At 37.7% G+C, this 72,089-nt stretch overlaps 1 long non-coding RNA gene and 1 pseudogene across 1 annotated transcript; one reads left to right on the top strand and one right to left on the bottom strand.

Annotated features, from left to right (window-relative positions):
- Positions 1-34,330: 34,330 nt before the first annotated feature.
- On the bottom strand, positions 34,331-46,133 carry LOC140525138 (uncharacterized). Its single transcript, XR_011973939.1, has 3 exons — positions 45,975-46,133; positions 37,477-37,591; positions 34,331-34,434 (listed from the first exon to the last, which is right to left on the bottom strand). It is a non-coding gene; the product is annotated as an uncharacterized lncRNA (long non-coding RNA).
- A 16,680-nt stretch (positions 46,134-62,813) lies between these two features.
- Positions 62,814-63,933, top strand: LOC140525131 (protein maelstrom homolog pseudogene; annotated as a pseudogene).
- The last annotated feature ends 8,156 nt before the right edge of the window (positions 63,934-72,089 follow it).

The following is a 72,089-nucleotide window of genomic DNA, read 5'->3' as shown; positions in this document are numbered from 1 at the left end:
GTAAACAGATGGAGCTACGTGGCCAAATCATAATAAATCAAGAAAGCAGCTTAACTCCCAAATGTGTTTCTTCAAATATATGACATCTTAAACGTTCTGACACTGAAGAGATTTCTTTTGTGATAATGAGCATATCAGATATACTATTCCCTTTGTAAAGTGACCTTTTATATCAAAAATCACATTTTCACAAATCTTTGAGCTGTTTTCACCCCATCACTGTATTAAATTCAGTCATGATCTAGCTTAAGTTTTCTTTTAATGTTGATTTCAGCATCTCAAATCCCACAAATAGATGCCACAATGAAGCTGGAAGAAATCCAAACAAGTTTCCTCTACTACTTCTCCACCCCTCCTTTTGTAGTTCGTTAGAATTCAATGTGGAGAAGAAAATTTCTGGCACCAGGATCCTCCTCTGCTGCATTCAGTTCCCTTACCAGTAATTCAAGTCACCAAGCAATTATTAAGCACTTAGCTTGTGCGAGAGACTGTGCTAAGCACTGCAGATACAAAGAAAGGCAAAATGGCATCCTTCTCTAAAGTTGCTCACGATGTAAGAGGAGACAATGTGAAAACAGCTACGTACGAACAAGATATGTATGAGATAAAATAGAGATAATCAGCAATGGAAAGGCAGGCAAAAATATCAAGGTGTTGGGAGGTGGAGCAGTCATGAACCCTATAAAATAAGTGTACAGAAAGCTAGAAGAGGAAAATGTCCTCTCTCCATGAGTAACATATTTAAATATTTTGTATTTATTTTGCATTAATTCTGAATAGATTACACACATGCACACACACACGCACACACACACACACACACACACACACACACACACATATATATTCATATACTTGTATATTAGCATGTTGTCTCCCATGATAATTCTTGATGTCTAGGCTCTTTGTTTGATCCTGGCCCTCAGGTAGTCCCATCATTTTTAAATTGTCTCTCCTGGATCTATTTTCCAGGTCAGTTGTTTTTCCAATGAGATATTTCACATTATCTTCCATTTTTTCATTCTTTTGGCTTTGTTTTGTGATTTCTTGGTTTCTCATAAAGTCATTGGCCTCCATCTGTTCCATTCTAATTTTGAAAGAACTATTTTCTTCAGTGAGCTTTTGAACCTCCTTTTCCATTTGGCTAATTCTGCTTTTGAAAGCATTCTTCTCCTCATTGGCATTTTGAACCTCTTTTGCCAGTTGAGTTAGGCTAGTTTTCAAGGTGTTATTTTCTTCAGCCATTTTTTTGGGTCTCCTTTAGCAGGGTGCTGACCTGCTTTTCATGCTTTACTTGCATCTGTCTCATTTCTCTTCCCAGTTTTTCCTCCACCTCTTTAACTTGATTTTCCAAAATCCTTTTTGAGCTCTTCCATGGCCTGAGCCCATTGGGTGGGCTGGGATACAGAAGCCTTGACTTCTGTGTCTTTCCCTGATGGTAAGCATTGTTCTTCCTCATCAGAAAGGAAGGAAGGAAATACCTGTTCACCAAGAAAGTAACCTTCTATGGTCTTATTTTTTTTTCCCTTTTCTGGACATTTTCACAGCCGGTGACTTGACTTCTGAGTATTCTCTTCACACCCACTTTGCCTCCAGATCCTCCCAGCCAGCGCTTGGTGTCTGAGATTCAAATGCTGCTTTCCAGTCTCAGGGCTTTCAGCAGGGGCAGGGCTGCTATTCAGTGTGAGATTAAGTTCAGCTGCTCAGGTAGGGGCAGGGCCGCCTCATGGGCTCAGTTCCCTCAGGGGGTTTATGTAGAGACCTTCAACAATGGATCTGAGCTCCTGCCTGCTTAGGGAGCCCGGGTCTGCTCCCACCTCCGCTGCTGCCTCCCGAGGGGGCCTGAGTTATGGGGGCACCCCACTCCCCTCTCTGCAAGCCGAGAAGACCCTCTCACCAACCTTTGGGGCCCATGGGTGGGGGGACCCTCACAGCTGCTGGAGATTCCATCCCTGAAGCCTGCTCGGATCTGCTCCTCTTGGTGCCACATGGCCAAGGCAGGGCTGGGCTTGGCTCCAGGTCCAGGGCACGACGGACCTTTTGCGAGAGGTTTTCAGGTCCCTCTGGAACAGAAATCTCCTCTGCTCCATTGTTCTGTGGCTTCTGCTGCTCCAAAATTTGTTGGGAGTTCTTTTTTACAGATATTTTATGGGCTGTGGGTTTGGATCTATTGTATGTGTGTCTTTCTACTGGGCCATCTTGGCTCTGCCCCCTCCCATGATAATTCTTGAGAATGAAATTATGTCATTCTTTTGTGTTTGTATCTTTGGAGCCTAGAACAGCTCCTGTCACATAGTGGGTGTTTAGAGATTGTTTGCTCATTGACTGTGAATTCCCTGTGAGTAGGGACTTTTTCTTGTTCTTTCTTTGTATTACTCACACTTTGCATAATGTGTGGAATGTAGTAAAGCATTTAATACACACTTGCTGACAAACTAGCTAACATCCTAGAAGGTAGCAGATGTTTAATAAATGCTTGCTGACAATGAATTATTTTTTTTATATATTCATTTATGATTCATTTTCTGACACCCAGTGAGCAGATGTCTACTTGTGTTCATTTTTATTGTGTTTATTTTTTTGAGCTCTCATAGGATTGTAGAAGGGATGACAATCATAAGACTCTTACTGAAATAACCTCTGGTAACTAGGACCCACAAGAAATAAGCCTAGTAAAAAATGAATCAGAGGTTCTTTTCAGTGGGGGATTAATGATGGTTCATCATGTCAAAGGATACATCAATGATGATGAATCTGTACCATTAAGGTGCAGGGTATATGCTATGTTTGTCTCTCTGCCTGAAACAATCACCAATTATAGAAGTCATGAATTCAACTTATCTTCATGAAAGATGACAAAGCAAATGCCTTAGAGGAATGTAGCTTTCATCTCTGGCTTATTGGAGAAGATAAAAGGACTAAAGATATGACTGAAGAAAAAAATCAAAGAAGGTAGAGTTTTTTGAATGCATACCAAAGGCATTGAAAAGAAGCAAATCATATCTCAGGAAGGTAGTAAGTGAATTATGTGATGAAAGGAGAAAATCTGAACTACATAGTTATTGGACAGGTAAGAAGCTAATTCTATTTGTGGATGGTGAGATGAGATTTGATGAAGGAGCATCATCCCAATTCTTCATGTAAAGAAGATAAACAGGTATTTGCAACTAGAGGAATCCTATAAATCCTATAAATATCCCTCTTATGACCACATCTCAAGAATAAGTGCATGGGTTCTTAAACCTTGGATTCACAGACCTCTAAGGGGCTCATGGATAGATTTCTTGGGATCCAGGAACAAAGATGGGGAAAAATATATCCTTATTTTCACTAACTACTGAAATGTTTTATTTTCAAATATTTAAAGACACTATGTGGATCACTGCTTAATAGTTGTTGACAGTCTATGGTCTGTGTATTTCCAGACCTAGTATCATGAATCAGGAAGTATATCATCTTCCCCAAGAAGAGTTTGAAGTGACAGTCATATTTGGATCAAGACAGTAGAAGGATACAACATCCTAAAAAAAATCTAATTAAAGGAGAAGGTTGATGAAAGCATGGTAAGATAAGTGTACTTGAAATCTCTTGAGAACAAAAGTAGACTTGAGACAGAGAATAATTAGAATAAGAATAGGACAGAGAAACAGAAATGATGTCAAAATGATCCTCTTCTAAAAACTATTTTAAAAAAAGGATGAATGGCATGACATCTTTTTAATATGCTTATTTTAATGATGCAGCGTCAAGCTACTAGAGTGAAAATTACCTTTACCATCTTGACTTTTGTTGGAAAGTAAGTACCAGAGTATAACAGATCTAGAGTTAAAGACACCTAAAAGATTATCTGTTCCAACACTCCCATTTTACAGATGGGAACATTAAGGCTCAGAGAGCTTAAAGGATTCCCTAAAGATCAAACAGAGAGGATGCTACTTTTGTTCAAGGATGAACAACTGATAAACATTTTGTGTGAAATACAACAAGTAAAAGGATGGATTATGGACCAAACTGCTTAGAGAATTTCACTGATTATTGATTTATCTGATGAATAAACTATGTTATTATTGTGCTGATTAATGAATTAATGTTAACCTGGAGGGGAATTGTCAAATGCTTCCCAGAGGGCTCTGTCTTTATAGAATCACAAAGTATAAGAAAAGGAAAGGACTCCAGAGACCACCTTACCAAATCTGCTCATTTAAAAGCAGAGGAAATTGAAACCAAGAAATATTCAGTTACTTGGTATGCTCTGTACTACTCTGCTCTGTGTCTTTTGCTTCATCCTAGTTAAGATCAATGGTTCTGATGAATAATGGAGATATCCCACATACTAATGTGTGGCTATCACAAAAGGGAGGGAGAGCTTTCCTGATGGAGGACAAAAACAACATGCAAAATCACTATACCAGGCCAGAACTGTAACCTTGAACCACTAAGAAGAAGAGAGTACAGAAAAGTCTCCAAGTTTGACTTCAGGGTTAAAAACATCAGTAATGCCTGTAGAGAATTAGAAATGCCTGCTTTGGCATTGGCTCCTACAAAAGAGAACTGGGCCTTTTGTTGAACCACAGGGTCAACAGCAGCCAATGATATGAGGTACCTGTTCCAAAACCCTGAGTTTCATCAATAAAAGTCATGTGTCTGAATAAAGGAAAGACACAGCCCCATCGTCCTCTCCTGTTCAGCTTATATATTTCGAGCTTTGTCAATGTGTTCAGTTCTTGGCAATATATTGTTTGGGCAGCACTGGGGAGCAGTCAGGGGTAGGGGCTGAGGACAGGGGGTGGTTGGAGGTAGCAAGTACAATAGTGAGGGGTCTGGAAAAGATATCATAGGAAGAACTCTTGGAAAAAACCTGGCAAAATTTGAAACAGAGGAGAAAAATTCTGAGTTCATTTGTGCAAGTGATTCTCAATAAGGAAACCCTTCTGTCACTGCATATGTACTGCTTCTTTAAAACTTAGACTTGCTTTAGGCACCGAGAAGTGAAGGGACTAGTCCCAGGTCACACAGACAGCATGACAGAAATGGGATTGAAATCCAGGTCTTCTTGATTCCAAGTTCAGCACTCTACCCACTGCACCATACTGATGCTTATCTGAACAAGATTTTCCTCTACGATATACCAGACAAGTTTGTCAAGTCAACAAGTTTTTATTAAATACTTCCTATGTGCCAGGAATTGTGTTAAGGGCTGGGGGTACACAAACAGGTAGAAAGAAAGGCAGCACCTTCCCACAAGGACCTCACATTCATACATTCACCAGGGCTTAGCACAGTATCTGGCCACATAGTAAGGGACTTAAATGTTTGTTTACCGACTAATGGGGAAAGACATATATAAAAGAAGATGGAAGAGGGAAGAAATAAATAAAATAATGGGAGAGAAAGTCTGGAGAGCAGCGTGGGAAAGAATGAGATGTGACTGGTGTAGACACTCCCTTTAAATGGAGTTCTGGGAGTAGACATCCAATCAAAGGGAGAGGTAACAGGAGTGGCAAAGTAGTTCAATGTGAGGAGTGAGTGTAAAAGTGAGTTTCTAGGGTGAATAGGTACCTGATACAGGGTAGAGAAAGTCCCAAGAGCAGGCTGGAGAGATATGTACCCAACTTTTCCTTGAAGAGCTCCGGTGAAAGACAGTCAGCCACTATAACCCAAATTCACTTTAGCATAGGTCTGATGATTAGCAAATTTTCTGCTGACATTTGCTTAAATTTACCCTTTGTTACTTGCACCATTTCTTCTGGTTCTGCCCCTTGGGGCGAAACAGATCTCGTCTAATCTTTCTTTCACATGATAGCTTTTTAAATACTTGAAGACAGCCATCACGTCTCCTCTAAATCTCCTCTTCTCTAGTCTCCTATTCTAGTTACATTCAAACACCAAATACCCCTTACTCAGCACCTCTGCCCTTACTTCTTTCTTTTTTCCCCTGTTCTCATTCTGTTTGGCTGCTGTTAAATCCAGCATCTCATGCATCCTCTCTCAATTTTATTATTACTGTTGTCTAACTCTCTACATTTCCTCTGGCTGTTTTCCCTTCTCAGGAATTGATTTCTAGTGATTTAGCACCTTGTTCTTTCTTTTTTTTTTTTTAATTAAACTTTTAACATTTATTTTCACACAATTTTGGGTTACAAATTTTCTCCCCTTTTATCCCCTCCCCCCCCCCAGACCCAAGCTTTCTAATTGCCCCTGTGACCTATCTGCTCTCTCCTCTATCCTCCCTCCCTGCCCTTGTCTCCGTCTTCTCTTTTGTCCTGTAGGGCCGGATAGCTTTCTTGACCCCTTAACCTGTGTTTCTTGTTACCCAGTGGTAAGAACATTACATTTGGTCCTAACACTTTGAGTTCCAACTTCTTTAGCTCCCTCCCTCTCTACCCCTTCCCCTTGGAAGACAGGCAGTTCAATATAGGCCATATCTGTTTAGTTTTGCAAATGATTTCCATACTAGTTGTGTTGTATAAGACTAACTATATTTCCCTCCATCCTGTCCTGTCCCCCATTACTTCTATTTTCTTATGGTCCTTTCCCTCCCCATGAGTGTCGACCTCGTATTGCATTCTCCTCCCCATGCCCTCCCCTCTATCCTCCCCCCCTTCCTGCTTGTGCCCCTGTCCCCCACTCTCCTGTATTATGAGATAGGTTTTCCTATCAGAATGAGTGTGCATTATATTCTTTCCTTTAGTGGAATGTGATGAGAGTAGATCTCATGTTTTTCTCTTGCCTCCCCTCTTTATCCCACCACTAATAAGTCTTTTGCTTGCCTCTTTTATGAGAGATAATTTGCCCCATATAACTTCTCCCTTTCTCCTCCCAATATTTCTCTCTCACTGCTTGATTTCATTTTTTTTTTTAGTATATGATCCCATCCTCTTCAATTCACTCTGTGCACTCTGTCTCTATGTATGTGTGCGTGTGTGCATGTGTGTGTGTGTGTGTGTGTACTCCCACCCAGTGCTCACATACTGAAATGTTTCAAGAGTTATAAATATTGTCTTTCCATGTAGGAATGTAAACAGTTCAACTTTAGTAAGTCCCTTATGACTTCTCTTTGCTGTTCACCTTTTTATGGTTCTCTTCATTCTTGTGTTAGAAAGTCAAATTTTCGTTCCAGCTCTGGTCTTTTCATCAGGAAAATTTGAAAGTGTTCTATTTCATTGAAAGACCATTTTTTCTCCTGAAGTATTATACTCAGTTTTGCTGGGTAGGTGATTCTTGGCTTCAGTCCTAGTTCCTTTGACTTCTGGAATATCCTATTCCATTCCCTTCTATCCCTCAATGTAGAAGGTGCCAGATCTTGTACTATCCTGATTGTATTTCCACAATACTTGAATTGTTTCTTTCTAGCTGCTTGCAATATTTTCTCCTTCACCTGGGAATTCTGGAATTTGGCCACAATGCTCCTAGGAGTTTCTCTTTTTGGATCTCTTTCATGCGGTGTTCTGCGGATTCCTTGAATATTTATTTTGCCTTCTGGTTCTAGGATCTCAGGGCAGTTTTCCTTGATAATTTCGTGGAGGATGATGTCTAGGCTCTTCTTTTGATCATGGTTTTCAGGTAGTCCCAGAATTTTTACATTGTCTCTCCTGATTCTATTTTCCAGGTCAGTTGTTTTTCCAATAAGATATTTCACATTATCTTCCATTTTTCGAATCTGCGCGGTATGTTCTGAGATATCTGTCTTTCTCGAAAAGTCCAAAGCTTCCATCTGTACCATTCCAGATTTGAGAGAGCTATTTTCTTCAGTAAGCTTTTGAATCTCCTTTTCCATTTGGTTAATTCTGCTTTTGAAAGCATTCTTCTCCTCATTGGCCCCTTGCACCTCCCTTGCCAGCTGAGTTAGGCTAGTTCTCAAGGTGCCAATTTCTTCAAGATTTTTTTGGTTCTCCTTTAGCAGGGAGCTGATCTGTTTTTCATGCTTCTCCCTTATCCCTCTCATTTCCCTTCCCAGTCTTTCCTCCATCTCTCTAACTTGATTTTCAAAATTCCTCTTGAGCTCTTCCATGGCCCGAGCCCATTGGGTGGGCTGGGACACAGAATCCTCGATTTCTGTGTCTTTGCCTGATGGCAAGCATTGTTCCTCCCCATCAGAAAGGAAGGGAGGAAGTGTCTTTTCTCCGCTAAAATACCCTTCAATAGTTTTATTTCTTTTCCCTTTTCTTGGCATTTTTTCCAACCAGTGGCATGACCTCTGAATGTTCTCCTCACACCCACCACGCCTCCTGGTCCTCTCAGCCAGCGTTTGGGGACTGAGATTCAAATGCCGCTTCCCACCTTAGGATTTTTGGCAGGGGCAGGGCTGCTATTCAGTGTGAGAATTAAGTTCAGGTGCTGAGGTCAGGAGCAGGGCCGCCTCTCTGGCTCAATTCCCTCAGGAGGTTTATGCACAGACCTTCCACAATGGATCCAGGCTCCCATCTGTTTGGGGAGCCCCTGTCCGCAGCCGCCTCTCAGCCCCCACCTCCCCGGGGGGGCCCGAGCCATGGGGGCACCTCACTCCCCTCTCAACCTACCAAAGAGACTCTCTCACCTACCCCCGTCAGTCACCTGTTGTTGGGGTCCCGTGCAGCTGCTGAAGATCCCGCCTCCGGATCCCTCTCAGAACTTTGTCTCTCGGAGCCGCGGCCGCCGTCGCCCCCACAGGTCCGGGCTGGGCACCGTGTCTGCAGCGCGACAGACCTTTTGCGAGAGGTTTGCAGGTCCCTCTGTGGGTGGGGGGACCCGCGTGGCCACTGGAGACTCCGTTCCGCAGCCCTCTCGGATCTCTTTCCCACGGTGTCGCTGCCGTGGCAGGGCTGCTCTTCTCTTCCCTCCCCGGCGCCCAGTCGGTCCCCCCGCGAGAGGTTTGCAGGTCTCTCCGGAACAGAAATCTCCCTCGCTCCAATATTCCGTGGTCTCTGGGTGCAGAATTCGCCCTGGGTTAGTCCCCTCTGCCGTTCTGTGGTTTGTGGGTTCGGAGCTATGTGTATGTGCGTCTTTCTACTTCGCCATCTTGGCTCCGCCCCCCCACCTTGTTCTTTCTTTGAGAACTTTCTTTCCTTCCCCTTCTTCTCTCCTTTGAAAAATGTAATGAACAGGGAAAGGAGGAATGGATAGAAAGGAATTAATGGAATTTCTCTTTATACAAACATGGACAGAGATTTTTAAGATTGATTGGTCCATCCCCAAATGTCCTCACTAAGCACATACCCCAAAGAGGAGAGTTGGTCTAGCATCCCAGGAGAATGGGAAGAGTCAGTAGTTTGTAGAATCACAACGAATCAGAGGCAGTACTTCAGATGTTAACTGGTTCAACTGTTTCCTCCAAACTGGTGGAGTGACTTCTCTATCACTGCCCCCCCCCCAAATGACTTCATCATCCTGGAAGATCATGTCATCCCCAGTACTCACACCTCATCAATTCATTTGGCCCTTTTTATTGGAGGGGAGGCTCTCTGGTTGAAGGACTCCTCCAAAAATATTCATTTAAGTAGGGTCCCAGTCCAGTCATGTCTTTGTTTCCCACCTAGCTGTACTCCTTTGGACTTCTCCAACATGTCCCCCATATCAAGTACCTTCCTTCCCCCACAGTTTTCAGTTCTTTTTGAGTGTTACCTTCCCCATTAAATTTTAAGGGTCCTTGATGGCAAGGGCCATTTCTCATTTTAATTTTTGTAGTCACAGCATTTAAGAAAGTGAGTGGTACATAGCAAGAGCTTAATAAATATTAGCTAATCAAAAATGATAGTAATAACAATAATAATATATCTAGTATTTATATAGTCCTTATATATACCAGGAACTGTGCTAAATGCTTTACAAGTGTCATCTAATTAAATCTTTGCAACAGTTGTAGGAGCTAGTATTATTATCTTTATTTTACAGATGAGGAAACTGGTGCAAACAGGTTAAGTGACTTGTCCATGGTCACACAGCCAGAAAATATCTGAGATTGAATTTGAATTCAGGTATTCTTGACTCCAGGCCCAGTTTTCAATCCACTGTGCCACCTAGTTCCTTTAAAATGCAGAAAGTTCTCTATGGGACATTTGCACAAGTGATTATCTTGACTTCAACTGAGTATCTTAAGTGAGTTAATCATTTATTAAGGATCTGCTGAGTAAGACACTGCTTTCTGGGGATGCAAAGAAAGATGAAAACCTCCCTGCTGTCAAGGAGCCCATTGGATGTATTCCACTGTAAGACAGGGCAAATCCAATCAATCAGCAGATCAGCAGACTTTTATTGGAAGTGACTAAGATGGGTCAGGCAGCCTACCCAAGATCATTCTTTCCATGCATGGGCAGCTCTTATTATTAAGACGTTGGGAAGTATTTTTATATTTTTTCTTCCATACTTGCAAAAGTCACCTCTGCAACTTCCAGCCATCATCCCACATTCTGTCTTTCGGACCCAATAGAATAACTAGAATCTGTCTTCCAAAGGATAATCCTTTAAATATTTAAAGACATATGCGTGCCTTCCCACCCCCATCCCATCTCCCTGGCTCAAGGACTCCATTCTCTGGTCTAACAACTCTCAATTCCTTCAACCAGTTCTCACATAGAATGATCTTGAAACCCTTCATCTGACCAGCCCACCCTCAAATACCCTCCAGCTTCCTAAAATGTGGTTAAAGTAAGAGGACCTGTGTACAGATCACAGATCATAGTTCTGTAGCTTGTGGAAAATGTGAAAACACACATACACACACACACGCACACACACACACACGCACACACACATATATATACACACGTATTTATACACGCATATATACATATATATTATTATGTAACATTATATATGTATATTACATAATATATACAATATTATACATATACTTATTTATATAAATATAGATATGAAGAGATACCTATCTCTATATACATACAGATATAGATATATAGAGAAAAATACACATGTATGTGTGTATACATGTTGCTTACTTTCAGTATATCTGAAGCTCCCAGTGGGAAAGTCTTGCTTTACTTTTTTCTTTGTACTCCACACACAGTAGGTACTTAAAAGCTGCTCCTTGACTTAAATTTGTGGAATAATGATAACAGCTAGTATTTAGATATCACTTTGTGGATTTTAAAGTTCTCTACAAATATTTTATTATTGAATTCTCCCAGTAAAAACAATGTTTTTATTATCCTAATTTTACAAATGAGGAAAATGAGAGTGAAAGAAAACTAGTGATATGCCCAGGATCATACAGGTGGTAAGTATCTGAACCATGACCCAAATTTGGGTTTATTGCTAATCCCTTTCTTAGATCTTCTTTGCTGAATTTCTGGAACTCTATGAATTTCTGGAGTCCTTTTAATTTCTTTCTTTAAGTCAGCATTCCTCAAAGTAGAAGATATGGAAGATTCAAAGAAATTAATCCCCACGTTTCATAAGTACAAAATGAGTCATCATCAGCCTCAGACTATTTCTACCTAAACAGTGAACCAAGGAGGTACTCCTGGGGTTTATACCTGGTTAGATGTGGGCCTTAAATATTATAGTAAGTCCTCCAAAGGGCAGAATGATAGAATCATAGATTTACAACTTGAAGGGACCTTAGAGATCAGGTAATACAATCTCATTTTCTGGATGAGGAAATTGAGATCCAGAGTGATTAAATGATTTACTCAAGATCACACAGGTGTTAGGAGACATAGCCAGGGTTCAAATTCAATTCCTCTGACTTTGAATCCAATGTTATTTCTACTGTACCCAGTGGTTTCCTAAAGCGTCAATGATATATATAGCCTTTTAGGTGCAAAACTTTGCATGGAAGTAGTGAACTGAAAGCCTTTCAGATCCTATATTTATCTCTGTACCAGAGAAATTATATCGTCTCATTTACCAGTGACTCTCCGAAGATAGCAGTTCTCTAATCTGCGAAGTGAGGAATTGGTATGCTACAGACTATAAATCTGTATTTAGTCAGTTTTTATGAACATGCGACTTTTTTAATCTCTGAAAAAATGGTGCTTAAATAGATACAGAAATAAAACCATAATATATATGATTTGTTCTATGGAATTAACTACTAACCTGAGAATTATTCACTGAAATCTACAAATTGCAAAAAGGCCACAAGGATACGGTGTGAGAGATTTCAACCAATGACTCAGGGACTTTGCCTCTCCCTATGCTAAGGCGACAATGAGATAATTCATCAGAAATATAGTGAACATCCTTTGAAGTCTCACAAATTTAATAGTGACAGAACCTTGTCTTTCCTATTTTCTCAACTAATTTAGTTTATATGTAGTAAAATTTCTTTCTTTGTTTCAGTTCTCAAGACTTAACACTTGATTTAATGGCTTCTCAGAATTCTAGACTATATTTTGAAAAATGGATGAATTGATTCCATAAGGTTGTATGTGGGGGTTGAGGGTTAAGGAGGAAGTAGTCATTCTGGTCTCTAACGTATGAGCAGAGCAGAAGGCCCTATTTCTGTCTTAAGTCAAAGATTCCTTGAATTTCCTTTTCTGATTCTCACAGTATGACCAAACATCCTCATCCCAAGGCAAATCTATACTCAATGAACAACTTTGGAATATATATATATATGTAATGATGCCTGAAAGTCATCATTAGTAAAAAAACAAAAGTCTGTTATTACTTAATAAACCTTCCAATTCCTCAAGAAAATTCCCCTCAATCTGATGCAAATAGTAGCCTCACTATCAATCCCAATCTGTAGAATACTTGTTGGTAATTTTCCAAAAATATGTCATAGACAAACTATGCAAGGCACTGGAAGACTTTGCCTTATTTTAATTTCTTGGTTGTCATGCAAATGTTGTGGTGCAAAACCTAGAGTGAAGCAATTAGGTGATACAATGTACATAATGACAGATTTGAAATCAGGAAGATGTGAGTTCACACATATGGCCTCAGACACTGACTAGTTGTGTTACCCTGAGCATGTCACTTAACCTCTGTTTGCTTCAATTTCCCTAACTGTAAAATGGCAATCAACTGCTGTCAGGCATTGAGCCAAATTCTTGCAAGTGCTTACAATATCTCCTCTATCCCAGGGTTATTGTGAGAATCAAATAACATTATATTATAAAGGGCTTAGCATAGTGCTTAAAGTGTAGTAGGGACTTATAAATACTTGCTACATCTACTGAATTTCAGATCAATGGGCCTGGGTTCTACTTCATACCCTAACACTTACTACTATATTACAAAGTATTTCTTTGGCAACTATTAGGTGAGAGTAATTGTAGTCAGATCCATGGGCAAGTAAGCAGTAATTAAAATAATCCCTATTCTTAAACACTATGACATAAATGTAGCATTTGTGACTCCAGCAGAACAAGATTCCTTCCTAGGTAATGACCAGAATGCAAGCAAGGAGAATAGTTATCACGCTGCTTCTTAGATTATACTACCTTAAAATCCCCTAAAATTCACACACATCCCACACTAGCTATGAAAACAGCAGAATAAAAAACTTGAAGCTTGGGACAGTGCCCCTTCCACCTTGTTAAAAGCCCAACTTTAACATTAAGTTAGTAAGTTAATAAGATAGGTTGGAAAAATGAGCAAACAACAACAGCAAAATACTTGATCATAAAAAAATAAAATTGCTATAGGAACAGAAAAGAGCAAGATCTAAACTCGGAAGAAAACAATAGCCAAAAAACTATGAGCAAGTCTCAAAGAAAATGTGAAATGAACACAAACCCAACAAAGATTCCTTGAAGAGGTGGAGAGAAAAGACTTTAAAAGTCAAATAAGAGAAGTAGAATAATAATTAGGGACCTAAAAGGGAGTGATGTAAGAAAATTTTGAAAAGAGAGTCAATAGCTTTGTAAAAAGAGGCACCAAAATAGTAAAGAAAATATCACCATAAGATGCAGAATTGGCCATATGATAAAAAGAGGTATGAAAATATACTAAGGAAAAGAATACTTTGAAAAGCAGATATAGCCATATTGGAAAAAAAAAGGTATTAAAAATTTCACTAGATAAAATAAATCCTTAAAAATTAGAATTGGGCAAGTGGATGCTAATGACTCCAAGAGACACTGAGAAATGATTCACCAAAATCAAAAGAATGAAGGAATGGAAGAAAATATGAAATAATTCATTAAAAAAACAACTGACATGGAAAATAGGTCAGGAGAAATAATTAAATCAGAATTGGACTACTTAAAAGCAATGATTTTTAAAAAGCCTTCAAATCATATTTCAAGAAATTATACAGTAAAATTACCATGCTATCATAGAACCCAAGGGCAAAATAGAAATTGAAAGAATCCACAGATCACATCTTGAAAGAGATCTCAAAATGAAAACTCCCAGGAATATTATAATCAAATTCCTTAGCTCTCAGATCAAGAAGAAAATACTGCAATGAACTAGGGGAGAAAATTCAAATATTGTAGACCCACAGGATTACATAAGATTTAGCAGCTTCCACATTAAAGGATCAGAAGGATTGAATTATGACATTCTGAAGTGCAAAGGATGGAGGATTGCAACCAAGAAAAACCTGCCCAGCAATTCTGAGTATAATTCCTCCAGGGCAAAAATGCATATTTAATTAAATAGAGGACTTTCAAGCAATTCCTGAAGAAAGAATCAGAGCCGAATAGAAAATTAGACTTTCAAATACAAGACTCAAGAGAAGTATAAAAATATCAATATAAAAGTCATGAGAAAATCAATAAGGTTAAACTATTTACATTCTTATTTGAGAAGATGATACCTGTAATTCCTAAGAATTTTATTATTATTAGGGCATTTAGAAGGAGTATATATAGACAGAGCACACTTGTGTGAGTTGACTATGATGGGCTGATTTATAAAAATAAAGAAAATCAGAGATGCATTGAGAGATAGGGGAAGGGAGAGGTGGAATAGAGAAATGATTTCACATAAAAGAGTCTCAAAATGAAAGACTTTTACAGCTGAAGAGAAGATGGTAAGTGTTTGAACTTTATTCTTTTTAGACTTTGTTAAGAAAGGGAATAATATGCACACTCAGTTGAGTATCAAAATCTATCATACCCAGCAGGTAACTAGGAGTGGAAGAGGAAATGAAAAGAGGTGAGCTGATAGAAGGGATAGAAGGTGGGATTAAGGGTGCCAGTAGTCAGAAATAAAAACAGACTTTGAGGAAGAATAGGGATAAGTCAGAAAAAGAGGGAGGGAGGGAGGGAGGGAGAGAGGGAGGGAGAGAGAGAGAGAGAAAGAGAGAGAGAGAGAGACAGAGAGAGACAGAGAGAGAGAGAGGAGGAGGAGGAGGAGGAGGAGGAGGAGGAGGAGGAGGAGGAGGAGGAGGAGGAGGAGAAGAAGAAGAAGAAGAAGAAGAAGAAGAAGAAGAAGAAGAAGAAGAAGAAGAAGAAGAAGAAGAAGAAGAAGGAGAAGGAGAAGGAGAAGAAGAAACAGGAAAAATAGAATGGAGGGAAATATGCAGTTAACAATCATAACTATGAATGCAAATGGGATTAATTTTCAAAATAAAAATGGAAGATAACAGAATGAATTGAAAACCAGAATCCAAAAATATGTTGCTTACAAGAAAAAAACATTTTTAGAAGAGAGACACAAAGAGTAAAAATATGGCCCTGCAACACAATCTGTTATCCTTGAGCTGAAGTTAAAACCAAACCAAACAAACAAAAATCCCAAGGGTAGCAACCATGATCTCAGACAAAGCAAAAGTAAAAGTAGATCTAATTAAAAGAAATAAGGAGGGAAACTATGTATTGCTAAAAGGTACCTTAAACAATGAAGTAATATCAATACTAACATATTTGAACTAAATGACATAGTATCCAAATTCTTAAAGGAAAAGTTAAATGAGTCACAAGAGGAAATTGATAATAAAACTATAATAGTTGGGAACCTCAGCTTTCCCTCTCAGATGCAGATAAATCTAGGCACAAAATAAATAATAAAAAGTTAAGGAGATTAATAGAATTTTTTAAAGTTATGATAGACATCTGGAGAAAATTGAATAGGAATAGGAAGAAATATACATTTTTCTCAGTTGTACATGACACCTAAACAAATGCTGAACATGCATTAGGGCATAAAATCTTCACAATCAGATGAAAAGAAACAGAACTATTAAATGCATCCTTTTCATATCTTAATGCAGGAAAAATTATTTTAAATAAAGAGCTATGGGAATATAAATAAAAAAATTTGTTGAAATTAAATAATCTAATCCTAAAGAATGAGAGGATCAAAGAACAAATAATAGAAATAATCAGCAATTTCATCAAAAAGAATGATAAAAAAGATGCTAAAATTTATAGGATGCAGTCAAACTAGTAATTAGGGAGAAATTGATATTTCTAAACCCTTACTTCAATAAAATAGATCAAAAAATTGGGCATACAGCTAAAAAAAAAACTAGAAAAGTAAATTGAAAATGCATAATTAAACACCAAATTTGAAATCTGGAAACTCAAAGGAGTTACCATATACTGCCACTCATGAAGAGAATGTTAAAGTTATTATTAAGAGCTCTTTTGTCCAACTATATACCAATAAACCAGATAATCTAAATGAAATGAATTTATAATTATATAAATATGTTATCCAGATTAACAGGAGAGAAAATAAAATATTTGAATATCCTCTTCTAGAAAAATAAAATGAAATTAAATGAAAGCCATTGATTAGCTCTTTAATGAAAAATCACCAGGACCACATCAATTCACAAGTGAATTCTACTAAACATTTACATAAAATTAATTCCAATTATTACACTGTTTGGAAAAAACAGGCAAAGAAAGAGTCCTACAAATTCCTTTAAATACACAAACATAATACCTAGATCAGGAAAACCAAAATATAGAAAACTATAGACCAATTTCCCTAATGAATATAGGTGAAAAAAATTTAAATAAAATACTAGAAAGGAGATTACAGCAATATATCACAAAGTTTATATATTCTGACTAGGCGGTATTTATGCCAGGAATGCAGGGCTGGTTCAATATTAAGAATGTTATAGACATAGTTGGCCACATCAATAATAAAAACAACCAAATCATATGATTATCTCAATACATGTAGAAAAAGCTTTTGATGAAATACATCACTCATTCCTATAAAACACATACACATATACACACACTCAATCACTCACATACTAACAAACCAGAAAGCATATGAAAAAATAGAGTTTTCCTTAAAACGATGAGTAATATCCATTCAAAACCATTAGCAAGCATTATCTATGATGGGGATAAGCTAGAAGCTTTCCAAATATCATAATGAAGCAAGGATGCCCATTACCACTATTATTATTCTATATTATACCACAAATGTTACCAATAGCATAAGAAAAAGAAATTGAAAGAATTAGAATAAGTAATGAGAAAACAAAACTATCACTCATTTCAGATGATATGATATTTCTCCAAAATATAGATAGCTGAGTCAAATTTATAAGAGTATTAGTGACTTCCCTATTGAAAAATGGTCAAATTTTAGGAACAGGGAGTTTTCATAAGAAGAAATCACCAAAGGGCTATAAAACTCTGCATATACTTTTTTCCAGCAATAGTACTATCAGGTCCATGCACGAAAGAGGTTTTATTACATAGAAAAAGCTTATTTGTACAAAAAAAAATTATAGTAGCTCTTTTTGTTGTGTCTAAGAATTGAATATTGAGGTGATGTCCATCCAGTATGGAATGGCTGAACAAGTTAAGGGATATGTTTGTGATGAAATACTTTTGTGCTATAAAAAATGACTAGCAGGATGCTTTCAGAAAAACCTTGGAAGATATATATGAACTGATGCAAAGTGAAGTGAGCAGAACTAGAACACTAAAAAAAATAACAGCAATATTGTATAATAATCAACTGTGAAGGACTTTGTTATTTTAAGTAATGCAAGTCAAGACTATTCTGAAGGATTTGTGGTTAAAAAATAAATCTATTCAACTCAAGAGAAAGAACTGATGCAACCTAAATGCAGAACAAAGCATACCTTTTTCTTAACTTTATTTTTTTCTTGGGGTGGTTTTTGGAGGGGGAGGTCCCGTGGGTTTTTTTTTTTTATTTTTTGGTTTTTTTGCAATATAGCTTCTATGGAAATATGTTTTGCATGACTGCCTAGGTATAATCTGTATCACATTACTTGCTTTCCCATGGAGGGATGAGAAGAGTGGGAGAAGGAGAGAATTTGGAACTCAAAATTTTAAAAAAAGAATGTTAAATTTTTTACATGTAATTGAGAAAAAACTAAAAAAGAAGTTGCGAGAGATTATTTTGTATTTTAAAAGACTGTTGCCTATCATTTATTTTGATTTGACAAATTACATTTTGCAGAATGAAATATGTTTGAGATTCATTAGGCTTCCTATTGTTTTGATCACTTTGTGTCTTTTCAACTTTGCCAAGAAATTGTGATTATTGTAGCCAATGTCTTCATTTTGGTCCATTTTCCATTTTGCGAGGTGGACAATATACTAAAAACAGATTTTATATTTGTTTATCATGCCTTCTTATCTTTATGTCCCTTGTGATTTAGTGTTTTCTCTAACTTTTGCTAAAATTAATGAAATGACCACTATTTCTGTCATGTGTTACATTCCTTGTGTTACGGTTAATTTCATATCTATGATTTTATATTATGCTAATTCCTCTCTTCTAATAGAAAATATTTATCATGTACAGGATTGAATTTTTATAGCAGTATGCAAATCTTTGGCTTTATTTCCTGATTTGTAAGCAGGAATCTAAAATTCTATAAATATATGAAAGCAAAATAGAGGTGAGGATACAATGTATGTGAAAATCCAATGGTAAAGTCCTGAATAGATGTTAGCAGTTCAATCAACAATTCCAGCACTCTCCAGTGCATTGATTATAAATTCATTCTGTCACAGAAATACATATCCCACAGAATCTCAGGGCTGGAAAGGACCTCAGAGGCCATTTAGGCTGGTACATAATATTTGAAGGAATATCTTTCACAATAACCCTGAAATGTTTTCGTCTTTGGCTTGAAACCTTCTAATGTGCATGAGATTGTCCAATTAAATGATCAAAGTGATCTATTCTACTTTAAGAAGTCTAGATAAATCAATTCAGTCAATTAATCAATCACTTCCATTAGCAACATTATTTCTTGGAAGCCATGTGTATGGTTGGTCATCAGTGTCAGAACATGTCTCTACTGTCACAGCAAAGTGTTGGCTTTAAATATAAAAGAAGGACTTTCAATGCTGTTATTTAATTGTATAATAAAAAAATAGGAATACTTAGGAATTTCTTACCATTTCCTTTTAAATCAAAAACTTTCTTAAAACTATAGGCTAAATGGAATTAGGTGAGGAATTTGGAGAGGTATTTGGAATACCTCACCAAAGCCTAACTGTTCCCAACAAATGAAACAAGGAAAAAGTGAACAAAAAATGGGACTTGAGTTGTAGATTCTGGCCTATGGCAAATAAACTTTGCAGGAGAATTGTCAATAGTTTTTAAATGTCCATAGAAATTGTTAAGGAAGCCTCTATACCTCAGCAGAATTTCAATCATGCTCATAGATTTTTCCCCCTCCTAATCTTATATGTACTTATATGTCTTCTTTAGAAACAAAGGCTCATCATGAGCCACCACATTACTGTACAGACTCTAATGTTTCAATTTTATGAACCATAGTTCTGTTCCAGGCTCCAGAATCCCTTATCAACTTGCTACAGAAGCATATAACTTCAATTTAAAATTTCTTTGTTCCTTGGCCCTCTGAGTCTCAAACAAGAATTAGAGTAGATAACTAGTTCTCTAAGTGTCTTGCAGAAGTTGGAATTTATCATCTGAAGCTACAGAAGTGTTAAATAATTATCTCCAAAGTAGAAGGAAAGGAAACTTTCAGAAACTGATAAAGTTGAGGATTCCTTTGGTACATGGTGGCAACATACAGAATCAGAGGAATTACTGACCTACCAAAAACATGCATGACCATCAGCAAAAATAACTTTTTACTCTTTAATATCATCATCCTTTGGCTTGGATGAGTTTTTGACAATGAGTAAAATGTAATAAAAATGAAACAAGAGATTTGAGCTACTTTTCTAATTAATTAAACAGTAGCCATTTTTTCTCCTCAACTTTAAAGTAAGCTACATTTCTCTTTTTCCCCATTCCTCTCTTGTATTATCTGTGAGTATCCATGCCCTCAACTGAAAGTATTAAAGGGTCATAGATAGCTAGAAAGAATCTTTAGATGGCATATGGTCCAATCCACTCATGTACAGATAAAGAATCTTAGGGCGACAGAAGAGAAAAAACTTGTCCAATGTCACATAGGCCAATAGGTGGACAATTCAGGATTGAAACACTAGCTCCAAAACTAGTGATCTTTCAATAATAACAATAATGAGAATGTTAGTAATGATGATATTGATGGTGATAATTAATATTTATACATCCACATAATTTTGCAATATTCTTTAAATATCTTATTTCCCAAGTTCTATGAGAGCAAGAGTCATATTATTTTATAATTATATTATTGTCATTCCAGGACATTCCAGGTACATGTATAGCACTTAATAAATCTTTATTTTTGTTGTTTAGAATAAGTAGACAAGAATGAAACCTTTTCAAGTATCATAAGAAGTATGTCACATATTATTTGGATCCTATAATCTTTAACTTTGTGGAACATCCAATCTACCCTCTAGAGCATGGGTGGGAAACCTGCGGCCTCCAGGCCACATGACCCTAAATGCCATATGTGTCCTCAAGGCTGCGACTTCCCCACCCCTGTTCTAGACAATCCACTAAGGTAGAACCCTATTTTCTCACCACCATACTGTCTTGTCTGTCTGAAAGTAAATTCCAAATTGTGAATATTTTCAATGTTTAACTAGATAGATATAGCATGATATAAGCGACAGGCAGGGCTTGGAGTCATAAAGAAGCAGATGCAAGTCCTGTTTCTGATGTATACTAGTTGGTGGAGCTGTGGAGAAAGGACTTATTTGGAGTCAGAGAGGCCTCAGTTCAAATCCCACCCCAGGTTCCTACTAGCTATATGGCCCTGGAAAAAAAAATTTGACTTCTCTTGTCCTCAGTTTCCTCATCATTATGATAAGCATCATAATAATAGCACCTGTCTTCCATTGTTTTTGTGAAGATCAAATGAGATAAAATATAGAAAGGAAATAAGCACTTTTTAAGCATTTATTTAAGTGTTATTCTGAGTACTTTACAATTATTATATCATTTGAGCCTTAAAACAACCCCAGGAGGTAGGTACTATTTGGATTCCCATTTTATACTTGAGAAAATTGAGGCAGACAGAGGTTAAGTGACTTGTCCAGGATCACGAGGCTAGACAATGTCAAGGCAAGATGTGGACTCTTGTCTTCCAGGCTCCAGGACCAACACAAGATCCAGTTTAACACCTAGCTGCCTGTCCCAGGTGATGGAAAAGTTCTTTGAAAACCTTAAAGTGAATATGTAAATGCTAGTTTATTACTGTTATACACTGTTAAGTCATTTAACAATGTTCCAGGCACCTAAGACTCCAAATTACTGAGGAGTTACCAATCTGTAGTAGTAGAAGGAACTTGTAGGCATATCTCCACACTGATAAAATAACAGCTCTACAAGCCAAAAAATAATGTATCATAAGATGACAGATGGAGGTCTCAGGGGTCATCACATCTAATAACTTTACTTACTTTAGAAAGAAAGAAATTGTGGCCCAGAGAAATTAAGAAACTGACCTAGCTCATACAGAGAGTTAAGTGGCAAAGTTCAGATATAAATCTAGGTCATCTGACTCCAAATCCAATGTTTTTTATTACGATGTTAAACCGCGGATGGGGAATCTGCTGCCTCAAGGCCATATGTGGCCCTCTAGGTCCTCAAGTGTGGCTCTTTGACTAAATCAGGGCCATATGTGACCTCAAGCCTGCAGGTTCCCTTCCCCTGCACTAAACTATCTTCCCCAGGTATTCTTGGCTTTTGAAAACAGGGGCCTTATCAACCATTAGGGCATTTGTCTGTGACTGTTTGGGTCTAGGTGTGGAGTAGGGTATGTCAAGGAGATTTGTGTGTATGCTCTGTGTGCATATGTGTGCAGAGGAGATGCATTTGCATGTTTGTATGTGCATTTTGCTCTTTGTCAAATGATAAATAATAAGAGAAAAGTGAATTATTAGTAAAATGATTCATCCAGTCTGGATTTATTAATAAATGAAAGAACTGAAACTGATCTGGTTCCATTATTATTTTTTCATTTGAATAGATTAGAAAAGCTATTTATAATCATCCTGTGAGTTGTCAATCTGATTCTGAATACATCAGGCCTGCAGAGTTTTGTGATCACAAGCTCAATAGATTGACCTGAAATTTCTGGTCCCTCTCTGTCATTTACAGACCAGGTAAACACCCCCAGTTGCCCCTACTGCCAAGCTTCACCCATTGGGTTCTCTCTTTCAATATTTTCTCCCTATTCTTACAATTCACACCTCCACTAACTGGTCTTCCTCCTCCCAATTTCTCCCTTCTTCATCTGCCACACAGGTACCAACATAGTCTTCCTAAATCACACGTCAGACCATATCACTCCTTTACTCAAAAATCTTCAGTGGCTCCCTATTACTTCCACCTGAAAATAACAAGATCTTCAGTCTGAATTGTAATGTTATCTGAGTCTGGTTCCCACTTGTCTTTCTGGTCTTAGTTCCTGAATCCCCTCTGGATATAGTATATTCCAACTAAACAGATCCAGTAGTGACTCCCCAAATTGGGTATGCCACTTTTTATCTCAATGTCTTTGCCTGAGCTCTGCTAAATTCCTGGAAAACACTTCTTCCATATGACTGCCTTTAATATTACTTAGCTTCTTATAGCCCTTAGCTGGAGTGCCACCTATTCTGGGAAAACTTTCCCAAATTACCAATACTTCCTACCTCCTAAAAGCTGAACTTTTATGTTTGTATAAAATAAAGTCACAGCATTAGAGCTACAAGTAACTGCAAAAGCTATTAAATCTAATCCTCTCATTTTAAAGATGAGGAAACTGAGGCACAAAGAGGTTAAATAACTTATCTAGTATCGCATGCCTGGAATGCTCTCACTTCCTACACCTTTGCCTCTGGGTTTCCCTGGCTTCCTTCAAAAGTCAGATCAAATCTTACATTTTAAGGAATACCTTTCCTATTCCTCACTACCACCCCTCTTCCATTAAAATGCCTTCCTTCTGAGATTACCTTCCTGTAAAGTGTATATATTCTGTGACAGTCAATTATCTGTATATTATCTCCCCCTTTAGAATGTGAGCCACTTGAAGACAGGGACCATGTTTTTGTCTTTCTATCCTCAGCACAGTTAGTTCGTGAAACACAGTAAACACTTAAATGCTTATTGACTACTAACCGATAAAAATATTATATGCACAATATATTTATGTGTGTATACATAAACACACAAGCATACATATATACATACATATTATATACGTGTGTGTATGTGTAAACTTAATCAGTTGTCTAGTTTTAATGGTGATGTATATAGGAAAAATGAAATGAGGTTGAAAAAATCTTAAAATTCTTCTTATTCTATTTCAAGATTGGATTATTTGGTTTAGCATTATGTGAGAAAATTTGTTTTAATGCACTTGGGATTGTCAGACATTTCAAAACTATTTGGTTAATTTGATTCTTTCAACCAGCCTTCCAATCTATCTGCTTATCAAATATAATTGGAAGAGAAATTATCACTTTTGTTCTTCCCCCATTGAAATGTCAAAGTTAAATGTCACAAGACTGTTACAATTTAGTTACCAAAATAGTTGGATAGGCATGACAAATATTTTTGACTTAAAGTGGCAATATTTGAATTTTATTCTGCTTGCTACATACAAATCTATGGTTAATTGTATGAATGATTAGTTTGTGTATTCAATAACATGTATTAAGTGTTTGGGGTATGCAAAGCACTTTAAAAACAAAATTGTGTAAGAGAAGGGGTATAAAGAATATTAATTTAGAAAGAATAATGGATTCTGAATGAAGAAAGAATACCATTTTGCCCTTTTTTGTTTTATTTTTCTTTACCTTGTTTTTTTTTTCTTTTGTTCTGATTCTTTCATGACATGAATAATGTAGAAATATGTTTAGTGATTGTATATGTATAATCTTATCAGATTGCATGCTGTCTTAGGAAGGGAGGAAGGGAAGGGGGGAATTAGAACTCAAAATCTTATAAAAGTGAATGTTGAGAACTAAAAATAAATAAACAAAATTTTTTACAAAAGAATATCATTTTGGAGATATATGACTGGAGCAGGAGATGTGTGTAGCATGTGACAAAAGAGGACTCATGATAGCTAGTCCAAAGGATTCATTTGGATTCATTTTATGTCAAGAGAATAAAGACAAAAACATTGAGTTTATGCCTTGTGGAGGACTTACCAGAAAATACAAACAAGTGTTACATAGATTGAAAGGGCATGGATGAATTTCATTAGGTAGTATTGACCAGAGAATCTGTGCCACTGAGATAAAGAATCTATTCATTGATTACTTGAAGTTAACAGAGCATTCAAAGGAAAGGCCAAAGATAAATAATAGGGCTGAGTAAGTTTCAGCATATTACCAATGAGTAACTTGTGAGCAAGAAGTGAAATCATCAAAAAAATATGCCATCACAAAAAAAAAAATTGCCAAATAGAGAAAGCAAGGGGTAATAAACCAATGGTCCAAGGGTTATTCCCTGTGAGAAAAACTTTGAGGGATTTGGGTAGACACTCTGGGGATTAGTTATAAAAGACTTATAAAATAAGTACTGCAGAAGATAGAAAGATATTAATGAGCTAGGACTGGACCTCTGAGGAGATTCTAAAACCTGGAGTTATTGTGTAAGATACTGAGTTAGACACTAGGAGAGACACAAAAATAAATACGCTTTCCCATCAGTTCCTCTTCTCCCACTCACTTTCCAATCTGTTTCAATCTGCCTTATGACTTTATCACTCAATTGACATTGCTCATTCCATATTTTTCGGTGATCTACCTATTGCACTTGATAGCTCATTTTAGTTCTCATTTTTTTTTGGCGCTATTGGAAGCCACAGAAGTGAATACCCCAACTTCTCCTGGGTATTTTCTTCTCCCTGGTTTTCATGTATGACCTTTCCTTGTTCTCCTCTTGTCATTCTGACCATTCTTTTTCAGGCTCTTTTAATGGATCATGATGTTTTAACCTTCTATACACATGTATGTCGCAGGGTTCTGTCTTAGCCTATTTTCTCTTTTCTATACTCTGTCTCATAGCTCCCATGGGTTCAGATATCGGCTCTCTCCAAGTGATTCCCAGATCTAATTTCCAATCCTTATCTTTCATGATTTTCAGTCCAATATCATTTAACTATTGGACATATCCACCCAAATGTCCTATGAGGATCTCAAATTCAACATGCCCAAGTCAGAGCTCATTATCTTTCCCCTTAACCCCACCCTCCCTTCTTTGGAATTCCTCTGTTTCTGTTGAGGACACCAGCATGAATGAATGAATGAATGAATGAATGAATGAATGAATGAATGAATAGAGAGGCAAATAAATCTTAAAATCATTTTTAAGGACTTACTATCTGCCCCCTTTCTTCACTCTACCTTGTACTATTTCCTCATACTTAAAAAGTTAGCAAGTCCTGACTACTTTACCTTCTCAGCTTTTTCCCCATATTATTCCTTTATTATATTTTAATTGAGTTTGGGCACACAAGGGATTTTTGAGGCCAAGTAAAGCCTACAAGCTGAGCATCTGGCACCTCTCATCTAGGATACTGAGACATAATTTTCCTAGGCTCACACAGTCAGTTTGTCAAAAGCAGGTCTTGAACTCATGACTCCTGGATTCTAGGCTTACTCTCTATCCATTGCACTGTTTTCTCTCGATCTGGATACTAAAAACTGTATGATTCATACTATGTTCTTCCCATTTTATCAATACTCAACCCCCACTACTACAGGGACAAGTTGGAGCTGATGTTTATTTTTATTTGTTCAGCTAGCCCCTCTGTTACATATTTTTGTTCATTAAAGGACAAGAGACCTCAAATTAGACCTTAGCCCATGGGGTGGAACCCTTTGGGCAAGTTTGCCAGAGGTCCTCGATGGACATTTCCCAGTCTGGCATCTGTATCTCTGAAGTAAATACCCACATCAGTGTGATCATGGAGCCATCATGGTAAATATGTGCATGCACTGTGCCATACATTTGATTGAGTGAGTTTTAGGGAGAACATTTAGAAGACAAGAGTTTAAAATGGAGAAATGTGAGTGAAAGTGACTCTTTGGGTCTGGAGGAAGTAGGAAGGAAAGAGAAGAATGTTTCACCAGAGAAGGCTCGGGAACTAATGACCACAAACACTCATTTGGCCCAGCAGTCATTAGGGAGATCACAAGCAGGGATATACTTCTCAAATATAGTTTTCATTTATAAGAGCTAGACTCCTGTCAGGATACAGCACTCAATTATTGTTCCAGTTCTGTTAATCTGTAATCTGTAATATGTAATCTTACATAAAGACTATCAGATTGTTTGGGAAGGGAGGAAAAAGAGAGCAGGAGAAAAATTTGGAACTCAAAATCTTACAAAAACGAATGTTGAAAACTATCTTTACATGTAATTGGAAAAAATAGTATTAAGGGGAAAAAAGACTGTCACTTATCATCCTTTAGCTTTCACAGCTTTGCCTGTCTTTTCTCAAGGTCACCCAGGACCAAGGACTTTCATTTGCTATATTGAGTTCTCCTAAAGCAGCACTTGGGAAGGAAAATAATTTCTGAGGTTTCACATTTAGCCTGAAAAGTTAGTTCTGCCCCCCTCCTCTAACGGGGCAGTTTTAAGGAAGAGTGTCCATTTCCTATTGACTATAACTGTGCAAAGTCAGAGTTAGAAGGTCTAGGGATGATTACTTTTTCAAAAGATTTCCACATTCAACATCTAAATTGTAATTCACAAGGCAATTCTTATGGAGTTTTGCTAGTTACAAGTGGCTGATTTCTGAGTTCCACACTGTCCAGTTCCTCATTATAGTCTGTCATTCTATAACAATGTGAACAGCTCAGCATCAAGGCAATTTGGATACGGACCATTGGGACTGAATTGCAGGGCTGTCCATAAGAAACCATGTCCCTCTCAGAGTGAGTACTTGTAAACACCTTTGGGATGTTTTTCTAATCACGAGCTAACCCTCTAGCTCCTACCTCTTCCTTTCTGGTAATGAGCCAAGACACTCGAATAGAGTCTGTGGGGCAGGTGATATCATCATTTTGGTTTGTTTTGTCCTTAGAATTAGTTTGTGAGTAGCTATATTGTGAAGTTGGTTTCAGTGCTCCAATCCAGTTCCAGTGAAGTTAGGGTGCTGTGTCTAAGACTTCTACCTTCATCTTCAGGAAACCTAGCTGGTAGTATTATAGGCAAAACTAAGATTTAAGCTAGATGCCTTTAAAAATATTATCTTCCAGATTTGAACTGAACCCAAATGCAGTGAGTTACAAATATATGGATAAAAGGGAAGGGAAAAGGAAAGAAAAGAATCAAAGAGATACAACAGGCATTCTTCCAAGCAGTATATCATTTTTTAACAAAATATTTGGGACTTTTCTTCCTAATGAGTGTCATAATACCAGACATGGAATACAAGGAAAAGTGAGCTACTTGACTAAGCTACTTAATACCACTGTGACCTTGAACATGCCAGTTGACTTCTGCAGTGTTTAACTTCATTTTAAATAAGGATGATATAAGGTCTCTGAGGATCCTTATAACTTGAAACCTACGTTCCTCAAAGCTGCTGTTCCTGTACTCCTTATCAGTTTAGAAGACATTCCTCCAGGTGATAAAATATTCTTTCTTTAAACTGAGAATGACCAGCATCATAGACCTTCCAGCAAACTCAGATTTCCTTTCAACACTTGTCTTTTTGTGGAACTCAAAATACTTAATTATTCATTTCTTTCTTCATCTTTCTATTATATTGATAAATTTTATCTGAACACTGATGAAAAGGGCAAAGAAGAAACACAAATCATGAAGAAAACTACCTGAAAACAAACACCCAAGAGAGTCTACAGTGGATAGAAAAGGTACCAAGTAACGCAATAAATATTTTTAGGCACCCATTACGTGCGAGGTATTGTGCTAAGTGCTGGGAAGGCAATTCTCTACTTTGGTAGTTCATCATTTAAAAAAAAACAGATCATTTTCTAATTTACTTTTATTATTGTGGTTTCACATCCTCCATTGAGCTTAATCTTATTTTTTGTTGCCACAGAATATGATCTTCATTTATATAGTCAATCAGAATGTATATCTTTTTTTTGGCTCTGCTATCTTCACTCTTTCTGGCATAGGTCTTTCTGGCAAATTCTGTCTCTATTTAGGAAGGCAATAAGAATTTCAGAGTTAATTCAATAATTCAGATAAGTCAGTTAACCCTGAAATTGCAAATGTGTATACTGAGTACATGTAATGTTAATGGAAGATTAATGGGGGAGGGTAGAATAGTTAAAGATTTTCCCCAGCCATTAACAGGCCTATCAGAGAGATGGTCAAAACCTAGCTCAATATTACTTAATACTGATTGACTGAAATTATTAATGATAATGCCATGTAATGGAAGCATGTTTACTCCAGTTGTATCCAAAGGCTGAACAAAGAATCATAGCTGACCCTATCTAAAATCCATTTCCCCCACTCTCCAGTCTCTAGTTCCCACCCCTGTGGACTGGATTTGATTGGTGACCATTTGCCTTAACTTGCTCAGGCCCAGGTTTCCCATGTTACCAACTGATCTTTTCCAATCCAGTGGGCACTATTAAGTTTTCCAAATTTACTGGCTCATTGAGTGCAAGACTTTAACAGAGTCATCTATTTAAGGTTTTAAACAGCTCAGTTGAATTCTATCATTTCCATTATGTGTTTTTGTTGTTGGTGGTGGTGATGCTTCTTTAGTCCTACTTGACTTTGTCCTCCAGGATGTCAGGCTCAAGAACAGTAACAACACCATCATGGTTACCTGTTAGGTTAGGATTTTTCTTGGATAGGTCTTTTGTGTATTTTTGCCGCATCTTAATTTCTTCTGCTTCTATTAAATCCCTAGCATTTTTGTCTTTTTCAGGCCCACTTTTGTGTGAAACATTCCCTGGATATCTCTAATTTTCTTGAAAAGATCTTTTGCCTTTTCCACTATACTGTTTTCTTCTAAAAACTCTTCTCTCATTTTGCTATTCTCTGGAATTCTGCAATCAATTGGGTACATCTTTTCCTTTCTCCTTTCCTTTTTGTTTTCCTTCCTCACCTTCCTCAGTAAAACCTTGTCAGACAAGCCATTTTGTTTTTCTGTTCTTCTTTTTCTTTGGGATGTTTTGTTGTAGCTACTGTTTCTGCCTCCTGTTCAACATTTTGAACCTCTTTCCATGGTGTTCCAGGTACTCTTCCAAATCTAATCCCTTATATTCAATCTTTTTTTTCATTTCATATTCACAAGAGATGTTATTTAAAAGGTTATATTTATAGGGTCTGATGATTTCCCCAAATTTCTTCAACTTAAATCTGAATTCTGCAATAAGAAACTCATGATCGAAGTCACAGTCAGATCCAAGTTTTGTTTTAACTGACTGTATAAAGCTTCTCCATCTTTGACCATAAAGTATATAATCAATCTGATTTTGATATTGACCATCTGGTGATGTCTATGTGTTCACATTTGGGTTATTGAAAAAGAATGTTTGCTCTGACAGTGAGTTATTTTAACAAAACTTTATTAGTATCCTCCCTGATTCATTTTGTACTTCAAGGCCAAACTTGCCTATTATTCCAATTATCTACTCATCTACTATGTGATGCTAATTTTAGAAAGCTTGAGGATCAGAAGGGTTGTCAAACAATTTCTCTGACTCAGAAGACTGAACATGATTTAGGTTCCCTCCCTTTGCTAGTGAACTAGCTATTGTAACACATTAATTTCTTGCCATAATTCTAGCCCATTCTTAAAGGAGAAATAGATGCCCATTAGTACAAGGTGTATGCAGGAGCAATTTAAATGCTAATTGTGTAAAACGAGGCAAATCCTGATGGATGGGAGGCCCTCTGGGAAAACCTCCTCCCTTATATTTTACTAGTTTTCTTTATCATCTTAAATGTCAATCCACCACTTTTATACTTCTTATGGAGTCCAATAACTAACTTCTATATCCAACATGGAATTTTCCACACACATTTGTTTCCTCTGTAAATAGGCAAATGCTATTAGTGTTCAAGACTGAAGCCAGGTGATGTGAAGAGATTTCTGTGGAAGTTATAGCTTCTTTTGATAGTAATAAATTTTTATAGCTACTTAGTGATGGAGGCAATATAAGTATTATCCCATTTTATAGATGAGGTCACTAAGGCACAGAGAAGATGGAGTATGCTCACAGTCATGCAATAGTAGGTGTCAAATGTGGGCCTTGATCCAAGATCAATTTTTTTTTCTTTCTTTCTTTCATTTCTTCCTTCCTGCTTCCTTGCTCTATCTGTGTGTCATGGATCCCTTTTCAGAGTAATGATTTTATAAAATAGGATTAAAGAAAATGCCAATTATATTGAAATAGTTATTAAAATATTTTAATTAAACATTAAGTTAAGAACTTCTGCCCTACATGATAATATTAAAGAGACAGAGAAACAGAGACAGAGACAGAGAGAGACAGAAACTCTCCTGTTATTCAAAGGTACCATCATCCTCCCCATCACTCAGGCTTACAACCTACTTACCATCCTTGACTAATTCTTATATTACCACATTTAATATACTGCTAAGTTCTGTTGCTCCTGTCATTGTAACATTGCTCAAATGTGCCCCTTTTCTCATCTAAAATGTTGTTACCCTGTTGCAGGTCTTAATCAACTCATACTTAGATGATTATAATAACCTGCTAATGGATGTGCCTTCCTCAAGTATCTCCTCTCCTCCAGTTCATCCTGCATTCAGCTGTCAAATTCATCTTCCTAGAGTGCAGGTATAACCAAGTCACTGCCCCCCATCCCATGATCTCCAGTGCCTCCCTACTACTTCCAGGGTTAAATTGCCAAATCTTTTTTGACTTTTAAAGTCCTTCATAATCTTGCCTCTTCCTACTTTTCCAGTCTTCTAACATTTTACTCAATTCCAAGTAATCTGTAATAGGTGACTATGGCCTCTTTACTCTTCCTCACATAAGACATTCAGTCTCCTCTGTCCAGATATTGTCACTGACTCTCCTCCAGGCCTGTTACTCTCTCCCTCTTCATCTCCACATCGTGGCTCCACTGGATTTCTTTTAGCTAAAATCCTATCTTATATCAAAAGCCTTCCCTAATTCACTTCAGTGCTGGAGCCTTCCTTCAATTCATAATTTCCAACTTTTCTTGTAGAGATCATTGTTTGTATATAAGTGTTTGCATAGTAGTTCTACATATAGACTGCAAGTTCTTTGAGACTGTTTTGGCTCTGTGTTCATTTTTATTTTGTTTTACTTTTATCTTTATTTGAATCATCAGTGTTCTACACAGTGCTAGAATATAGTAAGCACATATTGTTGACTTGATTTAACATGTAGATAGACAGACAGACAAATAGACAGATAGATTGATCCTACATTTATCAAAATAGCTAGTAAATGTTAGTAGAAACTGAGGTACAATGCTAATCTCCTTTATTAGAAGCACTTAATTTGGGAATCATGTTCTTGGGAATTGACATCAGATAATTCCTTCATTTATTTTAGACCATAAGAAGAAAAAATGCAAACATTACTTTATAATTTTTCAGGATGAAAAGTATTTTACACAGTTGTCCTATGGGAACAATTTCTCAGTAAAACATTTTACGTGCAGGATAGCCCATGTTCTATATGTTTGAGATGAAAAACACATAACAATGAAATGCACTCATCTCACTGAGGGGACACTTACTGTAATTTTTTTTTAAAAAACATTAAATCAGACTTGAGGTCACAATGGCTCCCAGGACAGAGGCAGGCATCCTAGCTCTTCAATTAAAAAAAAGTTTCAGATCAAGTCATGATTAATAAATAAAAAGGAAAACTAAAGTAAATTTTCTACCCTATAACTTGACCTTGAACAAAATAGTGAACCAAAAACCCATGGCCAGTAGAAAATAAGACACAAGAAAAGTCAGTGCAAAAGTAGGCAAACATGTCAGCATCATGCTGTACATTCAAAACCAGGTCAGAGACATGTGTAGACCAAGTGCAACAACTTTCACACCAGAAACCTTCAAGCTTAAGGACCCTGTGATTTGTAGTACTCTGTTTTGAGATACCATAAGGTACCCTGACATCAAATGTTCTGAACTTAAAAGTTTGGAATAGCAAGGTAAACTTGAAACTGAGGATGAGCACAGAACCAGGAGACTGATGTAAAGATCGTGCCTCCCTTCACTCAAAAGTTCAGCAGGAAGTTGAACCTTGCCTTTGCACAAAGGCAATTAATTAATTAGGTAATTAATTAAGGTTATAGGGTAAGCAGAAGAATATGTGGATCACTCTAAAGAATTAAGATAAATCCACAGATATTCCCAAACCTCACCAAAAAGGAGAGAATGAGGCTAGAATAATTGCAAGGAGAGATGCAAAATGGAAGAAAAAATTAGTTTTTCATAGAACTAAACGAATACCTAGAGGAAATGAAATGAAATAAGAAATGAAGTAAAAGTTCTGGAGGACAGAAATTGGAAATCGATTTTTAAAATATATACACAGAAGCAGAGATCATCTCACTTTCCTATTTGTATTCCCATGGCTTAATGTTTTTTGACATAGTAGGCACTTAATAAATACTTTTATCATTCACAAATATTTTAGATAGAAAGCAGTAAACCTTGCCTTACTGTTGGTGTTGTTCATCTTTCATTTTTTAAAAGTACCAGTGGTATTACAGGCTGATGCCTTGACTTGAACGTGAATTGGAGTTAAATGAGACAGTGTTGCACAAACATGTTGGTCTCACTCTCTCTTCCAGTCATTGAAGTCTAGTGACAAGGCAAAAGTCTGGACAACCTGGAACGCTGTGGATGTCATTAGAATCTTTGATGTCTGACCAAACTCTAAGCTTTCCACAGAACCTGATTCAGCTACCTTCATGTTTGTTGGAACAAATTGTACTCTTCTTCCCATTCCACTAAGGGAAGTCTTCAAATGCTTGGGGTAGATACTCCCCTAACCAGCCAATGTGTTTACCTTCTAAGTTAGCCCATCTGCCAAGACAATTTAACTGGGATGTGGCTGCTGTGCAATAAACAGCTTCTTGAAGTCACAGGTAAGAGTTGGGTGACAAGTAAATAACCAAAGATGGTTGAGCAGCCCTGAAAAGAGACCAGCAACTCCTCACAGCAAAGATGCTAGTCCTCACTGAACACCTTATATACCCCAAACCTTACCTTACCCAATAATTGGACTCCATGAAAATTATTTTAGACTAAACATAGACTAATGATTCTATAAGGTAGCAAGAAATATTAGAACAAAATAGAATATTGAAAAAAAGAGATGTGAATGTATGTTATTGAAAGAAAGCAAGCAAGAAAGCAAGAAAGAAATACAGAAGGAAAGAAAGAAGGAAAGAGGATAAACTTACCTAGACAGTGTGGCAATTAGACTATTTGTATAACTATTCATTTGTCCCAACTCATTTGGATCCTGGTTGTGGACATGACTGGATCACTTCCCAAAGTGTCTTTCTTGTCTTCCTATAATTTCATAAGGATATCAATTACAAGATCATTTAAAACCTAATTGGTATTTAGATGATCTAAAAATCCAAAATGCTATAGTGGTTTTAGACAATTATCCAGATAATTTAAGCTAAAGTAAAATACCTTTAAATCAATTCCAAGAATTTTTATTATTAAAAAGATACATTCTGCCATAAACCTTTAGTGCAGTTGTCATTCTACATCTTGCCAACTACAAAATAATATTCTGTGGCAACAAGATCCTAGGCGTGTGTGTGTGTGTGTGTGTGTGTGTGTGTGTGTGTGCTTTTAAAGAACTTGACATCACTGTAAAGGCCTGTGCATATATTTTGCTAATCTAAAGAAATTCTGGCAATATATATTATTATGGGGAAAGATGCTGACATAGAAATCAGTGTTCATGTTTAGATGCTATATCGACTTTACTTATTCTTTTATTAATTTATTTTTTCAGATAACAAAAATATTTTTGAGCCTTCCTTCTCTATCCTAATTGGAGACAAAGAAAAACAAAATAATAAAAAAAATTTTTATAAAGCAAATTTCTATACACATAATGAGTAGTTAATAAATGTTTATTGACTGACTTACTGAGCAGTGGAGGACTTGCATGAAGGCATGAAGAATTACACTGAATGAAAGGGCATATATGGGGTCAGGTCTACATCTTGAAGGATATGCTCACATTGATGGGATCACATCTAAGAATGGAAACACATCCAATATCTAAGTCCATCATCAAGTATTGTTAATTATAATGATGGCAATTGTTGCATTTACTACATTCTTTCATACTGTTCATTGTCCTAATATTTTAAATCCAAAAATCAATATTTTTAACATTTTATTTCTAATATCCTTCTTAATAACTACTAGCAAATAAACTCATCCTTTGGAAGTAATATGTGAACTAGTGTTACAGACCAAACATTCAATGAGGCTTCCCAACCCTGAAATCATCAGCATGTGCTTACCAGTCCCTCCTGGTAGATTCATCATGCTAAACTGGACAAAAAATGGATTCATTTTAGGCAGCTAAATGACCCATTTATAAATTATAAATAGCAAACAAAATGTCTTCACATTTAACATTTGGTGCCCCTCCATAGTGTACAAGCCCATGACAGTTTTTCATTACAGATGAAAGAGTAGGCTAATAGATTTAAAGCTTGATATCATCTTAGATGTCATTATTCAGTCTAATCCTCTCCCTTTACAGATAACACAACTGAAACCTAGAGACATAAAATGCTTTGCCCAAGTACACATAGATAGCAAGTGTCAAAGACAGGATTTGAACTCCTATCCTCTTACTACAAAGTTGCCACTTTTTCCGTTGAACTCTAAAGAGCTTGCCAACATGCACCACTAATTTGTGTTGCTTGGCTATTTATGAAAAGATGAAATTGTTCATCCCTCACAGAGGTTACCATGACTGTTGTTGAACATTGGATCAAATAGTACAATACCAAGATTGTTCATTTAGTATTCTATGGTCTACAAATGGAACATCTTCACGTAGTATGACTCACCACTACCTAATTAGATCCCTACAGGTCACTCATCTTTGTAATTTTTCAGTAATAGGTTGAAACTTTTTTTTCCTCCATCTCTTGTTTTGTCATGATTTTTTTTAAATTTTCTGGGGGATATAATTTGGTTTTTTCTTAAAGATAATTGGAATGCTTTTATCTCGTTCCTCTGTCCAAGAAGATGAAATATCAAAAGACATTAAAACACAAAAATCAAAGCAACTAATACTTTTTCTCTATTAATGCTGTGGGATATAATCTGAATTAACAACTTTCTATATCTTACTCATTCATCCCCACTACAAGAGACAGCCAAGGTGAAGAAAAATTATGTAAGTTTTGTCTGTTGTAGTAGCTTCTGCATAGCAATCATCCCAAGGAAAGCAAGATAGGAATGAAACTGCAAATTTTTTAAAGTGTGAGTGGCACATTCAATATGTTCTGAAACTTCATCAAGTTTTCCCTGGAGAAATATTTCAGAATGAACAAAATGTACAAGCTTTAACAAAAGACCCATCAAATAGAGATTAGGGTCAAAATTTAACACTCACGTTTCAACCCCTGCATAGAAACACACATTAAACTTTAATAATTAATTGAAAGAGATTTTTTTAATTATTCCCCTAGAATAATTGCAGTGAATTGCAGTGAAACCTACTGCTTCATTTTAGTGCCTGGTGAGATGTGAAAACAACACTATAACGCAAAATTTATTACATGTGCATGTATATGTACATGCATGGTGATTATCCATACATGTATATATGCATAGTATATTTTCCATGATATATATGATCGTTTTTTGTGTGCATGTACACATATGTATGTATATATCTGTGCACCAGTATTCATGTGCATTTGTGCATTGTAATACATGCATATAGCCAACAAGCTTTTTAAAGCACTTAATTTAGTAGGCACTATGTTAACTATTAGTGATTTAAATATAATTAAAAAGTAAGACCATTGCTGCCCTCAAGAAGTCTCCATTCTTAGGAGAAAAGGCAACAAATAAAAAAACAACAAAAATAGGAAGGTAGCAAGGTGGAAGAATATATCCGCAAAAGATTATGGTAGAGAAGTCTAGAGAATGAATTGGTTTGTATAGGCTTTTCCTCAAAGTGGAGATTCCAGGGAAGAATTCACCATTGGGAGAATGATACCTCAGTAGAGGAGGGCGAAGGAAGTCTTAGTCATGGTAGAGAAGTGTGGAGGATAGAGAATAGGGCCCTTACTGGTGATGAAGTGCAGATAATATATGTTTGTATCTATGTATATGTGCATATATGCATGTATATATATGTGCATGTATGTATATATATGTATATATGTATGTGTATGTGTGTGTATGTATATATATACGTATATATATATACATATATATATATACGTATATATATGTACACGAGAAAAACAGATATCCTTACTGGTCAACCAATTGACAATCATTGACTAAGAGCTTGCTTTATTCTAAACCCTTTGATAGACTTGAGTATACATAAGTGAAACAGGTCCTGACCTCAAGGGGCTTCTATTCAGATGTAGTGTTGTTGATGCAGTTGCTCAAAAAAATCATAACCATTGTTTGAAAACATTTACAAAATGCTTCATATACATCACCTTACCCAGTGCTCACAACAATCTATGCAGTGGATGAGGAAACAGAATAAGCAAGGTTAAGAGGATTGCCTGAACTGGGTACCATCAAAGGTGGGATTTGAACCTAGATTTCCTAATGCCAAGTCCAGTGTTCTCCAAGGTACTATTGCTACAAATATGGTCACTGAGTCCATCCCTGGATAAAGAATAAAAATATAGAATGTTCACAGGTTTCACCCTAACCCAGTCACTTCACAATTCCTGGATGGTACTCTGGTAATGACTGACCTAGGTCTTGAACACACATCTTTTTATCACAAATTCAGTATTCATTTGATACTATCACATTGGGTAATTATGAAGTGCTAGGTGATTTTCTTAATGCACTAATTTTAATCACATGTTCACTCATGCAATGAAAGATTCATGTATGATTTAAGGACCTGAAAAATTCTAAAAATCTTAAATCTTCAAAACATAGAAGTATTTTATTATTTAATTGATGAGGAATACAAAAAGGGACTCACTTCTGAGTCCATAGGCAATCAAAAGTCAAACTCTAGAGTAGACAATCGTTCTCCAGGGAATTATGCTGTCCTCAAGTGTACTTACAGAAAGACATGAACAACAATAGGATCCATGGGCAAAGATGACTTGCAGTCTTCATGATTACTGGGAACATCTACATTTAAGTACTGAACTTGAGGTCCATGAGTGTCCAAGAGGGCTGTGGAGAGATTTCAGAGATCCATGAATATGTATGGGAAAGATACTTAAGTGGTGCAGTGGATAGAGTACTAGGCTGGAGTCAGGAAGACTCATTAGCTATGTCATCTTGGGTAAGTCACTTAGCCATGTTTGCCTCATTTTCCTTATTTATAAAATGAGTTGGAGAATTAAATGGCAAAACACTCCAGTATCTTTGCCAAGAAAACCCCAAATGGGGTCACAAAGAGTCACACATAACTGAAAAATAACTGAACCACCACAATGAGGATGGGTGATATTTTATTTTTTACTAAACTCTTACTGAAATTTAGTGTTTCCTTCATTTTTTATAAATATGATTCCAAGAAGGGGTCCATGACACACAACAAAGGTTAAGAACTTTTGTTATATACTGAATGGATAACAGACCCAGAGAAATATATGGTTTGCATTTTCACTTAAGTCCCACAGACTAATTTCCATGTATCCATCCATTCATCCATCCATCCTTCCATCCATTCATCCACATATACATATATAATATGTGCATATATACATAAGAATCTCTTCAAGTGTCTTTGGCAACATTTTGGTTTTATGTTCACTCAAACAGGTCTCCATTTTCAGGTTAATTCAATAAGCATTTATTAAGTATCCTTTATTGTATCCTGGAGACTTTAAAAAAAAAAAAAGGAAGAAAATATCACCAGCCTACATTCTATGGAAGTTGGTGATTTTAGAGCTCCTAAATGTTTTCCTACTCTGTCTTGTAGTCCCTGGGGGCTGTCTCCCAGGGATACTTTGACATTTGAAGATACTTTCTCTCTTTTCATCTTCTATTTCCTTCTGGTGCAATTAGTCCCAATTATTCCATTGGCCCTAGGCCACTAAGGAGATCCAAAGAGGATGTGGGAAACAAACTCTCTGGCTGCCACTCCTGGGATAAGTACTTGTACCTCCCAGGGAGAGAAGGGACCCCTCACTCCAGAATCGATAGAAATCGCATTAATTCCTACTGTAGATGCTCTGGGAAACTTTATCTGTATAACTCAAAGTTGTCAGCTAAAAAGTTTGCCCTCTAGCAACACCAGCCTGAATAGATTTTTCAGTACCTCTAACTTTCACCTTCTTGCAAAAGCATTTGTGTTCTTTGTACTAAGAGAAATTATTTCCATTAAATCATGCTAACGCTCAATGAAAATTAGCCGTTGATGCTTCAATTAATGCTGTAATCATCAGTCATCTGTAAAGAATAATGTCATCAGCACAAAGGAAGACCAATAACAGCCTGACCATGCAGGGGAATTCATAAACAAATACAGATATTTCCAAAGTGTTTGGAAGAGGGAAATGGATTATTTGGAGTCCATCATTTTGCTACTTTGCATTTGGTCTGGCTCCAACAAAACATCTCTGCCCTCTTTCCCTCCCAAAAGGAAGGATAGCATGAGAAGAGAGAAGAAGAGAAAGTAGCTTTGAGGTTAAAATTCTGCCTATGGTGCCTTATTTTTGGACTTCTATCCTAATATACAATTAATGCCAATGGATACCTCCCTTATGGAGACATCACAGAGATATATAAGCAATTTTTGTAAAATTATTTTTTCTGTCTTCCCAAGAGGTGGGAGTTTGGCTTTGGCCCCTCAAGACCAGGGGAAAGAAGGTCCTCAGGCCATGATGATCTTTCTTGCTAATGAAAAACTGGAGGAAGGTTTCATCTTATTCTCCTTTGAAAAATGAAAGCATACAGACTTCAAAAATGTTATGCTTAAAAGGACTTATTCATTAAATATAATCCCTTTAGCCTTTCCACGCAGAAAATGACAAGGGAATGTGATTATCCATTATGGAGAAGGGGGAGGCAGTCCATCAGTCTCCACTGGCGGATTCTTCTCATCAGTCAGGTTCATTGGTCACCTCAACTTCATCTTCCACTGCTCATGCTCTGTTACTCTCCCGAACTGAAGCTTTCTTCAGGTCTTGTCAATCTTATTTCCATGACATCTCTCATACCTATTTCCTTCTCTCTGCTTGCATCACAACCATCTTAATCTAATTACTTAACACTTCTCATATATACCATAGCAATAAGCCTACTAATTTGTCCTCTTACATCTAGCTTCCTGCTCCCATCTTTCTCACAACCAACCAATTTGGTATTCTGAAATCAGCAACATGATCATCTCATCCCATCTACTCAAGAAGTTTCTATGACTCACTAGTGATTCCAGAATAAAATATGAACTTCTTTCTTCTGCAATTATATACTTTCATCATAAGAGCTCACCTTAACTTTTGAAGGTGATCACACATTATTCTGCATTTAAAAAGTTTACCATTCAGCCAAAGCCAAAGAATATATGTTTCTCTACACAATAAATCCCATCTTTGTTCTCTGTGCCTTTTTGCATCTTGTCACTTACAGCTAGAATCTCTGCCTCTTAGAATCACTAGGTCCTTTTGAGATCACCCCAAGGTTCAACCTTTACGAGAAGAATTTACTGATTCTCCAGTGACCCAGCAAAAATTTCTTTACATTTATTTTGTGCTACGTGTTCATTTTGTGTGAATATTATTTCATCCTGGTACAATACATATTCCTTGAGGCCAAGAACTGCTTTTTTTTTGTCTTTGTATGCCACACCTCTAACCCAGTACTTGTCACATAGTAGTGGCTTATTAAATGTTAATTGAAATGAATTGATGAACAGAACTGAATGCTAAAGCTAAAAGGGAATTTCTAGGTGATACAGTGGATAGAGTACTAGACCTAGAATAAGGAAGATCAAATTTCAAATCCGGCTTGATTCATAGATGTGTGATCATGAACAAGTCATTCAACCTCTGTTTACCTCAGTTTCCTCTTCTGTCAAATGAGGTTGATAATAATAGCATCCATCTCCCAAGACTGTCATGAGGACAGAATGCAATATTTGTAAAGTACTTTGTAAACCTGAAAGCCCTGTAAGAATGATAGTTCCTCTTATTATAGGTCACAAATCTAGAACTAAAAGGGAACTCAGAGTCCATCCAACTGCTTCATTTTACAGATGAGTCTCATAGGACCCAGAGATGGGAAAGGATTTTTCCAAGGTTGCAAAGGTAATAAATATCTGAGGCAGAATTTGAACTAGACCCATTGATTCCAAAACAAGTATTATTTTTCACAAGCAAGGACAGATAAATATAACTGAGAGAGGCAAAATTCAAACCTAGGTCCCCTGAAACCAAATTCAGTACTCTCTACATTGTACAATATGCACTGTGCCATATTGTTTTATTTAATATTAAAAACTGCTGATTTATAGCAAGATTTGCAATGATCCTCATAATTACCTTGCAAAGTCTATGCTTTAAGTATATGAGGTGTTCAGGGAGACCTAGTACCTCTGGTGTAAAGGCTCTACAGACTTGCCTATCTACCTTTGATATCTACCTGCCCCTCAACTCTCATCTGTGGTTCCAAAGAGCTGTAGCACGCACAGCAGCCATAACCTGGTAAACCACCTCAACCAGACAGGCTAAATCAGGTTGAGGGTAATAGATGGGCTTCAATTCCATCAGTGAGTTAGAGGGATGCCTACCTCAAGCTTGTGAAGATTTTCCTAAATGGACTGGGCAGATGAGAACAACTTCCTTCATGAAGGAAGCTGAAGCAGGTACTATGGAATGCTTAGAGCTGGGTCAGACATTGGAGATGCCAAGGTCATCCACTGCATCCTAGACCATCACCAGTAACCTTGACTTTTGTCCTTCCACTGGATTTCAATAACTCGGGAAGAGAGAGGACAATGACTTTTTGTAACTCTGTCTCATTTAAATCCAATATACATGCATGTCAAGACATCATCCCATAATGTCACTGGACTTCTTCAACAATAAAAGATGAACAACAAAGTTTAAACTAGAAGGAGTACTATTTTCTTTTTGCAGATGAAAAATTCAGATTCAGAGAGGATAAATTACTTGGCCTTAACCTTCAAAGCATCTGTGTTCCCAGTCCAATGTATTTACCAAGGTATTATGCATCTGATCTATACGGTAGATTCCTAAAAATTAGGAACACTCATATTGTCATATTAACGCTATGATGAATATCATAGCTGAGACAGACTAGCTTTTCAACTTCAAAATATATCTGATATCTTTCATTTATAAAATGACTAATAGATTACAAGAAAGCAGAGGGAGCTTCCTTCACCACTGTCCTGAGAGGAAAATGGTATAAGTAATACTGTATCCATTTCACAGATATGTAAATTGAGATTCATATATGTGACACAGCATGCACAGTCAAACTGCCAATAATTGACAATGCTGGTGGTCAAGCCTGGGGTTCCTATCTCCAAGTCTTGAACTCTTCTCACTAGACCATATTCCTCTAAGTTAGCAAATGGCAGGTTGCAAAAGACAGTTAAGGCCATTTAAGCACTTAAACCTGTTATCTGGGATCTTATAACATGGTCTAGTGACAAGTGTTAGGTGGAACTGAACTTAAGGATGTCATTTGTTACATAGTCTGGATATTCCCTGATGTGATGTGATTCCTGATTCTACCGTCTAGCCAAACTGACATTCTTGTTCCTCCTAACAGCACTGGATCTCCCAACTCCACACCCTTGCACTGGTTGTCCCCTATGCCTGGAAGGCCTTCCCTCATCATTTCCACCTCTTAGCAATCCTTGTTTCTTTTCAAACTCCATTCAAGCTCTACCTTCTATGAGAACACTTTCCCAACCCCAAATGCCAATGTTCTCTCTTTGAAAACTGACTGATTTTCATTCTTTATTTATCTTGTATATACATCTATGTGAACATGCCATCTCCTCAAATCATACTTCACTTCAAAAGCATTTGGAAAGTTCTGACTATGTGCTGAGCACAGAAATCAAGGCTAGATGTATGATTTCTTTGGTGTGGGAAGCTCTCTAATAAGACCTTCCTCTCCCCAATGCAGTTCAACAATTCTGAAACTTAGAGTGGTAGAAAGCTGACCCAGGAGATATACATACACACACACATAGAGACACACACACACCCACTCACACTCACAAACTGTCCTGTACTTCTAATGAGGGAAGCATCATGTACATAAATACCTTCACATAGAATGCACTGTAATATAGAACAGATGGAAGGCAGCTTTACAGAGAAACTCAATAGCACCTAGGAGAACTGAGGAAAGGCTTGTGTAGAAGCTGACTTCTGATCTGGATCTTGGAGGAAATCAGGGATTCTAAGAGGCAAAGATGAGGAAAAAGAGTTCCAGATATGGAGATAGCCAATACAAAGGAATGGAGATAGGAGATGGAGCATAGTGTGGGAGAAACAATAGTTAGGCCTGTATAAATGGATTGTAGAGTCTACATCCCTCAGGGTAGGAAGAGGAAGATGGAACTCAAGCCACTGAAGAGGATGATCTATTTCATTCTTTATATTTGCGTTTCCAGTCTAAAACTTCTCAGCAAAAAGAAGACACTTAATAAATGTTTATAATGAACTTGGAAAAGAAGGCTGGAGTTAGATGGTGAAGAGATTAAAATGCCTGAGAAATTTGCATTTTATCATAAAAGCAACATGAACTTTAGACCATTTAGAGCAAGGAAATGACATAGTTCATAGATCATGTTGGCTCGTACTTCTAACTATAAAGGACCTCAAAAGCCATCTAGTCAAACTCCATCATATTACTTATGATGAGTATAAGTTCGTGAAATATTTTCAAGATTATGTCTATATTGAGTCCCCGAATTGTGAATATATCCCAAGATTTTGTCCTGAGTCCTCTTCTGTTTGCTCTCTGTAATCTCTACATTGGTGGTCTCATCAGCTCTCATGGATTCAATTAGCTTCTCTCTTCTGTATATCCAACCTCAGTTTCTATCTCTTGAGCTCAAGTCTCACATTACCAGCTGTTCAGGGTTTTTTTAATTTTCTTTTGTTATAACTTATTTATTTATTTTTAGTTTTTAATAATCTTTTCCACAAGATTTTGAGTTCCAGATTTTCTCCCCACTCAGCCCTCTCACACCCCAAAACAGCGTTCATTCTGATTACCCCTTTCCTGGATCTTCCCTCCCTTCTATCACTCCTCTCCCTTCCCTTATCCCCATCTTCTCTCTTTTCTTGTAGGGCAAGATAGATTTCTATACTCCATTACCTGTATTTCTTATTTCCCAGTTGCATGCAAAAACAATTCTCAACATTCATTCCCTAAACTTTGAGTTCTAACTTTTTTCCTTTCCTCACTCCCCACTCATCTCCACTGTGATGGGAAGCAATTCAATATAGGCTATATATGTGTTGTTTAGCCAAAGTCTTCAAAATAGTCATGTTGTGGAAGACTAACTATATTTCCCTTCATCCTATTCCATCCCCCAATTTATTCTGTTCTCTCTTTAGACCTTGTCTCTCCTCCTAAAGTGTTTACTTCTAAATACTCTCTCCTCCCATTTGCCCCCCTTCTTTCATACCTCCACCCAACTTATCCCTTTCTCCCTTACTTTCCTGTAGTACAAGATAGATTTTCATACCAAATTGAGCATGCCTGTTATTCCCTCCTTAAGCCAAATGTGACAAGAGTAAGGTTCACTTTTTCCCTCTCACCTCCTCCTTTTTCCCCTCCATTGAAAAAGTTATCTCTTGCCTCTTTTCTGAGAGATAATTTGCCCCATTCCATTTCTCCTTTTTTCCTCCCAATATATTCTTCTCACTCCTTAATTTTAATTTTTAGATATCATCCCTTCCTATTCAACTCACTCTGTGCCATCTGACTAGACAGACAGACAGATAGATAGATAGATAGATAGATATAGATATAGATAGATAAATAGATATATACATATGTGTGTGTGTGTGTAAAATCCCACCAACTACCCAAATATTGAGAAAAGTTGAAAGAGTTACAAATATTATCTTTCCATTTAGGAATGTAAACAGTTCAACTTTTGTAAGTCCCTTACGATTTCTCTTTCTTGTTTATCCTTTCGTGTTCCTCTTGATTCTTGTTATTGAAAGTCAAATTTTCTTTTCAGCTCTGGTCTTTTCATCAAGAATGCTTGAAAGTCCTCTTCTTCATTGAATGACCATTTTTCCCCTGAAGTATTATACTCAGTTTTGCTGGGTAGGTGACTCTTGGTTTTAATCCTAGTTCCTTTGACTTCTGGAATATCATATTCCAAGCCCTTTGATCCCTTAATGTAGAAGTTGCTAGATCTTGTGTTATCCTCATTGTATTTCCACAATAATCGGAATTGTTTCTTTCTGGCTGCTTGTAATAGTTTCTCCTTGATCTGGGTACTCTGGTATTTGGCTATAATATTCCTACAAGTTGTTCTTTTCAGATTTCTTTCAGGTGATTGGTGTATTCTTTCTATGTTTATTTTACACTATATTTCTAGAATATCAGGGAAATTTTCCTTGATAATTTCATGGAATATGATGTCTGGGGTCTGTTTTTGATCACGGCTTTCAGGAAGTCCCATAATTTTTAAATTGTCTCTCCTGGATCTATTTTCCAGGTCAGTTGTTTTTTTGAAGTCATTAGCTTCCATCTGCTCCATTCTAATTTTTAAAGAACTAATTTCTTCAGTTAGCTTCTGAATCTCCTTTTCCATTCGGCTGTTTCTACTTTTTAAAGCATTCTTCTCCTCATTGTCTTTTTGGGTCTCTTTTGTCATTTGAGTTAGTCTGTTTTTAAAGGAGTTATCTTCTTCAGTATTTTTGTAGGTCTTCCTTAGCAAACTATTGACTCAATTTTCATGATTTTCTTGCTTTTCTCTCATTTCTCTTCCCAATTTTTTCTCCACCTCTCTTATTTGATTTTCAAAATCCTTTTTGAGTTCTTCCATGACCTAAGGCCATTTCATATTTATTTTGGAGGTTTTGTATGCAGAAGCCTTGACTTTTAGATCTTCCTCTAATGATATGCATTGTTCTTCTTCATCCAAAAGGATGGAAGAAAATACCTGTTCACCAAGAAAGTAACCTTCTATAGTCTTATGGTTTTTCCTTTTTGGGGGGCATTTTCTAGTCAGTTACTTGAATTTTGAGTCCTTTGTCAAGAGGAGGGTATACTCCAGGGGACCTATAAGTTCTCAGTTCCTCCAAAGTGGCACAATCAAGGGAGGGGAATTTACTCTTCTCCTGGCCTGAGCTCTAGTCTTGGAACTACCACAACTTTTTTGCCCCATATCCTTTCCAAAGCCTCCACCAACTCCACTACTCCAGTGCTCCTCTTCACCCCAGGGCCACCACTCAGGACTGAGACCCAGATTGCCTGCTCTATTCCCCCATAGGCCAGGGACTCCAAAAATGGTTGCTGCCACCACCTGAGGTTACCTGAGGCCAGGGTTAAGGCACCTGTTCCCTTCTCATCCAGGTGCAAGCACGTTCTCACTGACCTTTGAAGTTGTCTTTAGTGTTTTGGGGTTGAGAAGTTTGGGAACTGCTGTTGCTGGTGGTACCCTGAAACCTGTTCAAGTCCTGCCCTTGCCCTGCCACGTGGTCGAGGCTGGACTGTACTTGGTTCCATGCCTAGTGCGATAGATCTTTCCTGTGGACCTTCCAGGTTGCCTAGGTCTGGAAATCTCTTTCACTCTATTGTTTTGTGGCTTCTGGAGTTCTAGAATTTGTTTAGAGTCATTTTTTTACAGGTATTTTACTGGCTGTGGGGTGAGTGCTCTCACAGTTGTCCTTCTACTCTGCCATCTTGGCTCTATCCCCCCTTCCATATTGTCTAGAGGATTTTTTAAAATACATCATGTCCAAAACAGAATTTGCTGTATTTTCCCTCAAACCCATCTGTATTTCAGCCTTTACTATTTCTGGAGAGGGGACTACCATCCTTCCAGTCCCCTAAACTCATACTCATAGTGTTATCCTTGATACCTCATTCTTATCCCACTTTTCCAATTGGTTTCCAAATCTCATCCTTTCTAACCACTGTAATACTTTTCACATCTATCAACTTGTCTAAACTCATATAGACATCCATCATCCTGGACCAAGCTTTTATCCCTCTCATCTGTACTGCTGCAATAGCATTAACTGATTTTCCTACTTTAAGCTCCTCCCCTACTCTGATTCATCCTCCCTGCAACCACCAATGTGATTTTCCTATATAATTTCCTCTGGGGAGACTACTCACAAATTTTCACTTGAATTAAATACTACTATTACCACTCTGTAGGGGAAAGTGTGAGGAGCTAGACTTTCTAGTACTATATCTCCTGAGCCACTAGCAGTGTGTTCTTCATTAATAGCTTGCTGTAAAGAAATTTGTTGAGAATTAGTTCAATAACATTTGGTTATTGAACTCCCTCTCCCAACCTGATAGTTCACTCTCCCTTTTCATACATGAGGTTCCTTGAAAAACTAGGTTCAAATATGAAGTATGATAGTAATGAAGCTTCTGTGTAATTACCACATGTGACAAAGAGGTTAACTCCCAACTGCTGGCTCTGGAGGTACTTTTATTCTTTCATGGCATCCTGATGAAGTTTACTCTGGAATATGATATCAGTAATAGATGAGCTGCTCTACTGCTCAATCAGGATAATTTCTAGCAAGGCATAGCATCTCTGCAGTATAGTTGGTTTATTTAGACCTCTTTATAGGCTCTTGTTTCTCAATTGGATGGTCAATCCATTGTCAGATTGGGGTGAGCAAGTCCCTCAGAATTGACTCATAGCTGGTCACAACTGCTGTTGCATTAGGACACAGCTCTGATCATGCAATATCTCTAGTCCTTACTAGGACTAGATCATAATATGCGAGTTCATTTCAAAGTTGGTGCTTGGTTCTTTCCTCACTCATGGAGCTACTGATTCTACCACCAATAAAATCTGATGCCACCTCTATGAAGTGTTGGGGTCTCTGATAGGACTCCTGAATCTACTGAATTCACCAGGTTACTTGAGCACTTCATATCAGAATCATTATTCACTTAATATCAAAAATGAAAGCATATAAAGGCAAACAACCACTATGTTCATAAGGACGCATGATAAACAGTGGGGAAATTTGACCTTTGCCTTCTCCGCTCAACAATTCAAAGTTGTTTCCACAGGAAAAATTCTGAAGCAAAAGAGACTGAGTTCACTTCTTTCATATTCACACTTATTTCCAGCTCAAAAGCTCTGAAGTCATCAGTTCTAACATTGTAAATAATTGGAAATATTTTCATTATAACAGAGTATCAACCCCTGAGTCACTTCCTCATAGCCAGAAACTGGGTCCCCTAAGATTCTATGTTCTTGAAGAGGAAGCCAACAGAGAATATCTATATAGTCTTCAATGGCTGCTCCTCATAGTCCAACCTTCTTAGGCAATATTCCAAAAGCTTCTGTGTCACTTTCACTTTTTACCTATTTCCTGCAATATCTGGGCATTTGAACTTCTCCCCAACATGCTTCCTTGCCCCTTGTCCAGTATCATCAGGCACTATTCTCGTCTTCACACTCAACCCATTCTCACAGTCCAGCCACACTGACCTACTTCCTGATCTGGAATTGTGCATATCATTTCCTATTTCCTTGATGTTACAATGCTTGTCTCCCTTGCCGGGGCTGCACCCCCACTTCAATTCTATCTCTTAGGATTTTTAGTGTCTCCTGAAACTTAGCTCAGATACAATGCTCTACAGGAAACCTTTCCTCATTCCTCCCACCTCAACTACCAGTGCTCTCCCTCTCAATATCATATTCATCTACTTTGGATATAATTATATTGGTACACAGTATCTCCCCCAATAGACTATAAATTCCTTGAGAGAAGATTTTTACTTTTGGCTTTGTATCTGTAGAGTCAAGCACAAAGCTTAGTACACAGTAGGAGGTCAATAGACATTGATTAATTCATTAAGTGATTTGCGTAGGTGAGTATGCAAGCATCAGAGATGAGGTATGAACCCTGGTCCTCTGACTTTAGAGGCAATTTTCTCCCATTATACAGTGCTGCTCCCATAGAATCAGACAGTATATATTGAAGAAGGGAGAAATCAGAGTTCAAATGGACCTAAAAGATCATTTAATCCCATGTCTTCACTTCGTAAGCCCTCCAGCATGGTTGTGACTTGTATAAGCTCAGCTGTATGGTGAATTTAGGTTCTAAAACTCTAATCTCAAAGTTTGTTTTTCCCACTACACCACCAGAGGAGAATTGATTTTATTGATACAGATCTCTTCTCCCTCTTTTGCCAAGAAATTTGCCTTCTGCCAGTTTTTTTTTTAATTTTGTTAAAATATTTCAGTGGAAAAATTTTCATGATCATGGTTCACTAAAATAATAATAAAAATAAGCCAAAGTCATGTGAAAGCAAATCAAAATTAAATAGTAGTGTATAAGAAAACAGATCAGAAGCATTCAGAGAGTGAACTCAACATTATTCTTTAGATTTTAAATTTTCATATAGCTATTCATCAAAGGAGTCTATGATTTTTCTTAATGGTTTTATTGTCCATTTTCTGTGTTAATTTATTGATTTGTTTTTATGAGGTTGTTATTGAGTTCGTATTTTTGAAATATCACAGTTCTATCACTTTTACAGTGTGATTAACCTTGAGACCAAGGTGATGGTCAATAGATCTTCTTAATGACTTGCTGTGGCCAAAAAAAAAAAAGGTTATCTTTTTAATTATGATGAGGATAATCATCTCTGAATTTCACTATGTGGGTCTTAAGAAAACTGAAATAAAAATCTGTCACCAATCTCTCATTTATAGGCATTTCAGCTTGGTGGAGCTTGCCTGAAGACACAGGTGTCAACTTCCAGACAAATGACATTAGAGGAAGAATTTAGTAGACATGAAGTTTCTTTCAAGCTAATAAGACTGTTTTTAAATGAATGAATGAACAAATGAAAAAGGTATTACTAAATTAAATGTGTCAAACTTTATCTGAGTATAAAAGGAAACACAATCCTTGCCCCCAGTGAGCTTACATTCTAATAGGAGAGATAACACATAGTGGAGGTGTGAACAGGGAGGGGAATATTTTTTTTTTTTTTGCAAATTATGAGAATGGTGAGTGTAGTCAAAGAGAACTGGAGGTAAAGTGACTATGTTATTAATTTAATTGGTTTACTGGAGATCTGGATTTAAAAAATGATTTATTTTGGAAATTAAAAAGAAACTGGCTAGCCCTGCTTACTTTTTGAAGTCTTATGCAAAAGACTTTCGTTACTACTTTGTTTTCCTTTGTCAACTACATGTTTACCAATGCCAGCTTTTATGCTCTACCAATAGGCGTAAAGTTACTGCATTGGAATTCAAACCCAGTGAAATGCCTTAGCATAATAGATTCTCAGAGCAGAAAAGAACCTGAGATCATCAAGTTTAGCATTTCTAACAATGTAAACCTTGAGGTCTACCTAATATGCTTGTGGGTTACAAGGAAAATTGTCAATGCTGGCAGCACTGTGTCCTCTGAAATAATAAATACACAATTATACATATTTATAACATGTAGTGGTTGAGGAAGGCAGGGAAAAGGTTTGAAAAATAGACATCATTCACTCAATGCTACTTTGCTGTTTTCCTAAATTGATTTCCTTTAACTACAACACTTTGTACAGAGTTGTTTTTTTTTTCCTAAACAGAAGACCATTAACTATTTTCAGCAACACTTATTATTCCCATTTGAGAGATGAGGAAACTGAAAATTTTAGGATTTAAGTAATTTGCCCAAGGGCACCTAGGTGGCACAATAGATAGATTGCCGAGCCTGAAGTCAAGAAGATACCTCTTTCTGAGTTAAAATCTGGCTCCTGAGACTTACTAGCTGTTTGACCCTGGACAAGTCACTTAACCCTGTTTGCCTCAGTTTCCTCCCATGTAAAATGAGCTGAAGAAGAAAATGGAAAATCACTCCAGTTTCTTTGTCAAGCAAACTCAAATGGGGTCATGAAAATATAGACATGACTAAAAAAACGACCAAGCAAAACCAAGTTTTCTCAATGTTACAGTTATTAAATTTCATATTTAACTTATTCCAATCCCTAAACTCTTACTACATTGAAGAAATATAGAAATGAAAATAGAGAAGAGTAAATACCTTCATAGCATCTCGTCATTCACTAAGAGGTCATCAACCATATGTGGGGTTTGTAGTTATTCTTTTGTGTAGAGAATAAAAGAGATATTGTGATCTATCAGAAAGATAACTTACTTAGGACTCAAAGGACCTTTGTGCAAATCCTGGTTCCCTCTATTAGTACCAATGTGACCTTAAGCAAATCCCTTAATCTTTCTGTGTTTCACTTTTCTCTTCTAAAAAAGTTGGGGTTTGGACAAGATAACCTCTAAGGTACCTCAGACCTCCAAGTGTGTAATCTATAATTTTTAAGGGAGACCTTTCTCTCTGGCATGCAAAATGTAATGCTGTTATTTCTGTAATGATTCCAATCCCATCCTCTCTCAGAGCTGTGGCTAATTGAAATGGAAATCAATGTAAATGTGTGTAGATTTCAGACATTATGCTAAATTGTATCCCAAATGATTAAGTGGTTTCAACTTTTATCCTACCAGTGTTGGCACACAATTGAAAACACATTTCCAAGTTATGTTTGTTTTGACTCTTGTTTAGAAATATTTCAATAGAATTTTCCAGGGAATTAACCAAAATTTGTCCTTTGTGACCAGCTGGAAATTGACATTTTTGAAAGTGGGTAGGATGAATGTAGACATTCATGAAGATAAGTAATAATTGGAGAATAACTATAATTTTCCACCTTTTACAACTAATTAAGGAGCTTAGTGAACATTGACAGAGGACTACATGATTTATCCAAGAGTCTGAAGAGAGCAACCCGGGGGGGAAATCTCTCTATGATTAGGTTGGACCTTCCTAAAAGTAATATGCTGGACTTAATAGGTGTTCATTAAATGTTTAATTCACAAGTCTTTGGTTGCCATCTTAGAATTTGTAAGTACTGAGGAGAGGATGACTTCAACCTCTCCCTGTCACCTGGTTCCTTCCCAACTGCCTATAAATATGCACAAATCTTCCACATCCTTTGAAAAGAAAAGGCATCCTCATCTGATTGACTTCCTATATCTCTCCTCCTTTTCTCAACCAATCACCTACAAAAAAAAATTGCCAGCTATTATTGTCTCCATTCTCTATTTCCTTTGCTCTCACTGAGTTTCTAGTTTTCTGCTGAATAGTTAGCATTTATACAGCGTTTTACAAATGGCAAAGTACTTTACATGTGTTGTTTCTTTGGATCTTCACAATAACCCTTCAAGGAAGTTACTATTATTATTGCATTTTTACAGATGAGGCTACAGAGATTAAAAAAATTTAAGTGACTTTCCTAAAGTCACATGGCTAGTAAGTATCTGAGGAAACCTTGGAACTCTAGACTTTCTGACTGCAAGTGCAGTATTTCTATGTACTGCATCAGTCAGATGACTAGGCAAGTTTCCAGGCTCAGTTCAGAAATCACCTTCTGTATGAAGTCTTTTCTGATCCCCAATTGCCAGTACACTCTATCTTTAAAAAATCATCCTGTATCTATTTTATATAAAAATATACATATGTATTAATTCATTTGTTCTTCAGTCATTTCCATTATGTTCAACATTTTGGGACCCCATTTGGGGTTTTTGGCTTGCCATTTCCTTCTCTAGCTCAAGTAACTAATAAATAAATTGAGGTAAACAGGGTTAAGTGACTTACTCAGGGTGACACAGCTACTAAGTGTCTGAAGCCAGATTCGAACTCAGGAAGATTCATCTTCCTTACTCCAAGCCCACCACTCTACCCAATGTGTGTGTGTGTGTGTGTGTGTGTGTGTGTGTGTGTGTGTGTGTGTGTGTACAGATAGATACCTCTCTATATATATAGAAAGAAAGATAGATAGATACATAGATAGATAGATCTCTACACACATACATTGTCTTCACTTTCCCCCATGTATATTAGCTGCCAGAGGACAGCAATTGCTTTTTACCCTCCTCTCTATGCCTGCTGCCTAGCTGGGGATATACAATATTTATGCTAAGCGAATACAAACTAATTAGAGATTGGGAAAAGTCCAGACAACTGAAGAGATGAGGAAAGGCTTCATGAAAGGAGCATGACTTCAGAGAGCTTTGGAGCAAGCTCTGCACTGCAAGAACCAGGCTAAGGAGGGACAACTTTACAGACATTGGGGACAGGCTCTTTATACAAAGGCAGTGAGGTCATGCATGGGAAATGGCAAGATAAATAGTTTGTCTAGACTTTATAGTATGAGAGTAAGAATAATGGGAAATAATTCTGGAAGCCTCCATCCTGGTATCTCCATATGGTATCTCCATAATAGAAAGCACCATTTCTTGGGAGGCATAGTTAGGCAGTGCCCTAGCTTTACTAACTTCACTGCTGGCTCATCTCACTCTCCAGGTTTCTCCACTTCCTCACCGGTCTCTTTTCAGCTTGGAAAGACCTCTAACCCAAACTTGAGACTCACTCTGTTGATTGGTGACTGCCCAGCTCAGACCACAATTCTCTGCAGTTCTTAGCCACACTCACTTTACTCCCAGCTAGATTAACCTCCTGACTTTTCTGTCTACTCAACTCAATCATTGTACCAACTTGGGATGTCATAACCCCTCTTCCCACTTCTCTTTCTGTGCTGATGTTCTGCAATAGAATATAAGATCTTTGGCCATAGGAACTGTTTTATTTACTTTATTATGATTCCTTTGGGGTGACTATCACAACAGTACCTCACATATTTGTAGTACTGTAACGACTACAGAGCACTTTACTAATATGATTTGTTTTTTTTCATCACAGTAGCCTTTGGAGGAAGGTGCTATTAATAGCCTCCTTTTTCAAATAAGACAGAAAGATATTAAATGACTTACCCAAGGTCACCAAGCTAGTAAATGTTTGAGACTGGGTTTGAACTCTAGTCTTCTTGATCCCAGCTCCAGTTCTCTATCTGCTGTACCACCAAGCCTCTTCCATCCTTCCTTGATGATTCTTGGTTGCAAACTGTAGTGATAAGGCTAGTAATGTCCTTAACTGATGTACAAAAGTTAAAAGAAGGGCAGGTTTGGGGTACATTTTGTTTGGGACATGTTGGAGGCACATATGGGACCATCAAGTAGAGATATTTGGCAGGTAGTTGTTGATATAAGACAGGAGCTCTAAAAAGAGAGCTGAAAGCTGGATATGAGGATGTGACATTCTTATTCATAGAGATGATAAGTGAAATTGGGGGCACCAATGGGAAGTATGAGAAGAAGTGTAAGGAGAAGAAAAGAAGGCTCAGGACAGAGCTCTAGGGGAGAGAGACAGAGAGAAAGACAGAGAAAGACAGAGAGAGAGACAGAAACAGAGACAGAGAGACAGAAAAGAGATACAGAGAGAAAGAGAAAGACAGTGAGTGAGTGAGAGAGACAGACAGACAGACCTGAATATTTCTCCATAGAGGTAAGAGGGGAACCAGGAGTTCTCAATGTCACAAAGATTAGGGGACAAGAGAATATTAGAAACATAATATGGTCTCTTGGGTCAAACATTACAGAGAGGTCAAAAAGGATGACTATTAAAGAAAAAACAACAAAGTGTCTCTGGAATCGGAACCTGGGATCAAATCTTACATCTGTGATGTATTACTAGTATGACCTTGGACAAGTCACTTAATCTCTCCAGCCTCAATTACCTCTTCTCTAAAGGAGGAGGTTAGACTCATTCATCTCTAAAGTCCCTTTGTTGAATGCAGCTGTGGATCTTGTGTGAGATCCTAGTGCTGCAAATTGCCTGAAGGCCATAAAAAGAAGTTAAGAGAGGTCTATTGAAACAAGTTGATTTTTTATTTTTAAGATGTTGAATGTTGGCATCAAAAAGGTCTACCTGACTTTGATCCCAACTGACTCTGTGATCAGGGCAGGTACAAACTGGTTTCCCAGTAGCTGCACCTGGAGTCCAGGCCTGCTGTTCTGACCAGATGTCACCCATTCCCCACTCTCAACCTCCCCCAGCCTTCTCTATGGACTTTCAGTTATTATATAAAACAATTTTCATAACAGTTTCTTCAAACTGCGCCTGCCATGAGACTCCTCCTTGTTGAGCTGTATTTAGCACTGGTCTTGCTCTTCCCTTCTTTGTCACTCAACTACTTTGGTGCTGTGAGATGTCCCCAAATGTAATTATTTTGCCTTGGTTAAAAGACCCAAGTTCTTACTACTTTAGTAGTGTCTTTATTTCAGGTTGATACCTTCAAGTTATAGTTGATTGATCAATGATAATAAATTCATTAACTAAGAGGTGATTTATAAACTTCTAGAGAGTAGTTTGATTCCAGTTGCAGAGGAGGTTGGAACTCAGATCACAAGGTACTAAAAAATTAATGAAAGAGAAAATAGAAACTATAAATACAGATAGTCCCTCCACCACAAGGATTTTGAATGCATCAAGGAAATGGAGCAAATGAATGAAGAAATGTAAAACAATAACTAGAGGGAATGGCCAGATAACATAAAGGTGTGTTAAAGAGGGAGGAGGCAATTTTGTCATTGTTTGCTGGATTGGATTGGATAGGATTAGGCCAACATTAGAAACAAACAGGTCAGCATCAATCAAGCTGGAATGTGGACAAACAGGTACGAAAACTGAGAATACAGCTATATAGAAATTGTGCCACAAAAAATTGTGGATAAGTTCACTTACCTTGGCAGTATACTTTCCAAAGATATACACATTGACAATGAGGTTGATGCACTCATTGCCAGAGTTAGCTCAGTGTTTGGGAGGCTCTGAAGAAAGGTTTGGGAGAGAAGAGGTGTTAGACTGGCTATCATACTGAAGGTCTACAGAGCTATTGTGATGACCTCATTGTTATATGCTTGGGAAATGTGGACAGTCTACCAGCTCCATTCCAGGAAACTGAATCACTTCCACATGAACTGTCTTAGGAAGATTCTGAGGATCATCTGGCAGGATAAGGTAGCAGACACTGAATTCCTAGCTTGAACTGAACTGTCAAGTATTCAAACTATACTTCAGAGAGTGTAACTCCAATGGGCTGGTCACATTGTTTGAATACAAAATGTACGCTTGCCAAAAAGACTATTGTATGGAGAACTTGCATAGGGCAGGTGATCACATGGTGTCCAGAAGAAGCAATACAAGGATACTCTCAAGGTCTCTCTCAAGAACTTTGGATTTGCCTGTGCAACATGGGAGACACTGTCATAGGACCACTCAGCATGGCATACCCACATCAGAAAAGGTGCTGTGCTCTTTGAGCAAAGCAGAATTGAGACAGAGCAAAGTAAACACAGGATGCCCAAATTTGGGATATCCACCCCAAATATTCACATGGACTATCTGTGCCCAATGTGTAGTGTAGCATTTTGAGCTCATATTGGTCTGATCAGTCACAGTTGGACACACTGAAATTTCACTTTATCATGGTGATGTCATTTTGGTCCTCTTTAAAGACAAAGGACAACAACCAACCAATCAACCAACAGGCATCACCTGAGGACTACTCCCATCTCTTTAGTGATAATCTCATCTCCCAGTGAGACTGTAATAGAAAGGACCTGAGGTGATATTAAACCTATTTCCTCATTAAAAAATCCACCAATCAGAATCATTTTACCCTTATATATAAATTATTTCCCTCCTGTCTCTAAAAATTCAGTGGCAGGCTCCACTTCAACTGCTTGATTCATTGATGAGTCAACAAACTCCTTTTTTGTCTTCTTTGCTGAGTTTGCTTTTAATTGACTGGGATGAGGCCTGAACCAGGATTTTCTTTTAACATAAACAATCTATATTCTACATGATGATTGATAGTGGGGTTGCTTGATGATGAACCAGCTTGAATATTCTAGAAATGAGCTAAATTATGGATGTCTCAAAATTTCTGTAGATTGAAGTATAACATAAGGCCTATTGAGATGGTTTTATTAATGTTTCCAAGATGGAATCTGATGATCTGTCATCAATTAACATATGGGTTACATGGAAGTAAGTCATTAAGAATTCAGAAACATTTCTTTCTCAAAAACAATATTTTGCAAGATGAGTAGGTCAAAATTTATTGTTGTTTTTCAGTCATTTAAGAATCTTCATGACCCCATTTGAGGTTTTCTGGGCAAAGATAGTGAAATAGATTGCCCTTTCCTTCTCCAACTCATTTTACAATTGAGCAACTGAGGCAAACAGGATTAAGTGACTTGCCTCAGGTCATACAGTTAGTAAATATCTGAGGCTACATTTGAAATCAGAAAGATGGAGTATCCCTGGTTTCTAGCCCAGTGCCCTATCCACTATACCACCTAGCTACCCTAAATAAGGATCTCATATCATCTAGTAAAAAACTATTTAATACCTAATATTATTGAATTATGTATAAGGAAAGTAGCAAGTTGCTTTCTCAGCTGTACCTGAAGCCCTTTACTAGCTTCTGGAATTAGTTACAACTGCTCTTCAGGTCTTTTCATGATGTCCAGGACATCCTTCCTTGGTCTTGTAGCCCATAACCCCAAGGCTTTTCTCAGCTCTTTTGTGACTCAGACTCAGGAATTAATTTGAGAAAAGAAAAAGCTTTAGGATTAACTCTGACTTTTTAATTGCTTTTCTTCTGCTTTAGCTGACACTTTTTCTGTTCAATCTACTCTTTGAATTACAATGGGAGAAAGCTCCCTCTGTGACCCTAGCCACTTCATGCGAATCACCTCTTATAACTGCACTGTAGGAGACTAGATCAGGTGAGGTGAGGCCATCAATTTCTTGATATTAACAAACTCCATTTTCAACCCAAAGAATGAGGATTTTGACACTGAGATGCTTCTGGGATATACCTTGCCACTAAGAACCTAATTGACTCTATCTACATATATACATGAACAAGTGGAAGGTACCTTGCTGATCTTTCAGTGGTATCTCATTTATCCAGACCAAGGAAAGAAAGGTCAAATGATTTATATGGCCAAGGTTACATAAGCACTAAGGAAGGAGAGCTGAGGTCAAGCCAAGATCCTCCAATTTCAAAACTAGTTCCCTTTTGACTATCTCAGATCCTTCTTTCTTGACTGATAGGATCTAGTTAGCATGGAAATGACTGTCAGGAAAGGGTGGAAGAGAATGAGAGAATATTGAAACACCTAAAGAGAGAGAAAAAAAGGGAAGTGAAGGCCCACATGGCAAACTGTGTTCTTTCTAGCTTTTGCCTCTGGCCAGCTCAAATCTTTAAAGTACTCCCAACTTCCTTCAGCTGTGACCAGGGGCCCAATTAAAAAATAGAGAACATAATTATCAACAAGACAAAACTGACAGTAAGATATTTTCTACTGAAATAGAGTACCTGTTTGGTAATAGCCAGGAGTGAACTCATCCTTGATGGGATCAATTTTCCCAGGGGCAACCAATTGAATCTTTATTTTAATTAGGGATTTGCAAACTGATTTTAATTGTAACACATCTGTCTTGCAAAATACTTTAATCTTCAGCATGTTGGGCACTGACCCATGAAAGAGTCAGCACTGCTAAAGGAGATGGCAGTCAAACCCAGACTTTTCTTTAATTAAGATGATGATAGAAAATTAACTGAAGGCATTCTGGAGTAAGAGAAAAAAGGAAAGAAATATTTGGAGTCAGGATTCTCAGGATGGTGATATGAGGAGTAACTTTGATATGAACAAGGATGTTGTAAGATTATGAAATATATTTTCGATCTCAATTCATCTGTCCAAACTAGACCATGTGTTAGCTTTAAAAACATAAAGATTTATTGTGGACAATAAAGAGAAAGTGATAATTCACTAAATCGTTAAGATACATGTTATGCATTAGACATTGTGATATGTGTTTGGGTTCTGAAGTAAATGACCTTTGCCTTCAAGATGATCACAATCAGGGGACAGAGCCAATATGGCAGAGTAGAAGGACGTACTCCCCCTACAGCCCATGAAATACCTGTAAAAAATGATGCTAAACTAATTCTAGAGCAGCAGAAGCCACAAAACAACAGAAGGAAAGAGATTTCCAGCCCAATACAGTGTGGAAGGCCAACAGGAAAGGTCTATCACATCAGACTAGGAGCCCTATCACAAGGGCTAGGAGCACAGCACAGCACAGCCTTGACCATGCCATGCATCACATATAAGACCAGAGCAGGTTTCAGGGCATGGAATCATGGGCAGCAGCTGTGGTTTCCAGATTACTCAACTCACAAATGCCAAAGACAGCTTCAAAGGTCAGTGGGAAAGCTCTGTCACCTGGGTGAGAAGGGAGTAAGGTCCTACTCCATTTTTCAAGCACTCACATAAAAGCCCCAGACAGAATTGAACAGATTTGGATATCAGCCCTGAGAGACAGTCCTGATGTGAGGAAGAGCACCAGTGTGGTAGAGCTGGTGGAAGCTCTGGAGAGGGAATTCTACTCACAGATCCTGGGCAAAAAAACTTATGGTTGCTCCCAAACCAGATCACAGGCCAGGAGAGGAGTAAACTCCTCTTCCTTGATTGTGCCACCTTAGAGGAACTGAAAAATTACAGGTCTCTAGAGGATAACCTCCTCTTGACAAAGGACTAAAAATTCAAGTAAGTGGCTGGGAAAATGCTCCCAAAAGGGGAAAAAAGTAAGACTATAGAAGGTTACTTTTTTAGTTAACAAGCATTTTCTTCAATCCTTTTGAATGAGAAAGAACAATGCATACCATGAGAGGAAGACAAAAAAGTCAAGGTTTCTGTATCCAAAACCTCCAAAATAAAAATGTAATAGTCGGAGGTGGAGCCAAGATGGCGAAGTAGAAAGACGCACATACACATAGCTCCGAACCCACAAACCACAGAACGGCTAGAGGGGACTAACCCAGGGCGGATTCTGCACCCAGAGACCACGGAATATTGGAGCGAGGGAGATTTCTGTTCCGGAGAGACCTGCAAACCTCTCGCAGGGGGTCCTTCGAGCCGTGGACTGGGCGCCGGGATGGGGAGCAGAGGGCAGCCCTGCCGCGGCCACGACACCGTGAGGAAAAGATCCGAGAGGGCTACGGGGACGGGATCTCCAGCGGCCACGCGGGTCCCCCCACCCACAGAGGGACCTGCAAACCTCTCGCAAAAGGTCCGTCGCGCTGCAGACGCGGAGGCCAGCCCGGACCTGCAGCGGCGGCCGTGGCTTGGAGAGGTACAGATTCGAGAAGGCTCCAGAGACGGGATGTCCAGCGGCAGCACTAGCCCCCCCACCAACAGGTGACTGACGGGGGTTAGGTGAGAGAGTGTCTTTGGCGGGTCAAGAGGGGAGTGGGGTGCCCCCATGGCTCGGGCCCCCCCAGGAGATAGAAGTTGAGAGGCGGCTGCAGACAGGGGCTCCCCAAACGGGTGGGAGCCTGGATCCATTGTGGATGGTCTGTGCATAAACCCCCTAAGGGAACTGAGCCAGAGAGGCGGCCCTGCCCCTGACCACCTGGACTTAATTCTCACACTGAATAGCAGTCCGACCCCTGCCAAAAACCCTAAGGCGAGAAGCAGCATTTGAATCTCAGTCCCCAAACGCTGGCTGGGAGGACCAGGAGGCAAGGTGGGTGTGAGGAGAACATTCAGAGGTCAGGTCACTGGTTGGGGAGAATGCCAAGAAAAGGGAAAAGAAATAAAACCATTGAAGGGTATTTTCTCGGAGAAAAGACACTTCCTCCCTTCCTTTCTGATGGGGAGGAACAATGCTTGCCATCAGGCAAAGACACAGAAATCGAGGATTCTGTGTCCCAGTCCACCCAATGGGCTCAGGCCATGGAAGAGCTCAAGAGGAATTTTGAAAATCAGGTTAGAGAGGTGGAGGAAAGACTGGGAAGGGAAATGAAAGGGATGAGGGAGAAGCATGAAAAGCAGATCAGCTCCCTGCTAAAGGAGAACCAAAAAAATCTTGAAGAAATTGGCACCCTGAGAACTAGCCTAACTCAGTTGGCAAGGGAGGTGCAAGGGGCCAATGGGGAGAAGAATGCTTTCAAAAGCAGAATTAACCAAATGGAAAAGGAGATTCAAAAGCTCACTGAAGAAAATAGATCTTTCAAAACTGGAATGGTACAGATGGACGCTAAGGACTTTATGAGAAAGACAGATATCTCAGAACATACCACGCAGATTCGAAAAATGGAAGATAATGTGAAATATCTTATTGGAAAAACAACTGACCTGGAAAATAGAATCAGGAGAGATAATGTAAAAATTCTGGGACTACCTGAAAACCATGATCAAAAGAAGAGCCTAGACATCATCTTCCATGAAATTATCGAGGAAAACTGCCCTGAGATTCTAGAACCAGAAGGCAAAATAAATATTCAAGGAATCCGCAGAACACCGCATGAAAGAGATCCAAAAAGAGAAACTCCCAGGAGCATTGTGGCCAAATTACAGAATTCCCAGGTGAAAGAGAAAATATTGCAAGCAGCTAGAAAGAAACAATTCAAGTATTGTGGAAATACAATCAGGATAGCACAAGATCTGGCACCCTCTACATTGAGAGATAGAAGGGAATGGAATAGGATATTCCAGAAGTCAAAGGAACTAGGACTGAAGCCAAGAATCACCTACCCAGCAAAACTGAGTATAATACTTCAGGAGAAAAAATGGTCTTTCAATGAAATAGAGGACTTTCAAATTTTCCTGATGAAAAGACCAGAGCTGGAAAGAAAATTTGACTTTCTAACACAAGAATGAAGAGAACCATGAAAAGGTGAACAGCAAAGAGAAGTCATAAGGGACTTACTAAAGTTGAACTGTTTACATTCCTACATGGAAAGACAATATTTGTAACTCTTGAAACATTTCAGTATCTGGGTACTGGGTGGGAGCACACACACACACATGCACACACGCACACATACATAGAGACAGAGTGCACAGAGTAAATTGAAGAGGATGGGATCATATCTTAAAAAAAAATGAAATCAAGCAGTGAGAGAGAAATATTGGGAGGAGAAAGGGAGAAGTTGAATGGGGCAAATTATCTCTCATAAAAGAGGCAAGCAAAAGACTTATTAGTGGTTGGCTAAAGAGGGGAGGCAAGAGAAAAACATGAGGTCTACTCTCATCACAATCCACTAAAGGAAAGAATATAATGCACACTCATTTTGATAGGAAAACCTATCTCATAATACAGGAGAGTGGGAGACAGGGGCACAAGCAGGGTTGGGGGGAGGATAGAGGGGAGGGCATGGGGAGGAGAATGCAATCCGAGGTCGACACTCATGGGGAGGGAAAGGATCATAAGAAAATAGAAGTAATGGGGGACAGGATAGGATGGAGGGAAATATAGTTAGTCCTATACAACACAACTAGTATGGAAATCATTTGCAAAACTAAACAGATATGGCCTATATTGAATTGCCTGTCTTCCAAGGGGAAGGGGTGGAGAGGGAGGGAGATAAAGAAGTTGGAACTCAAAGTGTTAGGACCAAATGTAATGTTCTTACCACTGGGTAACAAGAAATACAGGTTAAGGGGTCAAGAAAGCTATCTGGCCCTACAGGACAAAAGAGAAGACGGAGACAAGGGCAGGGAGGGAGGATAGAGGAGAGAGCAGATAGGTCACAGGGGCAATTAGAAAGCTTGGGTTTGGGGGGGGAGGGGATAAAAGGGGAGAAAATTTGTAACCCAAAATTGTGTGAAAATAAATGTTAAAAGTTAAATAAAAAAAAAAGTTTGGGGAGGGAGGCTGAAAGGAGGGAGAAAAAGCTTGTTAATTGAAAAATAAAGTAAAATTTAAAAAAAATGTAATAGTCTCAGGTCATGGAAGAGCTCAAAAAGGATTTTGAAAATCAAATAAGAGAGGTGCGGGAAAATTGGGAAGAGAAATGAGAGTGATGCAAGAAAATCAAGAAAAGCAAGTCAACAGCTTGCTAAAGGACATCCAAAAAATGATGAAGAGAATTATAGTTTTAAAAATAGACTAACTCAAATTGCAAAGAGGTCAAAAAAGTCAAAAAGGAGAAGAATCCTTTAAAAAGCAGAATTAGCCAAATGAAAAAGGAGGTTCAAAATCTCACTGAAGAAAATAATCCTTTAAAAATTAGAATGGAGAAGATGGAAGCTAATGACTTCATAAGAAACCAAGAAATTACAAAACAAAATCAAAAGAATAAAAAAATAGAAGCTAATGTGAAATACCTCATTGGACAAACAACTGACCTGGAAAACAGATCCAGGAGAGACAATTTAAAAATTATGGGACTACCTGAAAGCCATCAAAAAAAGAGCCTAGACATCATCTTTCATGAAATTATCAAGGTAGAGAAAGAGAAATATGCAGAAATGGCTCAGGAGTGGAAAGCAACTCAGGGGAAGGTCCCTTTGCCACCTGGAAAGCAGAAACCTGTTCCCACAGCATCCTGTGAAACAGTGAACCAGCTTCCCCTTGTACAGACTCAGAATGTTTCACTTCCAGATTCTCAAGCCTGTATTTGAATAGTGATCAGGCTGTGCTTGGAAGTTTTTTTTTTTTTTTACTTGAACATTTTTAGCCACAGAGAGCTACCTCCTCACTATGAACAGCACTTCCTCCCTTGTGAAATTGGCTATATCAAATATTCACTTCAGGAAGGAATTGTGGCTGAATTCCACTGATTTATACACCCAGGTGAGGTGCCACAAGGCTTCCAGTTTCTCAGGCTGCAACTGATGCCAGTAACAAGATCCCTATTTCTAACTTTCACTCAGGAGATGACTATGCAACTATGTTGCAAAACCTTTGTTGATTTATCCAAACCAAAGCAGCTGGCCACCTATGTACTGAAAGTCTGATGATAGGTACAGAGTTAGCTGGTGCTTGAAGCATATGGCAAAGAAATTGGAAATCAGGCACGAGCTAGAAGTCCTCACTGTAGAGGACCTGGTGGTGGGAATCTACCAACAAAAACTTTATAAGGAGCCATCAAAGACCTGGGTATGAAGCCTCCTTGATGTGTCCATGTGGGATTACTCTAGCAACACAAGGTGCAAGTGGCATGAAAAAAAGATATTCTCTTTTGTGCTCTGGCGGTCTGCAAGAAGACTGCATATTGCATCAGTAATTCCCTAGGTACTCTTTTTGGTATTCCACTCACAGAAGCTCATGTACCACTGCAGGATTATGAAGCCAGTAACAGTGTGAACCCCAAAATGGTGGTGCTGGATGCAGGGCGATTCCAGAAACTCTTCTCATCAGGAACAAAGATCTAACACATCCTCTTGTGACTATCCATCTGGGGTGAAAACAACTGGCAAGACGAGCAATGGTTGGGGAAGAGGCATTACCCGACTGCTGGAGAGCATATCCAATTCCTCTGGCAGCTTCAAGAAACTCCAAAATTGTAAGACTCCACTCTCTCCTTATGTGCCCCAAAAGGATGAGTGCAAATCTTTCTCCTCCTTCTCCTAAGAATGGGATCTTTTTCAGTTTCTGCAAGAAGCAGCAGACCCTAAGCCCCTTCCATAATCAGTACACTTGAGCAAACAAATCTTCACATTGACTTTTCCTCCCACTGGAGAAACTTTCATTTGGAAAGAAATCCTATTCATAAATTAAAACTTGTTCGTAGTTTGGGAAAGAATTGGCAGCTTTGTTTTATTTTTATTTTTACTATTATCATTACTAAAGCATTTTATTTTCTGAATGTGTGGTGGGAATAGTATTAAAGTTTGAAGTGGACTTTAAAAAAAAAAAAAGAAAGAAATTATCAAGGCAAACTGCCCTGACATTCTAGAACCAGAGGGCAAAACAAATATTGAAAGAATCCACCAATCACCTCCTGAAAGAGATACAAAAAGAAAAACTCATAGGAATATTGTAGCCAAATTTCAGTGTTACCAGGTCAAAGAGAAAATATTGCAAGCTGTCAGAAAGAAGCAATTCAAATGCTGTAGAAATACAATCAGGATAACACAGGATCTGGCAGCTTCTACATTAAGGGATCAAAGAGCTTGGAATATGATATTCCAGAATTCAAAGGAACTGGGATTAAAACAAAGAACCACCTACCCAGCAAAAGCTGAGTATAATACTTCGGGGTAAAAATGGTCATTCAATGAAATAGAGGAATTTCAAGCATTCTTGATGGAAATACCAGAGCTGAATACAAAATTTGACTCTCAAACACAAGAATCAAGAGAAACACGAAAAGGTGAACAGGAAAGATAAATCATAATGAACTTACTAAAGTTGAACTGTTTACCTTCCTACATGGAAAGATAATATTTGTAATTCTTAAGACTTTTCTCAGTATTTTAGCAGTTGGAGGGATTACACACACACACACACACACACACACACACACATATTTATGTATTTATATATATTACATATATTTATATAGGAAAATATAGTTAGTCTTTCATAACATTACCCTTATGGAAGTCTTTTGCAACACTGCACAGATATAGCTTGTATTAAACTGCTTGCCTTCTCAGTGGAGATGAATAGGGAAGGAGGAAGGGAAAGAAGTTGGAACTCAATGTTTTAGGAACAAATGTTGAGAATTTTATACAAGCAGCTGGGAAATAAGAAATACAGGTAATGGGGTATAGAAGTCTATCTTGCCTTACAAGAAAAGAGAAAAGATGGGGATAAGGGAATGGAGGGATGTGATAGAAGGGAGGGCATGTTGAGGGACGGAGTAATTAGAATACATGGTATTTTGGGGAGTGGGAGGGGAGAGATGGGGAGAAAATTTGGAACTCAAAACTGTGGAAATGAATGTTTAAACCCAAAAATAAATAAATAAATTTTTAAAAAAAGATGATCACATTCTATCAGAAATGCATTAAAATCAATATTCAGAACTATTTCAGTCTTGGAGTGACCTAAACTGTTGCTGAATTAAATAATCTGTTCGGTCTGAAGACCAGTTATTAACAAGAGAGTAGCAAATTTGTAGTCAACATGGGTAGGCCCATAAGTGAATAGAACTGGAGACTCAATATGAAGGGCAAAGTAATTAGTTAATCAGGAAATTATCAAATGCTTCCTATGTGCTAGGCACTGTGCTAACTCCTGTGGAAAAAAAGAAAAAGCAGACTGGTTATTCTGCATCAATGCAGCATTCATGATTTTGTGAGTGTGTGTTGCCTCCCAAGTGCCACAGTGCACTGAACCTGCAGTCAGGAAGACCTGAGTTCAAATTCAGCCTCAGAAACTTACCAGCTGTATGACCCTACATAAGTCTTTAATTCTGTTTACCTAAGTTTCTTCATCTGTAAAAGAAGATAGAGAAGGAAATGGCAAACCACTTGAGCATCTTTGCCAAAATGGATCACAAAGTGTTTTACTCAACTGAAATGACTCAACAGCAATAGCAGTAGCCTCCTCCTTCTCTCCCAACAACAATGTAAATCTCAATTTTCCTCCCGCCATGCCTTAGTAGAGGATCTTCAAAGATTTCCTTGTCTAAAATACTCATCACACCATAGCCAATATAGTATGATGGCAATAACACTGGAATGGGGGTCACAGTACTGGACTTCAAATCCCATCACTGAAATTATGTCTATGATCTAGGCAAGTCATTTCAACTGTCTCATCTGCATAATGAAAACTGTTGAGTAGGGGCCTCTCAGCTCTAAATGTGTGGTCTATAATTCATCCTAGTAATTAATATCTCTGAATTTAGTTAGGTTAGTCTTAGAGTCAGCTAACAAGCAGTTATCAGGAACCAGGTCAGTGCCCAGAGTTGGGATAAGTGCTGGGGATAAAAAGAAAAACAAAGAACAGTCGCAGTTTTGAAGGAGCTCATAGTCTAGTAGGAGAGAGAATATGCAAACAACTATGTACAAGTTACACACAGGATAATTGGAGATGATCAACAGAGAGAAGACTGATGAGGAACACAAAGTCTAGACTTGGTCCATTCTCAAAACATTTACCAGTTGGCAGGACCAGTCAGGGCTTCTCATCTGGTCCATTGGAATAGCTTCAGAGAATGCAACAAAGTGAGATAGCAGAGCATGATTGCACTGTGGAAGATTGAGTCTGGGGGATATTGGGAGAAATGAACACAAAATAGTGACTGACTTGAAGCCATATATCGCATTGTTACTTCTAAGAAATCCAGCTGGAGAGACAATTGACCTGTATCAGTTTCTTTTTTATTTTTTAATGTTTTTTTATTTATTTTTAGTTTTCAATATTCATTTCCACAAAATTTTGAGTTACGAATGTTCTCTTCATTCCCCTCCTCCCCTCAGCCCAAAACACCATGCGTTCTGATTACTCCTTCCCACAATCTGCCCTCCTTTCAATCACAACCCTCCCTTCCTTTATCCCCATCTTCTCTTTTCTTGAAGGGCAAGATAGACTGCTATACCCCATTACCTGTATTTCTTCTTTCCCAGTTACATGCAAGAACAATTCTCAACATTCATTCGTAAAACTTTGAGTTTCAACTTTTCTCCCTTCCTCCCTCCTCCCTCCCCACACATCCCCACTGAATAAAAGCAATTCAATATAGGTTTTATATATATATATATATATATATATATATATATATATATATATATATATATATATATATATATATACACACACACACATATATATACATATATGTGTATGTACATGTGTGTGTAGTTATGCAAAATACTTGCATAACATTCTAATTGTGAAAGACTAACTGCATTTCCCTACATCCTATTCTTCCATTCCCATTTATTCTATTCTTTCTTTTGACCTTGTCCCTCCTCAAAAGAATTTTCTTCTAACTGCCTCCTCTTCCCATTTGCCCTCCCCTCTATCATGCCCCTAACCCCTCCTTAGTCCCTTCCCCCCTACTTTCCTGTAGTGTAACATAGATTTTCATACCAAATTGAGTGTGTCAGTTATTCCCTACTTGAGTCAAATGTGATGAAAGTTTCAGTTTTTGCCTCTCACTTCCCCTGTTTTCCTCTTCATTGAAAAATCTTTTTCTTGCCTCTTTTATGAGAGATAGTTTGTCCCATTCAATTTCTTTCTTTTCCCAATATGTTTCTCTATCACCACTTAATTTTTTTTAGATATCATCCTTTGCTATTCAACTCACCTTGTGCTCTCTGTCTAGATATATGTATGTGTGTGTGGGTATGTGCGTATAATCCCTCCAACTACCCAAATATTAACAAAAGTTTTAAGAGTTGCAAATCTTTCCATGTAGGAATGTAAACAGTTCAACTTTAGTAAGTCCCTTATGATTTCTGTTTCTTGTTTACCTTTTCATGCTTCTCTTGATTCTTGTGTTTGAAAGTCAAATTTTCTATTCAGTTCTGGTCTTCTCAATAAGAATGCTTGAAAGTCCTCTATTTTATCAAATGACAATTTTTCCCCTGAAGTATTATACGCAGTTTTCCTGGGTAGGTGATTCTTGGTTTAAATCCTAATTCCTTTGACTTCTGAAATATCATATTCCAAGCCCTTTGATCCCTAAATATAGAAGCTGCTAGATCTTGTGCTATCCTGATTATATTTCCACAATAATCAAAATCATTTCTTTCTAGCTGCTTGCAATATTTTCTCCTTGACCTGAGAACACTGAAATTTGGCTACAATATTCCTAGGAGTTTTTCTTTTTGGATCTCTTTCAAGAGGTGATTGCTGATTCTTTCAATATTTATTTTACCCTCTGGTTCTAGAATATCAGGGCAATTTTCCTCGATAATACCATGAAAGATGATGCTTAGGTTGGTTTTTTGATCTTGGCTTTCAGGTAGTTCCATAATTTTTAAATTGTCTCTTCTGGATCCGTTTTCCAGATCAGTTGTTTTTCCAATGAGATATTTTACATCGTCTTCAATTTTTTTTTCATTCTTTGGGTTTTATTTTGTAATTGTTTTGTTTCTAATGAAGTCATTAGCTTCCATCTGCTCCACTCTAATTTTTAAGGAACAATTTTCTTCAGTGAACTTTTGAACCTCATTTTTCATTTGGCTAATTCTGCTTTTTAAAGCATTCTTCTCCTCGTTGGCTTTTTGGGCTTCTTTTGTCATTTGAGTTAGTCTATTTTTAAGGATGTCACTTTCCTCAGCATTTTTTGGGTCTCCTTTAGAAAATTATTGACTCTCTTTTCATTATTTTCTTGTATCCCTCTCATTTCTCTTCCCAATTTTTCTTCCACCTCTCTTACTTGATTTTCAAAATGCTTTTTGAACTCTTCCATGACCTGAGACCATCGCATATTTATTTTGAAAGTTTTGGATGCAGTAGCCTGGACTTTTATGCCTTCCTCTAATGGCATGCATTGTTCTTCCTCATCTGAAAGGATGGAAAAAAATATTTGTTCACCAAGAAAGTAGCCTTCTATAGTCTTATTTTTTCCCCTTTTTGGGGCATTTTCCCAGTCAGTTGCTTGACTTTTGAATTCTTTGTCAAGAGGAGGGTATACTCTAAGGACCTGTAATTTCTCAGTTCCTCCAATGTGGCACAATCAAGGGAGAGGAGTTTCCTCCTCTCCTGGCCTCCACTCTGGTCTGGAAGCTACTGCCATCTTTTCTGCCCAGGATCTGCAAGTAGAATTCCCTGTACACCAGGTCCACCACATCAGCACTCTTCCTCACACCAGCACCACCACTCAGAGCTGATATCTACATCAGTTGTTCAATTTTCCCAGGGTCTTTAGGCTGAGGGTTCCAAAAATGGACACTGTTGCTTCAGTGGCTGCTGCTGAAGGGGTCAGATTGCTTTCCCTTTTCACCCTGGTGAAAGAGCTTTCTCATTGACATTTGAAGCTGTCTTTGACCTTTGTAGGTTGAGCAATCTAGGAACTGCCAAGGATTCCACACCCCTGAGGCCTGCTCTGGTCCTGTCCTTGCCCTTACACATGGCCAAGGCTGGACTGCACCCTTCTCTATGTCTGGTGCTATAGACCTTTCCTCTTGATTTTCCAGGCTGTGTTGGACTGGAAATCTCTTTCACTCTGCCATTTTGTGGCTTCTGTTGCTCTAGAATTTGTTTAGAGTATTTTTTACAGGTATTTTATGGGCTATGGGGGAGAGCTTTTACAGGTTTGTCCTTCTACTCCACCATCTTCACCCTGCCCCTTGTATCAGTTTCTAAAACAGTAAAGAGAAATAAGAAATAATGCCTGCAATTCAAGGATGATGTCTCCCACTATCAGTTTTTATACTTCTATAAGTAATCATTTATTTATGCATTTTTAATTTTTTACATTTCAAACATTTCTGCCAAATCTTCTTTAGTTCCAGTGATTTCAGCAATGCGACATACTCCTGGTATAAAAATGCTCTTCTCTGCCTTAATCACATTAGTGATACATCACTGATTTATATTTTCAAATGTATCCCTAAGGCACAGAGAAGTTAAATTATTTGATGATCAATCCAGATCTCCCTCACTCTAAGTTTTTCCATCTAGACACTAGAAAATCTTGGAATTTTCAAATTGAAAGTATCTCTAAAGCCATTCATTTCAATATATTGTTGAAACGCAAAGTCCTCTGCCTCTGCTCCAAGACCTGCCAAGAGAAGAGTTCTTGCTACATTCCAAAACAAACCATCAAACTTTCATATAATTCTAATTGTTGGGAAGTTTTGTGTTCGTTTCTCCTGATATTCTCTATATCTATCCATTATTTTTTGCTCTGCCTTCTAAGGTCAAGCAGTGTAAATTGCATCGATGGGGCAGCTGGAGAGCTACTTGGATGCAGCTATCATGTACAGGCCTTGAGTCTTGTTTCTCTGAGCTAAACTTTTCCGTGCTTTCCAACAGAATTTTATAGGACAAGGGTCAATACCCTTCACTATTGTGCTTACTCTCATCTGGATACTCTTCAGCTTATCAACATCTTTCCTAAATGTGGCTGCAAGATCTTAACACAAAACTCCATACAGGAAGAAACCAGTCATTAGTATGGTAGTATTGACAATTTCTTTTTTTTCTTAATTTTTTTAGATTTTTTAACTGAATTATTTTACTTATTTTCAATGTTTGAGAATCACTTCCATATATCTTAGATTTTTTCCCTTTCCTCCCCCACATGTCCCTATCCCTATCCACTCCTTCCCTGAGATGGCATACAATCTTATATAGGTTCCACACACACATTTCTATGCTATGCATGTTGCATAGCAGAATTTAAATGAATGGGAAAAATGATAAAACAAAACACAATACAAAAGAAAATGGTCTGTTTTTATCTGCAATGCAACTCCATAGTTCTTTCTCTGGATGTGGAAGGTGTTTTGCCTCAAGAGTACACTGGAAATTTTTTAAGTCCATGCATTTCATCAAAGTACTAAATCTACCAGAAAAAAATTCCTTGCACACTGTGGCTGTTGCTGTGTACAAAGTTGTCTTGGTTCTGCTCCATTCAGTCATCAATTCATATAAGTCTTTCTAGGCCTCTCTGAAGTCTTCCTGTTCATCGTTTCACATAGCACAATATTATTCCTTTATATTCATATACCACAACTTGTTTAGCTATTCCTCAATTGATGGGCATCCCCTTGATTTCCAGTTTTTGACCACCACAAAGAGAGCCGCTATAAATATTTTTGTACATGTGGGACCCTTTCCCATTTTTATGATCTCTTGGGGATACAGTTCTAGAAGTGGTATTGCTGGGTCAAAGGGTATACACATTTTTGTAGTCCTTCAGATATACTTCCAAATTGCTCTCTAGAATGGTTTAATTTGATTTCTGCTTCCCTCTTAATCTTAGTTGCATTGGGTTTGTTTGTGCAAAAACTTTTCAATTTAATGTAATCAAAATAATCCATTTTGCATTTCATAATGTTCTCTATCTCTTGTTGGATCATAAATTTCTCCATTCTTCATAATTTTAACAAATTAACTATTCCTTGCTCCACTTATTTGTTTGTAGTATCAATCATTATACCTAGATCATGTAACCATTTGGACTTTATTCTTGTGTATGGTGTCAGGCACTGGTCTATGCCTAGTTTCTCCCACACTGTTATCCAGTTTCCTCAGCAATTTTTGTCAAACGTTGAGTTCTTATCTCAGAAGCTGGGTCTTTTTGTTTATCAAACAGTAGATTACTATATCCATTAACTACTGTGTCTTGAGTACCTAACCTATTCTACTGGTATATCCCTCTGTTTTTTAGTCAGTCCCAAGTGGTTTTGATGATTGCTGTTTTATAATACAATTTGAGATCTGGTAGGACTAGGCCACCTTCACTACCACTTCTTTTCGTTAGTTCCCTTGATATTCTGAACCTCTTGTTCTTCCAGATGAATTTTGATATTATTTTTTCTAAATCAAGAAAATAATTATCTGGTGGCTTAATTGGTGTGGCACTGAATAAGTAAATTAATTTAGGTAGAATTGTCATTTTTATTATATTAGCTCTGCCTACCCATGAGCAACTGATGTTTTTTTAATTTACTTAGATATGACTTTATTTGTGCATGAAGTATTTTGTAATTGTGTTCATATAGTCCCTGGGTTTGTTTTGGCAGGTAGACTCCCAAATATTTTATAGTGTCTACTATAGTTTTAAATGGGACTTCTCTTTCTATCTCTTGCTGTTGGATTTTGTTAGTAATATATAAAAATGCAGATGATTTGTGTGGATTTATTTAGTAACCTAA

Source organism: Notamacropus eugenii, chromosome 1 (genome assembly GCF_028372415.1).
Source record: "Notamacropus eugenii isolate mMacEug1 chromosome 1, mMacEug1.pri_v2, whole genome shotgun sequence".
Lineage (NCBI taxonomy): Eukaryota > Metazoa > Chordata > Mammalia > Diprotodontia > Macropodidae > Notamacropus > Notamacropus eugenii.
Note: the sequence above shows the minus strand (reverse complement) of the source record. Positions and strands in the feature narration are given on the sequence as shown.